The sequence below is a fragment of the Lycium barbarum genome, chromosome 2 (assembly GCF_019175385.1).
Source record: "Lycium barbarum isolate Lr01 chromosome 2, ASM1917538v2, whole genome shotgun sequence".
Lineage (NCBI taxonomy): Eukaryota > Viridiplantae > Streptophyta > Magnoliopsida > Solanales > Solanaceae > Lycium > Lycium barbarum.
Window position 1 is genome coordinate 124,884,698 of NC_083338.1, and position 72,089 is coordinate 124,956,786.

General features: G+C 33.5%; 4 protein-coding genes across 8 annotated transcripts; 2 read left to right on the forward strand and 2 right to left on the reverse strand.

The window, feature by feature from the left end:
• Window positions 1-22,270: 22,270 nt before the first annotated feature.
• On the forward strand, window positions 22,271-26,568 carry LOC132621884 (replication protein A 70 kDa DNA-binding subunit B-like). Of its 4 annotated transcripts, XR_009575725.1 has the most exons (11): window positions 22,271-22,406; window positions 22,648-22,769; window positions 22,856-23,129; window positions 23,222-23,309; window positions 23,672-23,796; window positions 23,893-24,110; window positions 24,210-24,367; window positions 24,434-24,731; window positions 24,818-24,886; window positions 26,207-26,319; window positions 26,444-26,568. XR_009575725.1 is itself a non-coding variant. In XM_060336355.1 (10 exons), exons 2-10 carry the CDS (start codon window positions 22,698-22,700, stop codon window positions 25,124-25,126), a joined length of 1,449 nt encoding a protein of 482 aa, XP_060192338.1. In that variant the 5' UTR covers window positions 22,271-22,406; window positions 22,648-22,697; the 3' UTR covers window positions 25,127-25,308. The 4 variants fall into 4 exon arrangements, 3 of the variants coding, with proteins under 3 accessions (XP_060192338.1, XP_060192350.1, XP_060192344.1); XM_060336355.1 differs by lacking the exons at window positions 26,207-26,319; window positions 26,444-26,568 and adding an exon at window positions 24,980-25,308; XM_060336367.1 differs by lacking the exons at window positions 26,207-26,319; window positions 26,444-26,568 and adding an exon at window positions 24,999-25,308.
• Window positions 26,569-28,232: 1,664 nt separating this feature from the next.
• LOC132621904 (uncharacterized) lies at window positions 28,233-30,267 on the forward strand. The gene is made up of 2 exons (XM_060336380.1): window positions 28,233-28,720; window positions 28,868-30,267. The coding sequence occupies exons 1-2, from the start codon at window positions 28,363-28,365 to the stop codon at window positions 30,265-30,267; spliced, it is 1,758 nt and encodes a 585-aa protein (XP_060192363.1). The 5' UTR covers window positions 28,233-28,362.
• Window positions 30,268-31,247: 980 nt separating this feature from the next.
• On the reverse strand, window positions 31,248-38,914 carry LOC132621913 (uncharacterized). Of its 2 annotated transcripts, XM_060336393.1 has the most exons (3): window positions 38,025-38,910; window positions 36,491-36,563; window positions 31,248-31,522 (listed from the first exon to the last, which is right to left on the reverse strand). In XM_060336393.1, exons 1-3 carry the CDS (start codon window positions 38,552-38,554, stop codon window positions 31,487-31,489), a joined length of 639 nt encoding a protein of 212 aa, XP_060192376.1. In that variant the 5' UTR covers window positions 38,555-38,910; the 3' UTR covers window positions 31,248-31,486. The 2 variants fall into 2 exon arrangements, with proteins under 2 accessions (XP_060192376.1, XP_060192374.1); XM_060336391.1 differs by lacking the exon at window positions 31,248-31,522 and having other exon boundaries at window positions 36,276-36,563; window positions 38,025-38,914.
• An 11,791-nt stretch (window positions 38,915-50,705) lies between these two features.
• On the reverse strand, window positions 50,706-59,808 carry LOC132627075 (histone acetyltransferase of the MYST family 1-like). Its single transcript, XM_060342161.1, has 9 exons — window positions 59,469-59,808; window positions 57,830-57,918; window positions 57,305-57,364; window positions 55,554-55,763; window positions 54,028-54,096; window positions 53,732-53,893; window positions 52,244-52,337; window positions 51,321-51,463; window positions 50,706-51,138 (listed from the first exon to the last, which is right to left on the reverse strand). The coding sequence occupies exons 1-9, from the start codon at window positions 59,776-59,778 to the stop codon at window positions 50,935-50,937; spliced, it is 1,341 nt and encodes a 446-aa protein (XP_060198144.1). The 5' UTR covers window positions 59,779-59,808; the 3' UTR covers window positions 50,706-50,934.
• Window positions 59,809-72,089: the final 12,281 nt, after the last annotated feature.

Consider the following 72,089-nt stretch of genomic DNA (forward strand, 5'->3'; position numbering starts at 1 on the left):
AAAAGGTCAAAATATGCATGATAATGTGATTATTTCAGATTGTTCGTATACCACTCACTCCAACTTTTAATAACAAAAGAGTATTAACTTTTTTTCCCCAAGGCACAACAAAATTGATGAGAACTTAAAAGCAAGGAATCATTCAAAAGTAATGGAGTATAAAGTTAATTGACCTTCATTCCTTCAAAAGTTTTTTTCCCCTTATACGTGGTTTATGCACAAAAGAAAATTAATAAAATAAATGATAAAAATATAATTTGACCTTTATTCCTTTTCACGTGAAATCAATTATGTAGGCAAAGTCTCTCTTTTTTTAATTTTCTATTTTTATCAAACATCTTCATCTAAAAAGGTAATTGATATATCAATTATCACTCCTTATGATAAACTTAACGTCTCTTAATAGCAATTGCTTCAGAAAATACTAATTAAAAACGACTTAACAATATCCTCGTGAGCAAAATAATCCAAATATACACATTAATCAACCTGCAAAAAAAAAAAAAAAACACCACAAGAAATTTAAAAAGGAGAAAGAAAAACATAATAAATTTATCTCGCTAAGCACAGTTCAAGCAATTGAAGCTGGAAAAGGCTTCAAATACAATTCAAAAGCCTAATATTTTCAATTAAGAATTTCAATGAAAAGTAGAAAAAAAATTAAAGTTGATGTAAATAATAACAATTGGCATTACAATTTTCAGTATACATTAAGAAAATCCAAAATTCATGAACCATAGAGAAAGAAGCACTGAAGGACAGAAGAAGAAAAAGTACCTGGACCAGCAGTGAAGTGGTTGAAGGCTGGGATTTTGAAGTAGAAATAGGTCTGAAACTGAGGAAGAAAGAGGGACTTTAGGAGAAGAAATAATTAGTAGTAATTAGTAGAGAAATAATTAGTAATAGGTTGAGGGATGTTAATTACATTAATGAGGAGAGAAATAATTAGTAGTAGTTAAGGCCTTAAGGGCTGTTAAATACATATGTTACTGAAGAGGAAAAGGTGGGAGAAAGGCCAAGAGCATAATACTCAATTAAGAATATCAATTGATTACGGGATAATAATATCACTTTAAAGTTTTTCAGCATAATTAGAGAGTTAAAAAGATGTTTTTTTTTTTTTTTTTACATAGCACATTTAACATAATTAACAAAGGCCATAAATTGGAAATAATAGAAAAAGTGTCAAAAAAAGGAGAAAAAAGATAATTGTATTTCTTGACCATAGAGAGGTGTCACATAGGATTGCTTATGCCTAGCTTTATATTATATATAGATTTCATGACACATAATCAAAAGTCGCAATATGTTTTGACAATTTTCGTTAACTGTACTCTTATAATTTTATAATTTATACAAAATTTGTTTAACATCTCAAAAAATTATCTTTCACCCGTTTATGACAAATGACACTAAAATTTTATCTTTCACCATCATTTATTATAAATCTCATTAAGTGTTGTCATAAGTCATAACCTCCATTTCTTGTAGTGCGTCTTGAATGTTGTTCACATATGAAAACTTGCTATTTTAACATATACATTGATATATGTTTTAATAAATAAAGGGAAAAGGGTTAAATTTACTCTCCAAGTATGGTTTATAGTTTAAATTTGCCCTCCGTCAAAGTTTGGGATCAAATTTGCCCTCTCTGTCTAAGTTTGGGATTAAATTTGCCCTCCCCGTTAGGATACTTGATAAATTTGCCCTTATATGGATGGAAGTCTGACTTGGAGTCCACAACAGAAAAAGTTAGCCACGTTGGATCCACATAGGCTCCACGTAGTCTCCCAATCCCAATTCTCTTAACCCAATTCTCTTTTGAAAAAAAAGTGCCCCTGCAACATTTGTTTTGTCATAGTGAAGGTTTCTTCATGAACTCTTCAGAGCATTTCTGAACAGAGGAAAACATTTTTTCTCAGAATACATTCCTAAACGTATACCGAAAGTAAGATCAGAAAAGTTATGATCCTGCAAAAGTGATAACAAGACAACAAAATAAATTTGTGCAGTTCAGCTTTGAAAATCCATTTTCAGTTCTCTTCAACGAAAATCCATTTTCAGTTCTCTTGAATAGTTTTTGAGAGCTTCTGACAGGGAGGCGACAACAATGAGTTAAGTTAGCTCCATCAAAGTTCACCTAAAATAGATGTCATGTTCAAGAAAGTTTTGCTGGTCAGATAAATTCTATGTTTCTGGAGAGAACAATGAATCCTTGGTCGTATTAAGCATTTGTTGTTGCTGCTGCAGAATTTTTCTTCATGCCTCCTATTTTATGCATTACGTGTGTACCTCGACGTGATTAAAACTCCGGCTTTTCACATTACTACATGTGCCTTAGTGTCAGCAATAGTCTAGACGGGTTAAGAGAAATGGGATTGGGGAACGGGTTAAAAAAAGAATTGGGTTTGGGAGTCTACTTGGAGCCTATGTGGATCCGTCGTGGCTAATTTTTTTGTGTTGTGGAGTCCAAGTCAGACTTCCATCCATATAAGGGCAAATTTATCAAGTATGATAATGGGGAGGGAATATTTGATCCCAAACTTCGACGAAGAGGGTAAATTTGATCTCAAACTTTGACGGAGAGGGTAAATTTGATCTCAAACTTTGACGGATGACAAATTTAAACTATAAACTATACTTGAAGGGTAAATTTGACCCTTTTCCCATAAATAAATTGACCACGTTATTTGTTAGCTCACAGCTAGACACATTCTGAGTTCAAGACAGAATATAATAGATAATTTTATTTCCTACGGGCTACATATGCATTTCATTTGATCCACAACTTCTTGTCTACACTTTGTGGATTTGGTCACCTTTGTCCTTTTGTCCTCTTGAGGTGTCCATTTGGATCTGTGGAAACAAATCAGAACTATCAGCATGAGATGAACAACCAGCAAAGACGACAACAAAACAAGACCTTGATGTCAGCTTTTTACACTTTAACTTTGGCCTAGGCAATTTGGCAAACAGATAGGGTTATTTATTTCTTCCACCAATACTCAATAGTGTTTTCTACTTGCTTGGCCTTTAATAATTTATAGCATGCATGGCTTTATGGACGTTGCTTCAACGACAAGTATCTTTAGCTAGGTCCAGCCAGGAGCGGAATATATAGTACGTTAATACTGGTTCAGTAGAATGGAGTAACTTTAGCCCCAACATTGTATTAATTTTAAAATTTCATATAATATATGTAGAAATAATGTTAGAAAAATTAGGTTTGAAAAGTGGGGAAGAAATAATCTGACTTTAATAAAGTAATCTCTGTCCTTAAGGAATTTAAACCTCCCATTTCGTTGCTGCAAGGATAGTGGCAGAATTCCTCCAGGAATCTACAAAGCCTATGAAATTCAAGTTTCAACAATTAACTTGAATTTCTCACAAGAACAGAATGTTGTGATTTGTAATGAAAGTGAAAGAATTTGATTCTACTTTTCTTTTGGAATAATCAGGTATTTATAATACATAATGTTCACACCAACAGATTTGAACCCTTTAGGAATAGACACCTTTTTAATTTAAACCTGTTAGGAATAGGTACCTTTTTAATCACACCCAGTCATTTTAATGACTGCAAATATATTTATCAAACCTCTTTTCAATACTTCCCCATCAATAACACTAACTAATACTAACAAATAATCTATTCAGTACCTAATAAGTAAAAAAAAAAAAAAAAAAAAAAAAAAAAAAAAAACTATGATCTAGAACTAAAACTCATAAATTGAAGGAAAAAAAAAAAACTACAACTCATAAATTAAAAATCCTGCCTCCAAATTTCCTGAAAGACATCGACTCAATCCACCATTTAAATTGTTAATGCATCGCAGACTCCAGTAGGCGTACGTAAGATATATTATTTGTAATCAACAATTAAAATAAATTCTAATATAGATGATGAATCATAAAGCTATTGATTAACGATAGTAAATTTTTCAAAAAACATATAGTATGAATATTCAATGTTGCTCGTTAATTATCAGTAAGTAGACGCATGCTACACTGCTACTGCTAAAGAAGGATAACATTTGTGACTACTAGAAAAAGAGTTTTTTCCCACCGACATTCCGTGGAAAATTTGTGATATAAAACATGATTTTTCTACCTCATTCCCACTGAAAAATCGCATTGAAAAAATGCATGGTGGAAAACAGATTCTCATTGAAACGTTGGGAAACTTCATAAATTTTTCATGTAAAAACTCTACTATGTTTTTTTCCACCGACATTCAGTGGGAAATAGCTATTGAAAATTTTTCGGTGGAAATCAGTGATTTTGTAGTAGTGTGTATTCACTTTTAGCATAATGCTTTTAAGAAGATGGCCAAGTCTTCCAAAAGAGGAGTTGAATACCGGAAAAAAGCGAGACAACAATATGCCTTTTCGTCCGTCGCTGGTGGCCCATAGGAGTTGAAAGATGAGACTTGAGAGAGAGAGATGTGAAGGTGAGTAGAGCAACACCAAATCAACATGCTAAGAAGTCGTAAATCGATTTTCAAATCAATATGTTCGAAGTTACAAATAGATTTTCAAATTTTAGAGGTTATGAAATAAATTTATAATCAGTCAGAGCTAATTAACAATGATCTTCTAGTAAAATTGAACAGATAGAATTCGATAAATATGTGATGAAAATTAAAAGTGTTAACTTTTGACAAACTTGAAGGACCAAAGTTGTTAGCGCATATTTAAGAAGCGAACATTTTTGTCATTTTCTTATTAAACCCCCCGACTTTTAAACTGGCATTCTGGCAAGTTGCACACTTGACCAGAGAATTGTTGATTGTTAGTGGTGTCATTTTGTTTCTTTTATGTAATAATTTAAGCTTGTTATATTGCAATTCAATATGAACATCCTTTAACAGTAGAGAAATGATTTTATATTATATATTAAAGTAATAGGTGCATGCCAACTAATAAATGTAACTCATTTTTCTCTTTTATACGTATATTTATCGTTGTTAAAAGATATTATTTTTATTTGCGTATTTCGATATAGCTTCATGACAAGAAAATTTACTCGAAAGAAATCCATGAACTGATACTCGAGATCAACCAAGAAAGGTTGAGCAATTCCATCTATCTTAATTACCACAATAATTATTTGAATTGTATTAGCCGCTTTCAAATGCATCGAGTAAATATTTATTTATAGGTTCTCGATCAATAGAACATGACAATGTGAGATATCCTTAAACAAATGATACTAAACAAATTACGTAAGTACAAAATAAATAAATTAAAGAAGTAAAGTTGAAGCAGGTCCACATGAACTTTCACGTGCCCACAGCATGACAACAAATAAAAATAATATTGTGTGTCCCTCCAAAGGTGAGCACTTCCAACTATGTTGCACGTGCTTTGCTTCCTAAGCTTTTGACCCTCCTCTTAATCTTATCTTTGTTTATCCACAGCACACATAATCCAAACAATAATGTGTCTAGAATGTGAAAAAAAATTATATCTTATTTTACACCTTGACTAAATATTGGTAAAAATCAGGGGTTATAGGGATAGTTTTACACAATAATTGCGTACGACTATGCTCAACCTCAAGCAAATTGAATCGGCTACATGAATATTTAATGATTATATCACTCTATTTAATCTTATTTTAGACTATAATGACCACAATCAGTACAGCAAATAACAACAATAATAAATTTATAATTCTTATTTCTTGAAGATATTAATTAAAGGTAGTAAGCCGCATTGGCCCAAGAATATGATAAATTGAATTTTCTTATTGAAAAATTACACTGGCCATGGATATATTTTTTAATATGTACATACATTTTTGAATCTCATTAATGCAATAAACACTTCCAGTAAAGACACAAAGAAAAATCTAAAATTGAGGTGTCCAACTCCAAAAAGGATTTCCTTAGAAGAAACTGATGCTAAATACAGGGCTTGACCCGATAGGGTAAATTGGGTCCTCTTAGCATCTTACGTAAAACAGTTACTCCAATACCATGTTGATAAATACTTACCGCATCGAATGTTTATATCAAATATCAAAAAGTCTGGGAAGTATAATGAATCTTAGCTTGACGGGGAAGTCCCAGTTTGTGTGCAACTCATGTACCCATTGACAATTCTTTTCACAATTCTTATAGGGCTGAATTTAGGATAAACATGCATGACTACCCATTGACATGTGCCAGTAGGGCTGTATCTGACGAGCGTAGAACCCAACTATAAATAAAAATTGTGTAGCGTCAAAGATATTATGGTCCCTATAGTAATTGGTACAAAAATGCTCAAAGAAATTTTGTTTAATACTGAATTGGGTGAAATATAACGAGTATTGGATGGCGTACACGTGACACCCTGATATTTGGGGGATCATGACTTATCCCACTTTCAGAATCTGCTATCCTTACGCCCACAACGGCCACATGTTGCTTAGGGTTAGCTAGGGAGTTAGTGTGCTAGCGAGGTTCACCCTATATTTACCTCCTAAATTCTTGATGTGTAGTAATCGAAATATACACTAAGCAATACAGTAACACTATATTCTTGCTCTCATTACGATCGGCTCATTATTTTAGTATTTGTTGTTTTGATTCTCGAAGGCATTCAGTTTCATCATTTGGAGATTGAGTAAGTTTTCTTATCGCTTTTATTTTGTTATTTCTATATATTATTATAATTATTTTGTTTAATATCTTTCATACGTTCTTGTTCAAACTCCATTTCATTGATTTTCAAAACTGACTTGAATTAATGTTGTTGTTAAAGCCCTCAAACAAATAAATTTAACTGATTTTTTTAATAAACAAATGCTATTTGGGAAAATAATTCTTTGCAATGAAATGGTTATACACTTATATACCACGAATAATGTAATGATAAGTATATAAGTAAATTGCTCACAAAACATTCGTGAATAGAACAACGAATGACAATCAACAATGAGACAAACAAAGGCAGTTCTCAAGATAGGTGCAAGACTATTTCTTAATGTTATACTTTTGTTGAACGATGTTCATTTCTGAGTATGATTGAATCTTGGGAATTCAATAATTAATTAGATTATCCATTGACAACTAAGATTAAACGTCATTCATCCCTTTTTAGGTAAAAATACTTGTAAATTTATAATATATTTTTTGAGACTGAAATATTCTTTTTGGTAAATAACTTCCTGTCATTTCAATCATTTAAACATAAAAGGTGCTTATCAATATATTTTCACCAAATACACTAACTATTTATAATGAGTTTCACCAATTCTATATCAGGAGAAGCAGCTCAAGGGAGAGGTTAGTAAAGCCTTTGTATTAAGACCCCAGAAATTTGAGGCCCCAAATATTTTTTAGATAGTATTAAAGTTTGAAGAAATAGTGAACAAGTAAAAAATCCTTATAAGAAAAAAAAAAGTCTCATTACTTTTTAACATTAGAAATATTTTAAATGTTTAAATTAAATTACTTAAATCTTAATATTATTAAATAAAGTTTTTACAATAAATATCCAGATTAATGTATTGCAAACACATGGCTAACATCTTATTAGTACTTGAATTAATTCTTATTAATTAATAAATAATAATAATAATAATAATAATAATAATAGTATTATTTGATAAATACTTTATGTCATTTACGAATACTACATTACAACTAACAAGTATGAAGAAAAAGCATTTTACTAAAATTTGACTTTAGGTCCCGGACTTTAATCAAGCGCCCTTGAGAATGTTTTCTGTAAAAAAATAAATAAAAATAATTAGCAAAATCAGGAATCGCCTCAGCTTCCAAACTAGAATGTCCGGTGGAAATTTTTAATAATTCGAAAACAAATATAGACAATGAGGGACGGGACATAACACTTACTCCCTAATTCCATGAGAGTTGGACGCTGACTTACTCTACACAATTTATATGCGACCTACCTATTATATCCAACTAAGCCAGCATATATGTAATGAAAAATGCATGTCCTATATGAGAGGACTCCTCCTCTTTAAAAATGAACTAGTACTAAACTACTGCTTACGACACTGGCTCCCTCAAACATCCTTCTTCTCAATTGCGATAGTATTTCATATGTCATGCCTCATTCACTAGACACTATTAATGGAGGGACTGCATCTAGATGCACCAAAAATAAAAGTGACAAAAATTAAAGGATACTTGGGAAAAACTGTGGAAGCGAATCCTCAAAATATGAAAAATATTGAAGGTTATCTGTACTTTCCAGAATGCTGTAGCAAGGATAAGGATCCCAAATTTCTTAATCTGTTGTTCAATCTCTAGTTGGCAATCGTGGCAGCACGCCAGAATTGGCGGACAAGTTATGAGCTTTTGGATTACAGCCCCATTGGCCTCAGTTTTGCTACTGATCTTGATGCCCATCCACCACAGGGAAATGTACCACCAGTAAAGATGTTGAAATATTATCGAGGTCATGGTTGAGCGGCAAGAAAGAGAAGAATTGTGGAAGGGTTGTCCCAGGAGTTATTTGGCAACACAACTGCTGATTTTTTGATTGTGCGTTTTGTTGAACACGTTTTTTCCTCATGAATTGTGAATCTTGATGATTTGTGTAGGCTTTCTTTTTGGTTGTTTTACTTCATGTTTAATGCTTTTAGTGTGTGCATAATGAATTGTGGAAGGGCTCTCTTTCAAAGAAAAAAAAAAAAAACACTTATGCCATGTCTCACCACGAAGGCTTCTCCTCATGTCGCGTCAGGTTATTGTCATTGGTGATAGTAAAAAGTGTCGAGTTGATACATGATACCATTTGCTCGCCGTTTAAATAAACATTATGAGATGGCTCTCAAGTATGTAATATCTATCTCGACCAGCACGCGATAGATATCTAAGATCCTGGTTAGGGCCGCCTAAAGTCTCAAGCCGGCAAAGACTAGTCCTACCGTTTAAGGCCCCATCTCGGAACCTAATGAAATTCATTCACACGACAGTTAACTTTTTTTTTTTTTCCCTTATCCTATAATAAAACGTGTATATTATATCTTAATTTTCTCCTACTAAATTTTACATTCTCTCTAAAACAAGGCAAGGGCAGGAGTATTGAACATATTAAATTGGGTATTATTTTTTATTTATCGTTAAAAGTTTTCAGCCATTAGAGCAATTCCCTTTTTTTTTTTTTTCTTTTTTTTCTTTTTTTCTAATCACAAGTTATCAACTTTCGGCATCGGGTGCTATTATTATAGTTTTTATTATCTTTTTCTTTTCATTTAATTTTGTTATATTTATATTATTATTTTATAGGTATATATTTATTTCTTATTATATATTATATTAGAACTCAATTATGTAAACTAGAAAATAAGAATCAGGTTCCACAAGATTAAGAAAATAGAGAAGATTTGAAACTTTAATACAATCTCAAACAGAAGGTCTATAAACAACGTCTCAAGAAAGATTTAATGGATCGGCTATGTTGTCAATTTGAAAAGGAAAAAAAAGAGAGAAAACACATAATAAAAAGATTATTAATAACTTTGCATCTGAAAAGCTAGAAACTAAACTTTACATGAAAATATTGATGGAAGTCAAAAAGAAAAAAAAAATCTCTTAAGATTCCCGCAAGGGTGCTGCGTTGGTTCGGTGAGTGATTTTCTACATGGGAGATTGAGTTCAATTCCCCTCGCCAACAACCTTCTCGATCTGAGCTCGTCGCACAGGGCTTGCCTTGTGCTATTTACGTTTCTTGTGTGAGTTACGGGCTATTGCACTAGGAACGAGGTTTACCCAGAGGCCACCTAAAGGGTAGCACGGCTACAAATTCTCTAAGTTACACAAAAAAAAAAAAAATGGCTGTAGGCATCTAATTTATTGAGTCGTCTAAGCACGTAACTTTATTTATAAGATCAACATCAACTTTTAGTCGGTTAATCCAGATAGGCAAAGATCAAAAAGTGTCCGATGAGCGTTATATCTACGATAACAATTTGTTGTACAAGATAGACAATCCAATAAAAAAAATTGCAACTTGCACAAACAAAATAGTTTATCACCGAGCTCCGAGTGTGTGTATAGCAAAATTCTCATCTTTTGGTAGGAGGAGTCATTTTTTCATCTTTCCTTTGTGTTTTTGTTTTTTGGGTAGGAAAACAATAATTCAGAATCAATAATGGAGGAAGGAGAAGGTTACAAAAGACAGTGAAGTGGGCTTCATGTGAAAGATAAACTTGTATAGTTGAAGCTTTACAAAGAGCTAAGTGGTTTCCAGGCATGTACATGAGATTCCAAAGCAGCCTTCTCCTTTTTAATGGAAAAAAATCTATGTATAACTAAATCATCACTTATTCAACTCCCTTAGGCCAATCTTTAAATAAAGAGAAAGTGTCTTCTTTTTTCTTCCCTCATTGAAAACTCCTTAATATGGAAAGGACCAACACAAGAATCTTGGAGGGATATGATAACTCATTTCAGCTTAAAGTATTTACAATGTTTGGTTGAAAGTAGAGGTGTTAAATGGGAGTACAGATTGAATTTGGACGAATTAAAACGAAATTTGGCACTTTATAACAACCATGCCTTAGAAAACAACATAAAATAGTCCAATTTCTCGTTATTGGCACAATGGCACCCAGTAGCTCGTTAAAGCAATTGGCAGCGTACATTACCAATTCCTCATCATTTTCATCACATATCAGCGCCTCCACTGCTATATTTATATATTTTTTATTTGTTTTTGTCTGTTGAGTTCAAAATTGTGAGAGTAATTCGTCTCAATAGTTTGCTTCAAACTCTTTAATTGACCTTGTAATTTATTCATTTTGTAATATTGAATTTTGTCGGGAACATCTTAAAGAACTTGAATATAAATTTCGGAGATGTTTGGAGGCAATTTCAGGTAGGTTTGAGCTCATTTTCATATTAAGAAACGGGGTTAAAGACAGACTAGATCTTCCCAGCATACCTTGTATATATATCCCTTGTAGATCAGTATACCTCCTTGTATTTTGGTATATATTTTCACACATTTATCAGTGTGTCTCTTGTATATCATATATATTTGTATATATCCATAAACAGATTTGTGTGATATTACTACTATATAGAAACAGTTTCTATAGAGTAGGAAAGTTTCGTCGTCAGTCCTCCCCCACACACAAAAAAAAAAAAATGGGCCCCAATCTTAAAAAAAAATTAATAGTAGAAAAAATGTTTTAAAAAAAATAAGGTGGGCCCCAGTCTTTTATACTAGTAGAGATTAAAAAAAAAAAATTAAGGTGAGGCCCAATATTCTATAATAGTAGAGATTAAAAAAATTAAGGTGGAGTTCACGTGAAAAATTAGGAGACAATTGCAAAAGGTGGGGTCCACGTGAAGAGTAGGAGACACTGCTAGGAAAAAATTAAGGTGGGGTCCACGTGAAGAAGTTGAAGACAATGGTAACAGAAAAAAATAGGATATTTTATCTCTACTATTATGAAAGAGTGGGCCCCACCCTAAATTTGTTTTTTATTTGTACAATTATAGAAAAGTGGGCCCCAATTTAATTTTTTAATTTTTTTTACTATTATAGAAGAGTGGGCCCCACCATAATTATTTTTAGGATAGTTTATATTTTGTCTTCTTGATGTTATTCCTCATTATTGGTGTGAGACGTATGTGTCTAAACTTACCCAAAGTATAAGTTTTAAATGTTTTGCTTTTGTGACTTCTTTAGCAGTTTTTGTGTTCAATTTAAATCGTTATTTATTTTTTCCCGAACTTCTTTTCTTTACATTTTCTCTAAGCGTACATTTATCATTTTCTGAACTTATTATCATTATTTAAAAAAAATTAAGGTGAGATCCACGTGAAGAATTAGGAGATCCACCTCCTACTCATGTAAAAAAGAAAAATAAAGTGAGAATCCACATGTGTGTTGTGGGTCCTACCAAAACTTTCTCCCTATTTTTTAGGCTCATTGTCACTTATGCCCTTATTTTGTGTTGTTGTTTAATTTTTGTCCCTAAAAATAAAAATATAAAATAATAAAATTGTGGGGTATAAATTTATATTTATGCATCATAGTATCTCACAAGTTATGTTCTGCACCATTAAAAACTTATGGCCACTACGCATTAAGTTTAGCAAAAATAACAGCCTATGTCTATTTGGGAAAAATATTTACCTGAAATGACCCATATTTTTAATATTACCCAAAATAACCCTTTTATACATTATTATACGCTTTTATATAAGATCGACACATTCTGTACAGTAAGTGTATAATGCTGTATATCATGTGTATAAACACTATTGTAAAAGAAGTTGGTTATACAGATGTAAATTAAAAATATAACTACTTGGATATAATATTTTATGCTGGATTATATATTATTAAAATTATTCCTAAAATTAATTGCTAAAGGCAAAAACTAAATACTAGCCCATTTGAAGGACAATTCGTGCAATTTCTTCCATTTTTTCAGTTTTTAATTTGTAATAGACAAATTTTTTTTTTTAAAACTAAACTATATAAAAGCATGAGTTGAAGAAGTGGATCATCAACCAAGGGCAATTTGGTCAAAGAACTTGTCATTTTCATTAGTTAAAAATAGAATCCTACTATAGCTTAGTATTAAATATATTCGTACTTTTTCAATTTTGCCCCTGCTCATAAAAATTGCATCACAACAGATGATGTCATTTCATGTAGAAGGTATTAATTATGTTTTTGCCACGTGTCACTTTTACACTCCTTTTACTTTTCACTATTTTATCGTGCTCACATAATTCCACTTAATAAACAAATAATATTTGTGTATATGTATTAATGTTCATCTATATATATGCATCGACAGTGTAAATTTAGGTATGTTTATTAGTAATATAAAATATATATGCTATCACTACCCAATATATATAAATCTTTACAATTGTACACAATGACATATACATAGATACACTATATAATCCAAAGTGGTTTCGTCTAAAAAAAAAAAGGAAAAAAAGTGAACCCCACCACCTCCAAGCTCATGCATAAAAAAAATAAGTGGACCCCATATTTAAAAAAATAAAGCAACATAAAAAAAAAAGTCGACCCCATATTAAAAAAACAAGCAATGTCAAAAAAAAGGGCACTCCATATTAAAAAATTAAACAATATTCATGTAATTCCCAAACTATCCCGATTAATTCAATAATGATGAATTCATTGCCACATGCGTATCAACTCATTAGTGGGAGCAAATGAAATTATTGTACATCAAAAGACGTAGACCCCATATTATTATTTTTCTTCAAAAGGTTAAGTAGTCAAACCATACAATTCCCTTTCTTTTCTTATAGTAGCCTGAGATCTAATCTAGATATTTAACTGTAGTATTTAATATTCCGCCATGTCATTTAATTGTTATGTTTACGAAAATAAATATACTTAAAATATTTATATTTTAAAATAAGATAGAATTTAATTATTTTTTCATTTTTATTCTTACTCTAATAATGTAAGAAGAGATTAATGTCGTAAAAGAAAAAATAATATTAAATGGAGATCAACTAATAAATATGATAAATTAGTCGAATTATAATTCTAATTAACGCTTTCTTAAAAAAAACGTGCAAAAGACAACATGACAAGTAAAATGAGCTAAACCAAGAATATTCACTAAAAATTAAAAAATAGTAATTCTTCGTTTAAATAGAAAATCAAATTTCTACTTTGTTTCGTTTTAAACATGTAAAATTAATTTAATAATTTGAATTAGAATTATCCAAATCAAAATTTGATAAAAAATAATAAATATTGTTTAGGTCCAATCTACATACACTAACAATAGAATATTTTACACCTTTAAAATAATCGAATTAAAATTCAAAGTATCAACTGATACTTAAATATTGCTATTGTTTTGTCCCAAAGAGAGGGAAATAGTTTCCTTTTAAACAAGTCTTCTCTTTTAAAAAGTATTAATAATTTTTTGCAAACTTGTATTCGTAACAAATACTAATATTATAAAGTTTTGAATACGGAGCACAAATTATAATGTTATATTAATCGTATTTTGAACATAGTATATATATGCATAAAAACATCGCAAACTTATGTATGTTTATTAGCAATATAAAATATACATATATTATCACTACCTAAACACAACTACATACACATAAATACACTATAATCTAAAGTGTTGGGCCCGTGCGCAGCATGGGCATACGCCATCTAGTTACTACTATATATAAGGAAGAATCTCCAACTTTTGTAGTCTTCACATGTATTTCTTTTGTCAATTTTACCCTTAATAGATGTTGTAATGACATTGCAAGTTTTCACCTATCTTGATAAATTTGATTAACTATATGGGCTTTTTTAATGCTACAAGGAGTGATGATGAGGAAGAGGTGATAGTGACACTACAAAAAATATATTTATTTAACCAAATTTAAAATTGATCCAAAAGTTTGTTGTCTTTCTTTTATGTGGAAATGATTATTAAACTTGTTTCAAATTATTTTTTTCCTATAAAATTTATTATAAACAAGTAAAAATATTATCATAACGTTCTCTTTCTACCTTAGGACATGCTTAATTATTAAATTAAAAAATATTTTTTATATATAGCTAAAAATATTTGAAAAAGGTAATTAAAAAATTACAGTTGAGCTCTCCAAATAATGAAAATACTAAATAATTGCAAACGAGAGTCATTTTTTGGATATTGGAATATTTTACAGAAGAGGAGATAATCAGCATTTTATGTAATTTAGAACAAATAATTAGTTAAACATGAAATGGCTAAACTACATACACGTTTAAGAAATTACAATATAAATTTCTTTAAGAATAAACTAAATTAAAGAGAGAGAAAATACGTCATTTCTTAACATGCTTTTTTTAAGGAAATGAAAGATTAAAGTAAGAAAAACAAATAATTTCATTAAATTTTCAATTTATTTTGTACCATTTAATTTGAAGAAACATCTACGAAAGCATGTCGTCATATCAAGACTTTTATTTATTTAATTTTAAGTTAGCTTCATTGATGTCATCATACAATAATTTGTAGCATCAAATATTTTTTATATTACTTGAATACCATAAATATTTTATTTTATTTTCAAAAAAGGGTTAGCTAATATAAGTTTAACTGAGAAAAAAATAATTAAGTAATCCAACATAAGATAAAACTCAATTTGAATCATTAAAGACTTTGACACCCAAAAATTCAGTATAATAAAAAGAAGAGAATATTGGTGCATGCATTTGTTTGTGAAAATGAAGTCTAAATATACTTTATGAAAAATATTATTTTCTAACTTATAAAAACTTTTATATGATTTAATATTTTAGAAACATTGAGAAATTTGTCGAACTGCCTTTACAACTGATATAGTGTTACAAAAATAAAACAAAATGTAAAAGTAGCAAAAAAAAGGTTGTAAATGTAAATTTTAATGTAGTAAGCACGGGCAAAATGACACTAGAATACTAATATACACGATATAATGTCCGATATACACATCGTCGGGTTGAGTTTTTTCCATTGATTTTAGCTATGATTTTTTGCTTCAAACTAGTTCGAATCGCCCTCAATCTTCCTCAAACTGTCACTGCCTAGATTTTGCCAACAAATCCCAACCACACCCACTCAAAAATAACTAATAAAAGTTTTGAGATTCTAGTTCAATTGTGATTTCAAGATTGATGTAATTTTGATGAGATTTTCTCAAGGATGAACTGAGAGGATTTTACTGCTGGTCGTAAGAGTAACAAAAAAAAGGTTGTAAATATAAATTTTAATGTAGTTTGGGCCCGGGCTTAGCACAGAACAAATGACACTAGTATACTAATAGACACGATATAATGTCCGATATATACATTGTCGGGTTGAGTTTTTCCCGTTGATTTTAGCTATGATTTTTCACTTCAAACTAGTTTGAATCGCCCTCAATCTTCCTCAAATTGTGTATATAGCATTGCCTAGATTTTGCCAACAAATCCCAGCCACACCCACTCAAAAATAACTACTAAATGTTTTGAGATTCGAGTTCAAATGCAATATCAAGATTGATGTAATTTTGATGAGATTTTCTCAAGGATGAATTGAGAGGATTTTACTGCTGGTTGTGGTGAAATTCGATAATTTTCACATGTGAACCCCGTGCGAGATGATGATAGTAATGGAGTTTCTCCAATATTTTTGTCCATCTTGGAGTAAATCGGGATTAGTTAATCATTGCCAAACGTAATCCTTGGCTAAAATTATGCCAATAGTTACTAGTGGTGGTATATGTGTATACAAATTGCCCTGAGTTAAAAATGGTCTGAATTAATACGTGATTTAACAACTCAAGTTCACTAAATACCCATTTTAGCAATACTTTAAAGTTATTACAAAAAAATACTAGTATGTATGTATGCATTTCCATTAGTGTATGTGTACTTGTATGATATGTTTTGGGGAAAAAAATTGTTGCTATATTTTGAAAACTCAATAATATTGTCATAACTTGTTATCAGGGACATAAATATTGTTATTTATGATAGATCCCCACTAATAAATGTGAAGGTCATTAACTCGTCCAAAAATTACTTAGCTAATATGAATTGAATCAAAATGGACTAAGCATTGAATCACTACCCATCCTACCCAGCTTTTTCCAAAAGATGGTTGGCCTCGGTGGAAAAAACCAATTCTTGATCCCCGACTAATAAGTAATAACCACTTGGGCCAAGTTTTTTGAATAGCCAAAAATGGTTATTTTAGAAAATTGAGGTGTTTGACCAAACTTTTAGCGAAAAAATAAATGCTCTTGAGTAGTAGCAAAAGTTATTTTTCAGAAGCTAAAAAAAATAGTTTTTCCTCAGAAGATCTTTTGGAACTATAGTCAAAAGCAAATTACAGCTATAATATTGGCAAAATGCTTTCAAAATTGACTAGTCAATCCTGCTACTCACCGAAAGTACTTTTCCGAAAAGCACTTCCGATGAAATGTATTTTTCAAAATAAGCAAGATTTTGAAAGCTTGACCCAATCGAAAATAACACAACTTTTTGTTGGCCTAAGTTGGAAAAACCAATTCTTGCATAAAGAATCCTTACAATTTAATCTCTGCATTATTAGTACCACGTGAATCAACAAACCTCTGAGGATAAAGGACTTTTGATGCTGTGGATATGAAGAGGAAAGGAAGGCGAAAATGCTTTATAATAGTGGAATATAGTGATCACGAGCTTCTCTACATTGTATTTTTCTACTTGTAATGTAGCTCTTTGTACAGTAGTTGTATTTTGACGAGACAATTCAGACAAGATTTTGACTATTACTTTTTACTCCGTGTGGAAATTTAAATTGTATACCCAAAGTAGTAATAACAGCCTTGGACCAGACACACAATTTCCTTATCAAGTCTTTTCTTTCCTGGTTTCTTTTCCAGATTTTTTTTATTTAAGTATTTAGTTCACGGCAACCTGTTAGAAATGGGATAAACCCCCCACCAAAAGATAAACAATATTGTAGGCCATAGTAAGAACTAAGGGTGTGCTTGGTAAGGAGGAAAATATTTTTTGAAATTTTTTAAAAACTATTTTCATGTTTGATCGATCATATGTTACGAAAAACATATTTCTAGGGAAATAGCTTCCTTGAAAATCAGAAAATTAATTTGCCTAATGAGAAAAGGAAAAACAAGTTTCGTAAATGCATTTCATACTGATTATCTGCCCCCCACCCATCCCCTATCCCTCAATCTTCATATCCCTCCTCACCAGGCTTCCTCAATCCCATACTCATAATGTGTGTCTAAATTATTATAAATATTAATGAAAAAACATTTTCTACTTACAAACATAAGAAAATAAGTAAGAAAATTATTTATTTTTTAAAAGAAATATTTTTACGGACATATTTTTTCCTTCACACCAAACACACCCAAAAAAGGAAATGCTTTTACTTTATAGATATTGTACTATTTCTTAAACAAATTTTGTTTTCTCTCTTTCTTTCTTTCTTCTCTTGTTTTTGTTTTGCTGCGTGTATTTAATTTAGAACAGCTAAAGATAGCAGCGCCTAAGCTACAGCTTATAGCTTGTTTGATACTTTTGAGAGTTTGGGCAAGTACAAATTCTACACTAAGTAGGCGTTTGGACATGCGGTTTGAAATCATGAGATGAAATCAGCGTTTGGACATGCATTTCATTTTATGGTTTCAAAATTTTTAATATAAAACTTGACCCATAAGTTTATATTTTATTAAAAAAGACCCATAAGTTGGTAAATATTTTTAACAAATACTCCCACCAACCTCATTAACTTTCACCAACCTTTATTTATGTCCACCATGTGGGAGAATTATATTAAAGAGTAGTTAGATTACTATTCATGTTAATTTTTTGTTTTTATTGAACTACAGTTTGATCAATTGATGTTGTATACTTTAGAAAGGCCTTCTAGTAGCGTATTAATTCTGTTATAAACTATGACTTGCTCATTTGATAAGATTGTATAAGCATTGAGAATGTTTTGATAGTTTTCACAACTCGTGGGATTTTCTTTCTATAAGAGAAAATACAACTTAAGATAACCAAATTATATGTCCAAACATGGTTTCAAATCATGATTTGAAACCATGTTTTCAAACCATGTCCAAACGGCTCCTAATATTAGTAAAACTGATTTCAAATTTATTAGATAAACACAAATTATTTTTCTTTAAAATACTTTTCAAAAAGTTGGCTTAATGCATATGCGGCCCTCTAAAATTGACTCTTTTTTTTGTTTTTAAATTTTGGCACCTCAACTAAGTATTGTTCCTATTGAACTCTTGAACTTGGCCTCAAGTGTGTCTATCAAACACAATTCGACTTACATAACATATATGATGAGTTACAATTTTTTTAGCCTTGCGTGTGAATGTCAATCGCATCCTACGTGAAAAATTTAACCAATTAAAACACCCCACCAATTTTGATTATGCACATCATATAAAAAAGAAGTGTGCTGCTGTGTTATACAAGTGAAGAACCACCACTTAAATTAATCAATTAAATAACAAAACTAGAAAATAAGAACTCAAAATTGGAAACTAAAAAACTGAAAATAAAAACGACAACTGAAAAATAAGAAACCGAAATTGAAAAATAAAAACCCAAAATTGGAAAATAAAAACTAAAACTAAAACTAGAAAATCAAAAACTGAAAAACAAGAAACCAAAACTGGAAACCAAATTGAAAACTAAAAAATCAAAACCAAATCTTAATATTTTATGTGTATTTAATTGATTGACTTTTCCACATAGGATGTGATTGACACTTACGCGCAAGGCTAAAATAAATAAAACTGACCATATATTTCATGTAAGTCGGATTGTGTTTGATAGACACACTTGAGGCCAAGTTCAAGAGTTCAATAAGAACAACACTTAATTGAGGTGTCAAAATAGAAAAAAGAAACAAGTTTAGGGGTCGCATATGCATTAAGCCAAAAAATTTGACCAAACATCTTTTTATTATTATCGGTAGTTATGGCCAAGCATTCTACTAGTGTACTTTTCGTTTTTTCCTCTTAAAGAACTAGCGCGGAATGAAGTAGGACTATTACTAGTGAACAAAATTTAACAGCAAATGTGACCCATACTTTCTAAATAGCAAGATCACCAAGTAGAGTGATCAGAGTAGTTCTCTTGCCCGTTTGTTTCACATTCCTCATCTTAATTTTCCAAAAGTTATTAACACTGGAAAGCATAATGATGTGAATTTAAAGAGATTGTGCAACTAGCACTTTGACCAGTTTGGACAATTGGTGTCAGAAGAAGCCCAGACACAACTGAGAGTCTGAGACTGGAGAATACACAACTCAGATAACTAGGGTTGGACATGATACGGTATTTGAAACTTCGGTATGATAATTTTGATTTTCAGTTTCTAAAAATACTATACGATTATCATACCCAATTAATTCGGTATGGTTCGATATTTTTAAATTCGATTTCGGTATTTTACGGTACGGTAAATCGGTAACCAAAGTTTGTTTGACTTTGACGAATATATAATCATATCGTAGAGATTTATTTTGCCTATTCAAGAAACGTCGTAATTATATCGTACTAACACCTCACATATGAAAAATTCAAAAGTAATTACAAGCAATCCCCTTCGTAAATCAATTACACAACATAAATATTTCAATCAAGAAAGAGTAGTCAAAGTTCAAACGTCTAAATAATTAGTTTTGTACTAATACTAATTTAAATATTTGTTAGTATTATAATATAAATTAATATATATATGAATTGTATATGTAATTATATATTTCGGTATGGTATTCGGTATTTCGCTATTTTATTTATAAATACCGAATACCAAAAAATTTTTAAAATGCATATCAAATACCATAATACCGAAATCGCGTTATAAAAAATTTCAATTTGTATATGATAATCGGAATGTACCATACCATGTCCACCCCTAATTCAGAATATATCAGTTTGACCAAACTGAGTTACCATAAGAAAATAAGTTTAGTTACGGCCATTTGAAAGGCACTTGCGACTAACTTGCTAAAATAACCAATGATTAATAATATGGAAAAAAAAAAAAGCAAATATCTGTTATAATATAATTTTGATAAAATTATTTAATATCAGTATATACATATACTTAAAACCTAGGGGTGGTTTGGTACGTAGAAAAAATTCTTTCGGGATTATAATACTGAGATTAATTTATCTCATCTGTTGGATTAATTTATCTCATTTAGGAGATGGGATAAAATAATCCCAGGATTAATGGGATAAGATGGGATATCCCATCTTTAAGTTTGGGATGCATTTTATACTTTTTTTGGTACAAGGTATAAAATTATCCAGGATAAATTTATATTTTCTACCAAATATGATAGAAAATTAATTCCACAGTCAATGCTAGGATATCCCAACTAAGGTCTCATTTGTTTTCATTAAGATTAAGACGTCTGAATCTGAATGCACATCTGAATGATTAACATGTTGTCTCTAGGTCTGAACACTGAATCATTAAGATTGTTTGTTTTTCAATATCTGAATGTGCATAATGTATTTATTTAAACATAATAAATATACAATTCAAATTGAAAAGTACCTAAATAGTAGAAAATAAATACAAATTAAATAAAATAATATATTATTTGATAAAAAAAAATGAAATATTTATGTTCAGTAGTAATGGTGGAGATGTTTTGTAGTCGTAGTGAGTGGTAGGTGGGGGTGGAGGGGTAAGTGGGTGGTTGAGGTGAGGGGTATGAGGTAGTGGGGGTACTGGGGTTAGTGGCGAGTGAGGGTGGGGTTGGTGGTGGGAGGTGGGGGTAGTAGGGAGTAGGGTTGGTGGAGAGTGGGGTAGGGTTGGTGGTGGGAGGTGGGGGTAGTGGGGAGTGGGGATGGGTGGGATTGGGGTTAGTGATCGGGTGGGGGTTGGAGTTGAGGGTGGGTGGGGTTGAGGTGGATTGGTGGGGTTGGAGTAGAGAGTAGGAGGGGATGGGGATGAGGTGAAGGGTTGGGGTCGGGGTTGGAGCTAGTGACAAAAAAATTTTATACAAATTTTTTTTTTTAATGATATTAAGATTTGGTTCAAGATCTTAATGATTAAGATTTATTTAGACCCAATAAATGCTTAAATTTTAATATAAATAAATATATTTAATGGCTTAAGGTCTGAACCATTCAGATTCAGACCTTCAATAAATGCAAACAAATGAGGTGTAATACGTGTATCAAACGACCACAAAATATTTACCAAACTTACGTACCATCATTACCGCATGTTCAAAAAGACTTGACTCTGCTAATTTGACTGGATGTCCAGTCCTTTTACTTTGGTTGGTGGGATCCCTAATATTGTTTCCACATATGCTTGTTGTTATCCATCAAATTTATGCTCTTTTTTTTTTTTTTAATTGTTGCTTGAGTTATAGTTTACACTTATGAACACAAATTCGATAATTTATATGTCTATTAACATTGTCGGTATAAACGCATCTTTCATCGTCAAATCTTATCAATTCATTTTTATCTATTGTAACAAGGTATTTGTCTTATTTTATAGTGACCTGGTAAGTGCAACTGTGCAAGGATCAACTCAAATGGTTGTTAATCTATATATAATATAAAGCTGGGCATAGACAATCCTATGTGGCACCTCTCAATGGCCTCCATTGATATTTATCTTTTTTCTCATTATTTTAGATTTTTTATGAACTTCTTTTATATAATAAATCAGCCAGATCATGTAAAAAATGCCTCACAAAAATAAATGCATCTGCAGCCCACGTTTGAGTAATCAATATAGCCTTTTACTAAAAACCAATAAAGCCCAGCCCACGTAGTAGCACATTAAACCATATTAAATTGGTTGGCATTAAACCCCAAAGAAGCGTTCTCCAATTTCATCCAAAACCTGAACGGTAAAACCAAGCAAAACGTTTTTTAATTTCCTCCAACCTCTGTAAGGTACACTTTCTTCCACCCAGTTTTCTGATTAAAGAATATTCATCTTCATCATTTGCAATTACAATGACTTTTAATGTTCATTAATCCCTGAGTAATTGCACTGGTAATTATTTCTTGTGCCTCTTCATACTCTAATTCTTACACTATATATAGATTAGCAGTGAATCTTCTTCATATTGTAGATTGCTTAGTCTATCTTGCTTTATATTGGATTTTAGAATGACAAACTCTTTTCTTTCAGAGTTGGTTACTCATAAAGATGATTGGATCATAAGGGTTAGGATTTGTCGAATGTGGGATGCCATTAATCCCAAAAATAACGGCGAATTGATCAGTTTGGATATGATTTTTATTGATGAAAAGGTACTTTCTTACATGATTTTTATTTTCATATATCAATTTTTTTGATACTTTTGATTCTCAATTCACTTTCGGGTTTCTTATATCAGGGAAATTTGATGCACGCTATTGTTAGAAAGAGTCATGTTCACAGGTTTAAACACAAGTTGATTGAAGGTGCTTTATTTACCATCAAGAACTTTAAAGTCGTAGAAAGTTGTGGTGGATATAGACCTGTCGAAAGTTCATTGAAAATTATTTTCTTTGCCTCAACTGCGATCAAGAAATTATCCGAAGATATTGGTGATATTCCTATTAACGGATTTCAGTTTATTAAACCTGATATGATTGAGTCAAGGGTGCACAACAACACTATCTTATCAGGTATATACACTTAGTATTATGAATTTTTGTGGTTAGTTAATTAAATATCAACGATATTCTAATAAGAAATACTTTTTCATCTACATTTGTAGACGTGGTTGGTTGTTTATACGGAGTTGGGGATATGGAGAGCGCTGGATCAAAGTGGAAAAAAAGGGACATCCAAATTGTTACGGATTAGTATGCCCCTTATCTCATTTTAAGTAATTTTTTTTGTAAAGGTGATTTTGTATTACAAAATACACAACCTTGATAAATTTCATCGATCATTGAGTCTTTTTAAACTATATTCATTGGATTCTGGCCTGAACAGTGTTTTTATGATAATCTAGATGCCAACGAATGTGTACTCATTATTGCAACTATTTATTTTATACCTGTTAAATTTCTACATTATTTGCACATGTCTATAAGTACATAACCTCTTAATCTCCTATTCACAGTCACTCAATAGTCAACATTATTGGAACCAGCTGTTGGTTGCTTCCTTTTATTAGATTTAGATGAACTATTAAATTGTGATTTGTCTTTTTTCTGCATAGTTCGGCAAAATCAAAAATTACCTTATGGGAAGAATTTGGAGAACAGTTTGCTCCTTATTTGTACAAGAAGGATTCTGGCCCATATATAGTCATTGTAACTTCCACCACAGTTAAAGAATTCCGTGGTAATTGTTTCAGATTTAATTTTCAGTGTCATGTATTTATCTGTTAACTTTCTAAGTAATGTCACGATTATTTTCTATTGCATCCATTGTTAATAGGTGAGGTTAGCTTCTCCACCACCTCTGCAAGCAAAGTATATGTAAATCTTGATATAGATTACATAAGATCTTTGATGCAAAAGTTTTCCACCATGTCTGCGGGAGTGCAAATTATCGAAAGCTCTAATGTTAATACCATTCCTATAGAGGAAGAGATGTTTTTTAACCGGATGGACATTAAGGAGTTGTTGGAGTCTGATTGGAGTCCTAAAATACAGGTTATATTTTGCTCCTTAAGTTGTTGATTTCCCTTTTAAGCAAATCAACCAGATTACTATATACTTGTATTTTTTTTTATTTTTTTTTTACATTTGTAGGAATATGTTGTTACTGTAAGGGGAAAAATTACAGGAATACGGGACTATTTTGGCTGGTACTACATTTCGTGCAATGTCTGTTCAAAGAAGATTAAACCCGCAGATGGTGTATATCGATGTCACCAGTGCAATAAGGATTGCAAGTTTCCTTTGGTGAAGTAAGGAAGAAGTACTATGAATTTGCTTTGTATTGTGATTTAATCTAACTTATTATCTAAACATAGGTACAAGATACACATAAAAGTGAAAGATAAAACTGGGGATACTACCGTTGTCCTATTCAATGATGTGGCTGAGAAACTCCTTGATACATCAGCTCACAAGTTGTTCAACAAGCTGCCATTGAGTAACAATAATGATGTACCTGCCCAAATTGAAAGCCTCTGCGGGAAAGATTTTGTTTATAAGCTTAAATTAAATAAGTTTAATTTGGTAGAGGGGTTTGAAAATTTTACAGTATCCAAGCTTTGGATTCCAGATGAGGATTTGGAAGTACAATACAAGTTGAGGAAAGAGGAAACGGTATTGTAATTTAGATTGTTTAAATATGTAATGCACAATTAGAGTATAATCTGTAAATAATCTATTTTTTTTGGTTGCTTTTGCAGGGGAAGAACTTACTAGAGGATGAAAGCGAGCCTAAAGATCAGGGGAACAAAGGATTGTTCAATGAAATGGTAATTCGATTAACTGTTTTAGTTATGAAGCTTAAATAAGGTATACATGTTTAATAGAAATGTTGAGAAATTTATTTTTCCAAATACCAACAGGCATCTGCTATTGTTGTAGTGGATAGCTTGGAAGATCCTGAGGAAGAACTACGTGCCATTGATGGGGCTAAGAGTAGAAAAAGAAGAAACCTAATCGTAGATGATGACGAATCAACTGATGAAGACACAAATAAGTGCAAGAAATAGACTGTTTAGTGTTGCCACAGAACTTTATCTGTTGTTTGAGCTTAGACAAAATTGTTCGGTCCTTTTTCCCTTCTTAGTTCAGTGTCCCCAGTAGAAGTATGTTGATGAAGAAAATGCTTTGTTAATGTCATGTAACTATAGTCTGAAGTGATGATATCCATACTTGTATGGTTTTATCCTGACTTTTATTTCCTCTGTTTTTGGATAAATAAAGAGTTTGTTGTTATCGGATATTTGGTTGATCATTGTTTAATGTTTATGTTTACATTGTGATATAAAAGTTGTGCTGCAAATTTGGATGGGTAGTTGGAGTAAAATCTCCTTTGGTCTTAACTGTGATTGACTTAGTGTGAAATGGGAAGAAGATATAATAGATGGTGACAATGTCTGGGAGTGAGATTGGAGCAGGGGACATGAAGACATCTCTCTTGTATGTTCCCTTTCCAAGTGTTTCTTCACTCAATGCTTGTCCTTCTCAGGCACTTCCTTTTGGTTCGTAGTTATTTGCATATGTGAACTGGTACCTAATTATGATCAAAGATGTTTTGTTCATGTGAATCATATGCGAGAAGTGCTATATCAAACATTTTGAATATACCAAGTGTACAGTTGGGAATGTGTGAAGTTGCAGTTTTAGTCATTAAATGCATAGAGCTGGCAAATAAGAAGAACTCTGAGACTTTATTTTTCAGAGCTTGAAGTGGAAATTTTTAATTTAATTAAAGATGAAAGATTACTTATTCCGACCATAGACCAACACCATTGAGTGCCAAAAAAATAAAGAGCGCAATATGCCAATATGCGTCCAAAACGTTGGTTCAACTTGAAAACTAGAGAATTCGATACACAATTAAATAGAGATAACAGACACCCGCTGTCCAATAACACAGTATCCTTATTTTCATTTTTTAAGATGTCAGTACTCATTTCGATCATTTTTCATTTTTTTAAGATGTCAGTACTCATTGTGATGTTACCTTCATTGTTTTTGTTCATATAGCTCCTTTATCCTTTGATAAATCTTTTCTTTTTCAGTAGCACACCAGCCTGTGTTTGATAAACTTTTTTCTTTTGGGACAGAGGAAATCTTATGGATAGTCATTCCTGCAATTTGCAAAGAACATGGCAGCCTATTTGGTGATCATAAATTTTGTTCATTTGTTGCCCTTTCCTATGGCTCTTTCTCCATGGCAGTTAGTTTTTCATCCTCTTTACAACACAATTACTTTATCTCCTTTTATGGTTTTATGTTCACAGGTGTAAAAGGCTACTAATAAGTTTCAAGTATCACCACAATAATTTCCTTGAATTTTGCAGGTTGGTGGTTTTTACATATGGACATACACTTAGCAGCAAATAACAAGCTCATCCTTGGAATTGAAAGCTCTAAAATAAGCAGAGGGAGAAGTTGTTAAGGAACCAAACAAGGACTTATACAAATTAAAAGTCTTACCTGCTTGGCAACAATTCTCAAGATCAACTGCCTGTTAGTGTGACAAAATCCACGGAAAATCAAACAGTACTTTGAATGCTACTACCAGTAATCATATTCATTTTTAGGTAAGTGCACAGTGATAAAAATTAAATATGTGCCATATTCTACTTTATTTGATGAAAGCTTGATTGGACTTTTAGTGTTATAGGGAAAAGGCTTAAAAATACCCCTCTCATCCTTAAAGTTTTCAAATATACTTCTATCTTGACGGGAATTAATAAGTTCGGAGGATATTTTTAGCCTTTTTTCCAAAATAGTTTTTTTCCCTTTTTCCTTTTATTTATTCACCATCTGATTGTCCCTTTCTTTTTCTTCTTATCCCTATTCCCTTCACCAACTGTTACTTTTTTCCCCACCAAATCAATGACGGCTCTTTCCTATTAAGTAACTGTTTGTAACTTCAACTTCCAAATACTTTTTTTCAAGTTCAATTTTAATACTTACTTTTTTCAAAATCTCAATCAAATCATGTCCAAACCCCTGCTAAGAGTACAAAGTAAAGTGAAAGTATCAATTAATTTATTATGATTTAACTGTTTGATGCAAATGCAAGTGCTGAGTAAGTATTTTCTCTCAAGTTACAGTAGAAGGACTTTTTCTTCCTTATCATAACTGCTTGAATAATCTTGAAACTAAAGAAGCAAGAAATTAAAAACTAAGGTTAGGTAAAGCCGTTTGCATCATAGAAAGCAAAGTTTATACCTGCTACGTAAAACTAAGTACTATTGACTTTGCATTGACCCTTAGAAATATTCACGCCATAGTAACTAAGTCTACATAGCTGTTTATACAGATTAGTAAGACTACTATTTTATCACGCATCTGGAATTAATATGTTGATATATTTGTTTAAACATTACCATGTCAATGATATAGACAAATCATTTTAGCACTTTTTCCAAAGTAGTCTTTTTACCCTTTTCCCTTTTATTTATTCACCATCTGATTGTCCCTTTCTTTTTCTTCTTATCTCCCTTCCCTTCACCAACAGTTACTTTTTTCCCCACCAAATCAATAACGGCTCTTTCCTATTAATGAACTAGACAAAATCCTTAAATTACTCTTTATCTTATTCAGTTACTCTATTTACACAAATCACTAATGATTCTTTACTGTTACATGACTACAGCAATCCCTGATACTCCTTCTCTTATTCAAACTTGTGATACTCATCTTTCCAAATTCTACAGCCATTCAACCATCCATCCATTTTTTCCCTTCAAATTCAAGAAAGAGCACAACCTTAGAAGGGGGAGAAACTTATTTAGTAATTCAGAAAACCTAACATAGCTGCAAGTTCACACATTTCATTCCATTTAATTTCATTGTCATCATCTGGGCTGCGCGTTTTGTGTTTTGGCTGGTTTGTAGACTCATTCCTATTTTACTCGAACGAAATTCTTTAGTTCAAAAATCACTTTCAAGATGAAGTACTGTTTGTTGCTATATATTTTAAAGAGTCATTTTCTCTTCTCCTCGACAATTAAATTTCTTACATTTTCAACAATGAAGCAATTGAATGAATACGCTCACATCTTCCCATTATTTCATCCTTACATATATGTTACATGCTGTACATAATCCTAATTATTAAATATCCTCTGTGTTCCTTACCTGACAATTAATTCCTTGCCTAATCACACACGCATGTTTTCTTCCTGTTCATTTATTATATTTGGATATAGCAAAAATATCTAATTTTCATATATTCTACTCTTCCCAAACATTTATAACAGGTTAAATGGAATTGGTATCTGCTGTTCTGAAGGAATACAGTGGCTCGGTGAATATTCCATTGGAAATTAACCTTCTACAGCAGCTTCTGCCCGATTTAGCTAGGCAAGAACGGATACTAAAATTAAAAATGAAGAGATATGAATCAACAGACGAGTGCATACAACTGAAAAAGGAACTAGGTGCTGTAAAAAATAGCCGATGCAAGTATTCCAGATTGACGCGAAAGGTCGCCTTAATTAGAAAACAATACAAGTACCATCCAAAAAAGAAAATTATTCAGCTTCTACGTTTCATGCGAAGATTCACAAAGTTGATGAAGATGACAAACATCTCAAGGAGACATGTTCCGATTCATCAAAATGGTATGTTAATCAATACCATGATTTATGTATTAACAAAATGCCAAAGTTAGACTTTTTGATGATATGTGAAACTAAATAAAAAATATGAAAAAACATTAGGCATGTATGAAATGCTTATGTTTATACTTGGATTTCTGAATTTTGCAGGCCACTACACAACAACTTGGAATTTTGGCCCCCCAACGTACACATGCCAATATTGTGGAGCCCTTTTATGGTATGAAGAACGGACAAGAAAAACTGTGCAGCCCACAAATCCTATATTCTCATTTTGTTGCATGGAAGGAGGCCGTGTACAACTGCCGTTAATGAGTGAACCACCACCTTATCTGAAGTATCTTTTGGGAACAGAATCCGGACAATTAGGTATCGACTTTCGTAGAAATATCAGGGTTTACAACTCAATATTTGCCTTTACATCTATGGGAGGCCGAATTGATGGATCTATCAATCACTCAAAAGGGCCATACGTTTTCAGGATGAGTGGGCAGAATTACCATCGCATAGGCTCTTTGTTGCCTGAAATTGGTAAAAACCCCCAGTTTGCTCAGCTATATATATATGATACTGAAAATGAGATAAATAATAGAATGAATTGTCTCTTGCAAGAAGAAATTGATCCAAAAATTGTTGAAGCCTTATCTGAAATGCTGGACAACCACAATATTTTGGTAAAATCATTTCGAATGGCTAGGGATAGATATAGAGAGCATCCTGAATCTGTGTTTCGGTTACGACTCATATCTAACAGGACAAGAGATGGTCGACAATACAATATGCCAACAACTTCAGAAGTTGCAGGATTAATCGTTGGTGATGTTACTGAAGAAAACTTCCAGCGAGATATTATTGTAGAACATCGAAAGAATGGGCTTCAAAGAATTACAGATTTACACCCAAGTTTCATGTCTATGACATACCCATTAATACATCCGTATGGCGAAGATGGATACAGACCTGGAATTCAATTGGCAGATATGAACAACAAAAGTTACAAGCGTCAAAATTTGTCAATGAGAGAGTTTTATTGCTTCAGGATACAACAAAGACTTAACGAGGGCCAAACTCTCTTAGTAGCTGGTAGACTATTGCAACAATACATTGTTGATGCTTACATGGCAATAGAGGAAGAAAGGTTTCGTTATATTCGGAATAATCAAAAAAAACTCAGAGCTGATCTTTACTCTGGCTTAATGGATGCCATACTCCGAGGTGATTCAGATTGTTCAATGATAGGGAAATCTGTTATCCTGCCTTCATCGCACACTGGGGGGCCTCGATATAGGGCACAAAATTATCAAGATGCAATGGCAATTTGTAGGTGGGCTGGGTATCCAGATTTGTTCCTCACTTTCACTTGCAATCCTAAGTGGCCAGAAATAAATGCAATGCTTAGTTTACTAGGGCAGCAAGGCGATGATAACCGGGTGGACATTATATGCAGAGTTTTCCAGATAAAATTGTTCCAACTAATGCAAGATCTGAAAAAGCAACAACCATTTGGGAAAACAATCGCATGTAAGTTCAAATTTATACATACCCATTGAAGGCATCAGTTATTATTTCATCTAATCTGTTATGCATTAGGTAATGAGGTTGTGATTATGCTTTTTGTTAACTCAAAACTGAAAAGATTCTTGGGAATACGCAGCTATCATATAATTTACTTTCTTTGGTTATTAATCTTACTGTTTTGCTGTCGTTATTTTCTTTTCTATCGGAAACACCTCACAAGGTGTAGGGGTAAGGCCTGCGTACATCCTACCCTCCTAGAAAAGTTGGATGTAATAATTAATATCAACCAAAATACCTAATTGCTGACCTTTTTAAAATACACTATGGAACCAATCTTCTTAAAGTTTGATGACCATCGATAAAACTTCAACCCTTCAGAATCACAGTATTACCTTCCTCTCTGGTTCACCTATATATTTAATAGACCAATGATATTTAATTCACAATGAAAGAAGATGGGAAAAAGGGAAACTGTTGAGGCTTTTGATCTTCCAATTGGAAAGAGCACGATTATCCCTGAATTAAAATGAAAACTATTGTTGTCCACTAAGAAGTGCTGGTAATTAAAATTGGAGGTTTTGGAAAAATTAAAGGGAAAGTGGGGTATTAATTATCGTGCCATTTAATGTTATTACAAAGATACATAAAATTAGTAGGGAAAACCAAAAACACAAAAAAATAGAGAAAAGTAAAAAAAAAAAGGAGAAAAAAGATAAATACGAATGGAAGCCATAGAGAGGTATTTCCTTAAGAAATCTTTTTCTTTTTTCTTAAAATAAAATTTAATAACAAAAAGTAATTGGCCATCTAAGGTCATATATATATGTGTGTGTGTGTGTGCGCGCGTGTGTGTGTGTGTTGAATTAATCTTTTTGGTTATATACAAGAAATTTAACTCTTCTATCTCCACTATGATTCATAAAAAGTTTAGTTTCAATATTTCATTGATGTTACATATCCTCCATCCTAACCAATACTATACCATTAATTCTATAGGTTTATACACGATAGAGTTCCAGAAAAGAGGACTGCCTCATGCACATATACTGCTCTTCCTCCATCCTACATTAAAAAGTCCCTCCATCGATCATATCAACACAATAATAGCAGCTGAAATACCTGATATGGAAGTTGATCCAGACGGCTATAATGCTGTCAAGAACTACATGATGCACGGACCTTGTGGAGAACTCAATCCCCAATGCCCATGTATGAAGCAAGGAAAGTGCACCAAGCATTTTCCGAAGAAATTCAACAATCAAACAACTTTTGATGCAGATGGATTCCCTGTTTATAGGAGAAGGAACACAGGTACTCAAGTCAAGAAAAACAATGCTCTCTTAGACAACAGATATGTCGTTCCATACAACAGGAATTTGATTGTCAAATATGATGCACATATAAATGTTGAATTATGCAATTACTCAAGGTCGGTGAAGTACCTATTCAAATATGTCAATAAAGGTTCTGATAGAGCAACTGCGACTATAGAATGTACCGATACCGGTGCAGAACATGATGAGATCAAAAGATATCTAGACTGCAGATACATATCAGCTACAGAAGTTTGCTGGAGGATCTTTGCATTTGACATACATCACCGAGAGCCAGCAGTTGAGCGTTTGCCATTCCATTTACAGGGAGAAAACACCATAGTATTCGAAGAAGAAAGGCGAGCTGAAAACGTACTTAGCAAGCCCGGTATAGAGAAAACAAAATTCACGGAATGGTTCGAGGCAAACAAAAAAAATGAAGATGCGCGACAGCTGACATATTCAGATTTTCCTACACGCTGGGTATGGGATGCAACAGCGAAAAAATGGAAAAGAAGGCAAAATGGGAGGGCAGTTGGTAGGATTTACTTCGCACATCCTGCAAGTGGAGAACGGTTTTACATGAGAATGCTGCTTAATTTTGTCAAAGGAAGCACTTCCTTTGAAAGCATCAGAACAATAAATGGAGTACCGCACAAAACATATAAGGAGGCATGCTACGCATTAGGATTATTGGAGGATGATAAAGAGTGGAATGACTGCTTGGCTGAAGCTGCATGCTGGGCATCAGGAAACGAGCTGAGAAATCTCTTTGTGACGATACTAATTCACTGCCAAGTATCTGATTCCTACAAACTCTGGAGGACCAACTATGAAATTTTATCGGAAGATATAATATCATTACAACGGAAGAGATTTCAATTGAAAGAATTACAGCTAACTGAAAAACAAGTTGAAGCATACACATTATTTGAGATTGAAAGCATCCTACGAAAGATGGGAAAAAGTTTAAAAGACATAGATGGGTTGCCACTTCCAGATTCTGCTTTAATGAATGAGACAGGGAATCGTCTAATCAATGAGGAGCTAGATTATGACAAAGGAGCTTTAAAGAAAATGCATGAGAAATCATTTGCCCTATTAAATGATTGCCAAAAGTCAGCGTATGAAGCAATTCTAACATCAGTTGAAAAAGAAGAAGGTCGTTTATTTTTTATAAATGGACATGGTGGAACCGGAAAGACATTTCTATGGAATACAATAATTTCCAAGCTGAGATCACAATCAAAAATAGTTCTCCCAGTTGCTACTTCGGGAATAGCAGCATTATTATTACCAAATGGCAGGACTGCTCATTCACGGTTTCATATTCCTTTGGACATCAGTGCTGAATCAACTTGTGAAATAAGACAAGGTAGCCAGTTAGCTGAGCTACTCTTAAAAACTTCTTTAATCATTTGGGATGAAGCGCCAATGGCAAATAAATTTTGTTTTGAAGCCTTAGACAGGACTCTGAGAGATATTCTCCGAGTGAAATACGAAAACAGCTCTGACAAACCGTTTGGAGGTCTTACAGTCGTATTTGGTGGTGATTTTCGTCAAATACTACCTGTAATTCCAAAGGGTAGACGAGCTGATATTGTTGATGCATCGCTAAACTCCTCATACTTGTGGCCATTTTTAAGAATATACGAATTGAAGCATAATATGCGACTCCGCAGTGGAAGAGTAACTGATTCTGAGGCAGCTGAAATTGCAAATTTCGACAAATGGTTGTTACAAATTGGAGATGGATCCTTTTATGATGATACTGACAATGAGCTTATTAAATTACCTCCCGATATATGCATCGCATCATCCAGCGATCCAATCGGCTCAATTGTCGAGGCAGTTTACCCATCACTCTTGCAGAAGTACAATGACCCAACATATTTGAAAGAAAGAGCAATACTAACGCCAAAAAACGAAATGGTGCATGAGTTGAATGACACAATTATGCAAATGATACCAGGTGAAGGAAGAACATATTTTAGCTCGGACAATGTGTGTAAAGCAAGTGTCAACACTAATGATGAAGATTTGTTGTACCCAACTGAATTTTTGAATAGCCTAAGATTTCCGGGAATCCCTAATCATGACATACACCTAAAAATAGGCACTCCAGTTATGCTTCTTAGAAATCTAAACCAAAGTGAAGGCCTATGCAATGGAACAAGATTGATTGTCACACATCTTGGTAATTGGTCTGTTAGCGCAAATATCATTTCGGGAAAGAACATTGGCTCAAGAGTAACAATCCCAAGAATCATTATGTCTCCAAATGATTCAAAGTGGCCATTTAAGCTTAAGAGACGACAACTTCCTTTAGCTCCATGTTTCGCCATGACAATTAATAAAAGTCAAGGACAATCCCTTAACCATGTCGGATTGTATCTTCCGAAACAGGTATTCACCCATGGTCAGTTATATGTAGCTATATCCCGAGTAACAACAAGACAAGGATTGACTATACTGAATGTTGATGATGACATAGAAGACACTATGTTTATTAAAAATATTGTCTACAAAGAAGTATTCCAAAATATATGTCCACCAGCTCAACACACAGAAGGTATTTCTTCTTTTATCCCTATAGTATTATATAATCTAACAAATCCTAACTCATTATGCTCATACAACATTGCTGTGTTTTTGTATATATAGGTATACAGTAGAAGAATGATGGTTTAGCTGAAGCACAAAGAACTCTCCGAAATGCTCTCTAACGAATGAAAAATGATATTTAGGAGGTAAATGTATTTTGTCATATAGCTAAAACTATAAATTTTCTGAAGAACATGTTACATATAATATACTATAAATAAATAGGCAACAGGGAAAAAGGTCATTCTTTTATGTAGCTTTGATTCTTTTGTGATATTTGTAATTATCATTGTTCAGGCACAAGTAAAAATGCAAACATGTGCGAAGAGAATAAGAGCTCCCAGGAGGAAGAAGGAAGAAGAGAACTTCCTCCTTTTAGGTGCCCCGGGAAAATGCAAGCAAAAAACAAGTTATCACGTCCCTTTTATGGTTTGGCTCACGTACCTACTGCTGAATGTTTTGTCTGCTTAACTACTCATCTCAATGGAGATGCACACATTAAGGACACCAAAACATGTAATAGGTATATACCAGTAGATTACAGTGACTTGGGAATGCCCATTTCACAACCTAATTCTGTGGGGGTTAGGTGACATGTTCCCCTGACTTGATGTATTCACTTTTCAAATTTAAATATACATGGTAGGGGTCTTTGCCAAACCCCCCGCCACCACAAGGCGGCTTTTGCAAAAGGAAAAAAAAAAACAAAAACGACAGTACCAACTGAAAAGGAGGCCATGGAGATTGATTACGAATAATGCTAATCCAAGGCAAATATGGACATGATGTGGAGGTTTTGCCATCATATGAAATGTGTTATATTGAGAAGGAACTAGAACAACCAAATAATCCAACAATACATATTTGGGAGGTTCCATATTAGATGACAATGCTCAGTTAAATCAAATCGATATATGCTCCGGACTCAATTTATCTGGCAATTATAACATCATAAAACGCCTGAAGGCTACTGATTGATCCATGACTATAGATTTGGTTAGATGAATTACCGAGTAGCAAACGTACAGAAAGAAACTCTCCAAGAATTAATCACATTACTGTATATATTTTACAACTATTTTTAGTTATTCAAAAAAATAACTTTTAATTGTTATTTTTAATATTCAATGTACGGAAAAGCATAGCGTGAGATTAATGAGCTATCTTCTTATGAACACCGCAAAAAACCAGCTCTTAAAAAATGAAAAAAGGCTTTCGGGTAGATCATACAAGAAGAGGAATCACCTTAAACTTTTGTCGACTTACCTAAACAATATGGTAATATCGATTCTTATGACTTTATAAATTACAATTAACCCATACCCCCTGTATGTTTAAACATCCCAAGTTACTGCACAAATACGTTACATCACTTCCCACTTTGTTAAAAGGGGTAAAATATAAACAAATATTATAATTCAAAACCAACAATGATGGAATCAGGTAACATTTGCCGTTACTGATATATATGGTTAACTTTTCAATTTATTACACCATCCATCACAATTTCTCTACACCTTCCATTCACTCTATTAGCGTCACAAATGAATAACGGAAGTTTCAGAATAAATAATAACAAGGCAAACCACTAATCTTCCTTCTACTATTAATTCAAATCATGACACTTATCTTACTCATCAAGGCTCTTAAACATTCAAATATTTGCTCATTATTGCTACGAAATTGACCTTACTTATTTTTAGATAACTTTTAATTAATTACACAATCCTTAACAATTTCACCCCATCATACCAATAACTCTATTACCAAAACAACTAAATAACGGTTGTTTCACTTCCAAAAATAACAACATTTAAAAGATCCAAATATTGCCTCATTATTGCTGCGAATTAAATACAGCACAATCAACGTAGAGGAAAAGATGTTTAAATACTACAGAACACTGGACAATAACTGCACACAGTACACTCCATAAAGATACAGAGTCATCATTTGTCAGAGTGTTTGATCCAGGTTGGTTTGTTAAATATAACGTTCATTACTATTGCACATGAATAAATTATCTTCTGTTCAAATATCGACTTTGTTTGAATTTGTCAAATACTTATACAGGATTACTACAATGGATGAAATGATTAAAGATCAGGCCCGTCAAATTGGTTAAGATAATGGTGCAGGTAAATTTTACATGGCAACTTCAATAATTTTATTACTTGGTCCTGCTATATTATTAACATCAATTTATCTTTGCTTACAGATGCAACTGCAGGAAAAAACGTATCAATAGAGGTGATGTATGCAAAACTTGAACAAATGCGAATTGAGTATTTGAGAAAGGAACGACAGCGATTGAAATCCATATTATATAGAGGAGTACCAGATCGATCTGACAAAGAATGATAGGACGTGCTGATGTATTTGTTAGGGACCTCCTGTCAGATGCCCGTTCACTGCAATAAAAATGACCCCAATTAGTTATAATTATTCTACTATGCATCTATTATGCCTTTAATTTATAGTTAGCATGTAGTTTTTAATTTACTATAAAATGTTTGCCTCTATGCTTATGACTGCCAATTCGTTTGCGATTGTGATTTTCTTTGTTTATTAATCAATTGGAGACCTTTTGGACAGAGGATCGAGACAAACAAATTTGTGATATCCTCCCATTCCCCTTTATTCTCCATTTGTATTATCTACCGGTAAATTTACTGTCATTATGTTTTTTCGCATATCCATTTATGTTATAAAATTTCCGCCCCTTGGTGCAAACACATATTTCAATAAACTAAATGTGAGGAATTAAACTCTATATATTTATTAAACTTAAAGACATTAATTTTCAACCGCGCGAAGCGCGGCCAAGTTCCCTAGTTATACTAATAATCCTTTATCTACTAGGATATTCGTACCAACAGTTAGACTAGTATTTTCTCCCCAATCAATTGGGATAACCGGTTGCAGGAGACCTGACTGTCTACTGTATCTATATCATGCCGGCTAAACATGTATAATCCATTGAGAATTTTCGCTTTAGTTGGAGTGTGTTATGTGTATGTAATTGTGTTTTTATTTTTACTTTTTTGTGATTTCATTTGAAGAGTAAAATACAGAGAAAGGGTAAAATAGGATGTCCATTTCCATTTCATGGTAAATAATTTGTAATAAACCTATTCTTCTTACAAAATTAATAAAACAAAAATCAATGATATATATATATAACAAATCCTCAATTTGGAACTATTTTAGTTGTCTAAAAATCATTTTTGTTTATAAATGTAGTATCTGAGCCAGTTTGCACGCATCTAAATTGATTTCTCGAAGTACATGCTATCTTCTACCGGCAAAAATTATCAGAGTAACTCTATCATCAAGTCTTGAAAAAAAAATCACCTACTATTTTTATTTTCGCAAAAAATTAAACTTCAGACACTTCATTGATAAACACCAAACATTTTAAATTCAAGAATATGTATTTCCTTTCCTTTTGTTTATATACTCCAGCAATACGATTTTTTTTTTTTAACCAATATGAAAGTTCAAAAAAATTAAACTTATACCAGAAAGTTTAGCGAAAGTTATAAATTTTAACTCTTGAACTGCTTTTTGGCATGGTATTAGAAACTGTATTTATCCCTAATTTCCAAGTACTACAAAATCTCATTCTAAACTATTCGGATTACCAAACACGTTCTTCCTACCCTACCATATTATCATGATTAATGTTTCAAATTCATCCAGAGAGAGAAGATAAATAATTTACAAGAAAAACAAAAAACACAACTAAAATTGCTATGAGATCTAATTCTTTTATTCATTACACTAAATAAAATGAAAAAGAAAAAAAAAATCATTTACAAAAAATCCTAAATTTTGTAAACAGTAAAAAAAAAAAAAAAAAAAAAACTCACTAGACAGTAGTTGGTTGCAGTAAATTTTTATCAGTAGATAAATGAACTTGTTGGATCTGCAAACTTTTCAATGTGGCCCCACCAGATCTCCTCTTCCATAAACCACCATCTTCATTCACCGTTTTTACCTTTTTCACCACTGGTAACGGTGGATCCAATTCACTAATATTAATTTTACTGCTCTCTTTAACCACAGTAACACTACTTCTATTCTTACCAGAAAACAATTTCTTGATCTTTGGGTATTTCACTTTTGGATTTACTGGACCAGTTATGGGTGTTGGAAAACCAGTAACTCTATTGTTTCTTTTAACTTGACCCATACAACTTACTTTTGGTGAACAAGGTTCATTATTATCACTAGAGATATTATTTGAAGATGAAGGGTTTTTGGTGTTTTGTAATTTTACATCTTTGATGGAAAGTTTACAAAGCATTGGTAAGAAAAAACTGTTGTTTCCATTACGAATATGGTGATAAAGTTGTTGTTGTTGTTGTTGTTGATGATGTTGGTTATAACCATTTCCCATATTCTTGATTTGTATAATTTTTTTCTAGATTTTTTTGTGAATCTTTGTTGATGAGTTATGTGGGAAAAGAGAGAAATTTTGGGTGAAGAAAGAAAGGGAAGGTGGGGGTGTTAATGGAGTAATAAGAAAGATGTGAATGAATAAGAAGAGATTGTTCAATTAATAGTACCCCTTTTTATTTTGTTTTATTTTATTATATTTATTAAATTAGATTATTTGTTTCTTTTCACTTATGAGTCAAAGGTCTGGACAGACGCAGGTCTCGAAGTAATTTTTCTTTTTCTTTTTTACTTTTCATGTAAAAGTAGGGATTAGATGATTTGTTTATTTTTCTGGTGAAAACTTATCATGCAAGCGTTTGGCCATAAAAATCAAATATTTTTCAAGTTTTTTGAAATTTTGAAGTAGGAGTTGAAGATGGAATTGTGTTCATCGTAGTTTTTGCAAATAATATTTGATTGTTTAAATGTATTGAAAATGAAAAAAAAAAGTAAAAACAAGATTTGAGGTGTATTCCAAATAATTCAAATTGTATTTGGAATTTAAATAATTCAAGTTGTATTTGGAATTTTCAAATAAAGTGAAAAAAAATCCGGAAAAAAAGTGAAAAATTCTCTGGCCAAGCACGTTTAAGTACTTTTTTCATCCCAATATAAGTGTTTTACTTTTTTTATCTGTCTTAAAATGAGTTTTAAAAAAAAATGATAAATGACAATTCAAATATTTTACATGGCAAGTTCAAAATCACGAGATTTAAATGATATTTTAGTAACAAAAAAAAAGAACATCTTTAATTTAGGACCACAAAATTCAAAAGTTTTATTTATTTCTTAAATTTTATGCAGGGTCAAATTAAGACACTTAAATTGGGACAAATAGAATACATGATAGGATCATAGCCTAGCATTCGATGGTAAATTTGTAAATCAAACTTTTTTCTTTCTTTTTTCTTTTCTTCTCTTTTTTATTTCTAATTACATGAACTAATTATACTATTTTAAGAGTTGGAGAAGATTATTTTTGCCTCTACTTTCTTAAATGCCATTCGGACGTCCCTTTTTATTGGAGTGGGTGGAAATTTGTGCAGCTTAAACGTGTTTTTCCTTTTTTTAATTTTACAAAATTGAACGTGTCAATGTTTTATATTAATCTGAAGATATGTTTAGTTCGACATTTGAAACCAAAAGTATTACTCCTAAGTTTTTTTCGCCTCCTTCTAATTATTAGATTTGATGTTGACAGTGTAATATAATTTAATTTGTTATAGAAAAGTGTCCGCCTTATTTTAAAGGTAACCTGTTCTACTTGTTAAGTTGTTATGAGTATTTAATATCATTTATTGTAGTCAAACTTCTAATTTTATTATTGGCAAAATTTGGTACCAAAATTCAAATATTAATCTATAATTGCTAAACTTGGGAGTCTTTTTTGGCATTATCTTCATGACTATAAAGTGAACCATGTTTTCAAGATTTTGTAGATCATATTTAGAAGTCATATATTGTTGCCAATATCGTCTGCTTTGCAAGTCAAAGAAGTGATTTTCACTCTTATTTCAGTTGGATTCTTCTGCAGGTCCATCTCATACAAATAACAAAATAAAACAAACAAACAAAAAACAGGATGTAGAATTTCAAAAAGAAAAAGAATAAAAGGTCTGTTTATTAGACTGTTCCATTGGAAATTGAGTTAATTAAAGTAGGGCCACTGCTTTGGTGCTTGCATGCATAGAAGCTACTTATGTTTTTTTCCCTTTGTAGGCTACAAGTGCAGAACCATTTGACAGACCTTTTGAGGGAAGTGAAAAAAGTAACCTTTTTCATGTGGATAAAGTTTACGAGTAAAAATGATTTTGTCTCCGAGCGGATTTAGATTGCATTTATTTTAATTAAAATTAAGACGTTTGAATTTGAATTCACGTATAAACGATTAAGATATCGTCTCTAGATCTGAAACTGAATGATTAAGACTGTTTGTTTTTCAACATTTGAGCATGTATAATTTATTTTTATTTTAAAATTATTACATATAAAATTTAAATAAAATAGTAATTAATATTATATCAACAAAATAATTTAAAAAATATTAATATAAAATTAAAAAAATGAGCATTTAAAATTAGATAAAAATATGAGCTCCCCCCCACCCCCCACCCCCCACCCCCACCCCTTCTCCTTTCTTCCCCATCTCTCTTATGTGATGGGTTTCACACAGACCCATTAGAATTAGAACGGAAAAAAAAATCCATCTAAATTTGCCATAAAAATAAGATAATTAATTGTAAACAATAAGAGATCCAAAAATCAGTCAAGGTTAACGATAACATTTTTTCATTAATTTCATCATAATTCTTTGGTGCCAAACAAAATATGGGTGTTTTCATGGTACTTATCACTTTCCATGGCAACCGACATAAAGAAAACGCCTCTTCAGTAGAAGAACAAAAAGAAGAGATGGAAACTTTTGATTCTGACAAAAATCATAAGAATTAATATTGTTTATCATACAAATAACAGTCAATAGCAGGAGATTTGTGAAGAAATGCATTTCATTGCATCCGTGGTTTGAAGAAGCGTTAAATTAAAAGGCGTGTGTCTGAGGTTTGAATAACTTTAAGACTCATTTTTAGATCTGAGCGAATCAGATGTTTCCAAACCCAATAAGTAATAAAATCTTTTAAAAAACAAATGCATTTAATAGGCTGAGATCTGAATGATTCAGATTCAGATCACCCCCCATTAAGCGCAAACAAATGAGGCCACTGAGAAGTATTTTTTAAAACGGCGCTAGGTGTTGGCAAAGCAGATCAAATTGGAATTTTTTCGATAAAAATTACAATATTACTACTATATATAAGAGAGGATCTCAAATTTTGTAATTCTCACATGAATTTTTTGTTTCTATTTACTCCTAATATAAGTTTTATTTACTTGGTAAATCCTCACATATTTTTGTAAATTTTAAGAATTTTAAAGACTTTTATCAATGTTAAAAGTGATGATGTCATGGAAAAGATTGTGGCCCCCACAAAGCACACTCATGCATATTGAGTCTTTTTTGTGGAAAAATTACTATATTAAATTTACTTTTAACCTATATTTTTCCTTAAGAATTTATTATACACATCTAATAATTTATTATGTCATTCAAATTCTATTACAAAACAGGATTAATTATTAAGTTAAATATTATTCGTATAATATTATTTATTATTTATTGACATTTTTTACCATTTATCATTCACTATTTTAAATTTTATTCATCAGATAAAACATAATTTTTTTATTTCTCATTTAATTTTGTGTCATACATGTTGGAAAATATAAGTAATTAGAGAAGATTACACTTAAGGTAGGATTAAGTTTTAAATTAAGAGATAAACACAAATAACTTATATCATTATTGAATACTTTAAAAAGTATAATAACTGTAAATTATAGTCCCTCTCTCTCAATCGAAAATGTTCCAAATTATGGTAGTTAACTAATCAAATTTTACGTGCATACACTTTCAACAATAATTTAATTAATAAAATACTATATTAAAAGAGGAACTATAAATATTATTTTTATATATATTCTAAAGATGTTTGAAAAAAAAACTGTAGTTAATTGTAAAAAGTATATATTCTTCTTTTTTTAATATTAAAATATTTTGCTAAATATCAGATATTGATATCTTATATAATTTAGGACAAAATCATTAAGTTCCACATGAAAAAGTTATTACAATGTAGATTTCATAAAATGGTTCATTGAATTAAGAAAATGAAAAAGAAAGCTTAAAGTAAGAACAATTTAATTTCATTGACTTTTCAGGAAAAAAAAATTGTGTGGTTTAATTTGAAAGAATGTCTACAAAAGTATCTTATAATTATACGAAGACTTTTAGTTATTTATATTTATTTATAAGTTAACTTTATTGATTTCATCATATAACAATATTTTTAAAAGTATCAAATTGATGTTACAAAACAGAGAAGCAAGAGCAAAAAAATTTAAAAAATATTTACAAATTTAATTTTTAACGTCGGTTTAGGCCCGGGCTTAGCACGGGCCAAATGACACTAGTATATTATATAAATAAACTAAAATGTTTTTTTTATTATATATGCTTTGTCGAATCTTTTGACATAAAAGAATATTCTAGTGTAGTTACAAAGAAGGCTCAAAAATAGCTTTTGATCACAAGTTTATATCCTATGTGTGTGTGACAACGTGCAGTAAAAAACAAAAAAAGTTTTGCCAAGAAACCTTATAGTAAAACCAAAATGCTGTTTTATTAATAAACCAAAATATTTATTGCAATATTTTATGTTGAATGTAATTAAGTAATAAGTAATATACATAGCAACAAAATCAGGTCTCATCACAAAAAGGCAATGGAGTTTGGTTTCTGATTCGGAAATATATAATTACAGCATAGAAACTGTTGAGCGTTCCTGTAAAACATATCGTATTCTTTTTGTTTCAAACTGTGTATCCTAGTTGGTTACTTTGAAGAACAAATCAAATTTCAAAATGAATGATTAAATTCTTTCACTGTAAAGTGACATTCAAATTACAGATTATACAGATCACAGTGTAGTTTGGAATTTTGGAAGATAATTAGGAAAAAAAAAACTTTAGCTGCTGAAAACCGAAAATAACTTTTGAGAAAAGATTAATATTATTTCTGTCGGGGAAAGTAGTATTTCGATAATAATAATCAATGTAGTATTTAGCATATCACCAAGTTTAGTGTTCCACCAAAGGGCTTTTTGTTGTAGTGTTAATTTGCTTGGAAATATAGGGACAAAATGTAAATCTCTATATAAGTCTAGAACTGCTTTTATACCAAAATTGGCGTGCACCAAGTTTAGTGTTCCACCAAAGGGCTTTTGTTGTAGTGTTAATTTGCTTGGAAATATAGGGACAAAATGGAAATCTCTATATAAGTCTAGAACTGCTTTTATACCAAAATTGGCGTGCATGTGTGGTTGTAGCATGTGTTTAAATGGCAGGAAAAGACTTATTTTGAAAGTAAAGAAACCACCTTAGAGTAGTAGAGAAATAAGTGAAGGAAATCATGTCAAATAATTTTACTTGGCAGGCGTTCCCATTAATTGAAACCCCAAGTCTGTCGATATGGGCCATTCTTGTTAATTTTGACGAATAAAATGTCAAACGTGACATTGTGAAAATGTAGTATACTCATGGCCTATATAAATTAAATTCTAAGGTTAAAAATGTAAATGATATCCCCTTGTGATGGTTATAAATTCCACTTCACCATTGGAAAACAGATGTTAAACAGAATTGATCCTACCTCGCTTTAGTGGAGCTGTGATCTGATGAGTCCGGAACCAAAATGCCCCAAAAAAAAATATTTTGAAGCTTGAACCAAAATATCCCAACAAAAAAAAAAATGTCACAAAAGTATCTTTAGCGCAGTAAAATAGTGCGCTAAAGCACTTAGCCGTAACGGTCCCGTTAAGTGCTTTAGCGCATTATTTTACTGCGCTATAGCAATTTCTCTTTCCGCTATAGCGCAGTAAAATACTGCGCTATAGGACTCCACTATTTTCCACAAACAGCCTCTTATTACATTTTCACTCCTTTTTACGTAGTTTAGCCGTATATTTATCCTGCTTTGAGACTTCGGAACTTCAATATTTTATATAGAACCCTACTTATATTTGTACAATTAATAAGCTAGGCTCAATACATCAAGAATACGCAATACTTTGGATTGTCGTTTTAGTGGTTGAAAAGTGCTCAAAGTACTTTTTTGTTTGAAGACTTGTAGTCATTAGCTTTACGTTATTTATCTTTTAGGGTTTCGTCTTATTTTTAAATTAATACTTAACTTTATTTCGAATGTGTCACTTTTTTTTAATTATCAATTTAGGATGTGAAACTATAAACAATAATAAAGACTAAGATAATATTTATAAATATGCAAAAAATATATAATATTTACGATAAACTGTACAACACTAATGTATATACACTATCGAGGATGGGTCCCACATGTAGTATGCCGGAGACTATCCCTAGGCCTAAGGCTCATACCATCCCCACCGCCCTCGCCATCGTCTCCATCGCCCTTTTTCCTCTCAATAACCGGGCGCTCCAAGTCATGATCATCTCCTCTTCCCCTGACCCGTGCGCCCTTGATTAGAATGTGCTTCTTCTTGGGATCTGATCCCGCTCGCACGGGCAGAACCTCATAATGACCTGGGTTTGGAAACTCGGACTCTTCCTCGTCAGGAGTTGCCACCGCGGGCGCCGAAGGATGAACCTAAAAAATATATAATAATTAGTACCATTTCTTATTTATATTGAATCCATTAACGTTTGTTGAATAATCAAACCTGTGTGTCAACAGGCGCCTGAGTAGGCTCCTGAGATGGATTTGGTGGTGAATATGAGGTAGTCTCCTGGACGAGATGCTGTTCGAAGTCCAAGTAAATGTTATAAAAATTAAATAAATATTTATCTTATATTGAATAAAATTAATTTTAAGTAAAAAACTTACATGCGCTTCGATAGTCTCATAAGAAGACACCTCTGCCTCGGCAGGCTGATGAGAATGCTCCTGAATGGGTCGCTCCTGTGGACCCACTGGCGCCAAATCCTAAAATATGAAGAAAAAAAAACGAAATAATAAGTAACATACATATTTAAAATAAGTACTTTAAATAATCAAATAAGTATTTTAAATACTAAGCGGGACCAAAAACTCATCGAAGTCAAAAATTCTGGCTCCCTCTAAATTCCTCACAGGCCGCTCATTAGCTAATGAAATGCGTAACGCCGCCCAATCAACGTTATCACGCTCCTCCATGTATGCATTCTGGCTCGGCTGTGATGAAGACCCAGGTATCTCAGCAAGTAAGAGCGTCGGCGTAAACGTAGGTAAGTCCCCATGTAAGCTGCCACCGGCCTGGAACGGCTGCGGATGGACTAGACCGTGAACGCCCTCTTGAATATGTGATATATTTTTAGTTGACCAAATAGCCAACACAACTACGATAAAATTAGATTAAAAGAGTATATTCGTCGACCACATATTTTCCTACAAACTTTACATTTTTTCCGTTAACTTATGTATTTATGAAAAGAAGAACTTTAACTATTCTTTTTTAGATAATCTTTTTTATTTAACATATATATTCACGCTTTTAAAATAATATATAGATTAACAATTCATAATCATATACAACTTGTTTGGATGGTTGTTACCTATTGTATTATATTATGTTGTTAGTTTAAATACAATGTTTACTTTGATTGTTACTTTAATTTTATTGTTATGTAACGACGAAAGGTCCTATTTTATGTAACCACTGATTTGGTCCTATACAATACAACACAATACGATACATTATGAAACAATACACAACAATCATCCAAACAAAGTGTTAACAACATAATAATTCATTACCAATCAACTTCTTTCAATTCATAAACAATATTTAACAACTAATAAATTCATAATCAATATTTAACAAATAATCAATTAACAAAATAATAATTCATTAACAATTCATAAATAATTAACAAATTAACAACTCATAAACATATAACAAATTAACAATTCATAAACATTTAACAAATTAACAATTCATAAACATTTAACAAATAATGAATTAAACAAAAAACAAAAACAAAAAAAAAATCGGAACAGTGGCAAAAGCCACTGCCCAGTCGAACAAGAACAAAAAAAAAACATTGATTTTTTTTTATGGAAAATAGCAAGGATTAAATGTTAAGCATGCTTAGAATATAATGTATATAACAAAATAATAACAAATGTTCATAGTAGAAAACCTTAATCGAAGATTTTTTGTAGAGTTATTTTAATTGAGTTGTACACCGCTTTTTCCCAAAATTCGAACTTAGAATCTTGCTCCTTGACTTGAATATACCGAGAATCTAAACTTTCCGGACGAAATTTAATAGAAAATGTCGTTTTTGGATGTGGGGACCACCTCGGTTTCGCCTCCAATGGCGTTTTCATTTTTTTTTTTTGCCACTGGAGAGACCAGTGGTGGAACCCGACGGGTTTAAGTTGAGTCCTATAGCGCAGTATTTTACTGTGCTATAGCGGAGAGAGAAATTGCTATAACGCAGTAAAATAATGCGCTAAAGCACTTAACGAGGTCGTTACGGACTTACGGTTAAGTGCTTTAGCGCAGTATTTTACTGCGCTAAAGGTACTTTTGTAACATTTTTTTTTGTTGGGTATTTTGGTTCAAAATGATTTTTTTTGGGGCATTTTAGTTCCGGACTCTGATCTGATAGATGGAGATAGGGGTGTACAAAGCAAACCGCACCAAACCGATAATCCGAACCAAATCGAGAAAAAAATTAGACTAATGGTTTGGTTTGACTTGATTTGGTTTTAAAAAGAAAAACCCGAACACTATTGGTTTGGTTTGGTTTTAAATAAAAAAAAAAGTCAAACCGAATCAAATTAGTTTTAAATAAAAAAAAAGTCAAACCAACCCGACATTACATTTATAAATTTCAAACATATTTTATACATAAAAATATTTTTTTATAATGTAATTTATAAATGTTTCTTTAACTTTCTCATAGTTTTTTGTCTTTTAACATATTATTTCAAGCTTGAAATTAGAATTTTGAATGGTCCAATAAGTTTTATAGCCCAATGGCATTAGTAACTCAAATAAAACTTGACAAAAATCAAATCAATACTAATGCTAACAAAATTAATTCATATCTAACACTGGAATGACAATAATGTTGATATTCTTTAGTTTATATTTGTTTAGAAAGTGAAAATACATAACTTAATTTTATTTTTTTCTTTAATAACTAGTCATGTAAATAATACTTATTAGCCGTGCTTATTTTAGCATGACTTAGTACTTTTACATCATGATCATTTTCTACATGCCTTATAAATTAGCGGTATTTATTATAGCATGACTTTTTTTTTTCCCACCCATTTTAGGAGGATTTATAGTGTTTCCACACTTCCCCTCCAGTGTGACTCGAACCCAGGACCTACCGGTCGTGGGTGGAGGTGCTTAACCACTGAGCCATCCCTCACTTGTCTAGCATGACTTAGTACTTTTAGATTATGATCATTTTATTTTATGCAATTTCATTAATTTTTTTCGTTGAATATTTTAGTACAATATCATCCCTCATCTCACGTTTTGTGTTATTTTCTTAATAAATATCTTAATTAGATAGTCGTATCTTACTAGGACTAAAGAAAAATTTGAAATACAAGTTATATGTTTTGTATGAAGATTTTACCCAAAAAAAATCGAGCAACCCGAAAAAACCGAGAAAACCTGAAGTTGAAAAACCCGACTTTTGTTGGTTTGGTTTGGTTTATACATTTAAAACCTGATGCAATTGGTTTGGTTTGGTCTTTAAAAAACCCGAACCAACCCGGTCCATGTACACCACTAGATGGAGGGATTCCTACACTACCATTTATGTTAAATTATGTCAAACTTCCCTGTAACAGTGTTTCGGATATTTTTTAATTGTTATAGCAAACTACTATTACATAAAACATACAACATAACATAATATGAAAGTTGATTTTAAAAATTAAAAAAAAAAAAAAAAAAAAACTGGCCATCACTAGAGATGGGTGTTCGGTATTCGATTCAGCATTTTAAAAGTTTGATTTCAATAATTAAAAATAGGAATTGAAAAAAGAACTTTTTCGATAATTACTGAAGAAAAAGATATTTTGACAAGATATGGTCATAATTTGTCCAACATTTGAGATCTTAGCTTTAGAGAAATCACATATAAAGGTTATATTACCACTCTCAAACCCTAACATTATGAATTTGGCGTCACAAGTCAATTGAGACATCCAAATCACTCGTTAATTATGCCTACATATGGTTATGGGTGAGCGTTTGATATTCGGTTCGGTATTTTTCAAATTCAATTTTGGTAATTTGATAATGAGTAATTAAAAGTAGAAAATTCGGTATGACATGGTAAATCAAATCGGTATGGTAAACATCAATTCAGCTCAATAATTAGCCTTTTGGTGATTTATGCCCACCCCAGATCATCATAATGAAAAATTATTGAAATATTATTATAGAGAATGGTTATTGTACAAAAATCTAACTGTATTTCATTAGACGTTACGTAAAACAAAAGAGAGCTATGTCCAGTTGACTATCTGCGGCTAATAGGTTAAGTCTTTAACAATGATAGTCTCTTACACCACGGCCCTCATTAGCTGAAAGATTCGCTACCTTTGGGAATTCCAATGCTAATTTGCTTATTAGTACATGTTTCCTGTGTTGAAGACTAAAGAGAAAATGTAGTGACGGATTGGAGAATTTGAGTCCTCAATTTTGTTTACCATCATCATACATGCCCACCTTATTTTTCATTACCCAAAAATGCCGCTAGAAGTTTGGGAAGATATAACCTCTTGATTCCATACATCTGTTATGCACGGACACTACAGAAAGGCGTATTGGAGAGTGACAATCGACCTTACGCGTCGGACACGGTAAATTGTAACGTTGATCTGACGCAAAATCGGCTGTTCTTGTGGAAATACAAGCTCTTAGTGACACTGATGTGCTATATTTAAAAACCTTTCGTGGCATTTTTGGACATATGCTCGTTTAGAATTTTGAAAGTCAAACATTATGTTTGGACATCATCTCGCTTGCAAAAAAGTTGATATTATGTGAGTGGAGAAAGATTTTTCACTTGAAAGATTTCAGCGAAAAATCAGTCCAACATACAACCAAAAAATATTTTGAAAAAAGGAAAAAAATTCTATGGACAGATAGATACTCTCTGTTAGAAGATCTTACTCCAATAATCATGGGCAATTAGCAGGAATACCCTTATTACGGGGTGATCTTTAAGTTTTGCCCTTCAAAATGGTGGTCTTTAAAGTTTGCCCTTCGCTAGGGACCGCTTGGTCACGGGTTCAAACCCCCACTCAGGCAAAAATTAAAAAAAAAAATCTCAAGGCATAAGTTTAGAAAAAAGGCAGAGTTATAACTCTGCCTTAGGCAGAATTTGCAGAAATGCAAGTTCTACTTAAGACATAAATTCTACCTTTTTTTACAACTTCTGCCTTGCAAAAAAAAAAAAATTAATTTTCACTGAGCGGGAGTTCGAACCCGTGACCAAGGGATCCCCAACGAAGGGCAAACCTTAAAGACCACCAATTTGAAGAGCAAAACTTAAAGACCACCCCAAATGAAGGGCAATCCACGCAAAAAAAATGAATAATCATCAACCCAAAATAATATACACCTCTTTTGGACTAAGTTCTTATAAGTACTATTCTGGACTTTACATGGGTGGATACTTCATGGTTCCCAAAAATCCCGCTAATAAAGATAGTATTGAACAGTAACTTTTTTCAACTCTCTTCAGAAATAACTTCAAGATCTACACATAGTGGGTCATACTGAATCAGAGAATCAAGAGAGGCTAAAATCAAGATAGACAGGGAAATCGCAATGCAAAAAGTTGCGGCAGAATCATACAACAGCAATAGTGGACCGTTGACTGAATTTCTCATAGCTGGTAGAATGAAAGCTCAAAGCCACAAGAGCAATGTTATAAGGGCAGCAACACCACAATGACCCAAAGCGGTCTAGTTGCAGGACAAAAAATCCGATCCAATTTAACTGTACCTAATCAAACTACCTATGATTTAAGCAATGAACCCAAAATCAGGGACTTTGAGTAAATTGATGGATTGAAACAGCTTACTACCCTAAAGAATTTTCACACAAGCAGGCTGGCTACCTCATCATTAGCAAATACAATATCACCATGCAATGGCGGAGCCAGAATTTTCACCTAGAGAGTTCAAAATATGAAGTAAATATGCGAAGAAGCCAAGGGGGTTCAACATCTATTATATATACATAAAGAAATAATTTTAATCTTGTATATACACTATAATTTTTCGCCGAGGAGGTTCGGATGAACCCCCTGGAGCCTACCTAGCTCCACCCCTGTCACCAAGGATGATTGTATAGTCTCTAAAGATCATAACTTTATTTTGCATAACACAGTACCACCACACAAATAAATGGCGAGTGAGCATTAATGAAGGCCTCAAAGCACCTGCCTAATCAAACTGAAAAGAACCAAACAGAACTGAAAGAGAGAGCCTCTACATGAACAAGGCATTGCATGCTACTCCTTCCTTAGGGTTTCAAGGTTTGTAATCTGTATTCTGATTTACACAGAACTACTTTCATCATAGTTGTACATACCTTTATAATGTAAGATCAGATTCTCTAAATCTAACATCTTGGACCTACACCTACTGCTAAAGATCAGTGTGCATCCCAGTAGCTAAATTTCTGTATATACAAAAAACATCAGATAATACACACATACTCAGTTTTGCTCCTTGTACGGAGTCCATATCAATTTGCAGACATCAACTTCCAGGCCACCCCGCCCGGCAGCTTTGAGATGACGATCCAAGACTTTCGGGTCTGCACAGATAACATGCTGTCCCTTTCGATATTGGATTAACTCTAAGCCCTGAAGTGTGGACAAAATATCTTCTGCCTTGATGGCTGTCATGTCACTAAGTTCCTACCAGAAGCAAAGCAGAACAGACAAATCCATCATAGATTGATACCCATCATTAGATGACAGACCAAGGCAGGTTTAAATGGAACCAACCTTCTACTCTTCTAGTGCTAGTTACATGGAAGTCTAAAAAGACGAACATAAATGAAAAACAGAAGAAAAAGAACTAAATTTTAGACACAAACCTTGATAGATATGTTGCCCTTGTGCTTTTTCAATATATCCAGAAGCACACGCGTCCAGTAACCCCTATAGCTCAACATTCCTAAGTCAGAAAGTGGTCTTTCTGGTGTGCCCACTTTACCTTCTTTCTTTGAAAGTTCATATGCTGCAACAGGTTTATTCAATAGCTCATTTATTTGGAGGGCAGGCATAAGGATAATAGTAATGATACGTCACTTCATCTTGTATCACAACAATACAGATCAAAAAGAAGTTTTCTAATATGAAGATTAATTACAAGTTTGGTTAATAACTTGCATCACATACTCCTGGCTCTCATAAACACACGATAAATCCATACTCAATGGATAAGTCCACGGGAGAAAATTATGATATATCTCCAAAGCAAAAGCACGAAGAAATTAACAATTTAAATAGACAGTCCACAAAATCATCACATTCTGTAAAACACCCTTGTGCTTGAAAGTGCATAACAAGAAAGAAATAACGGTCAATTAATGTTGTTGTTAAGCTTTGAGATACTCCAAGAGAAATAAAGAGAAAGGGGTCGGCAGAGGGTATAGTTATCTTGTGGTCATTGTCTAACGCAAGTCCACATACGCACCCCACATAGAATATATGTGTCTATAATTTTCAAAAAGAACAAATAAATAATGTGTACATACACACAATACACAGACACACGAAGGGAGAGAGAGAGAGAGAGAGAGAGAGAGAGAGAGAATCTACACACGTATTATAACAAAGGTAAAAAGTTATTGTATGCCTCTTTTTATCTGATTGGTAAATCCGTATAATGGAAAAGTCCCCTAGAGGGTGCAACTTATACAAGTGAATGTTTCTCCAACCTCAATTTTGTAAAATACTAACATAACTTGCACTTGCTGAAACAGGTGAAAACGTGTTATGAAATTCATGAGCTTACAGAATGCAATTAGGAATTTCCCGTAGCCTTTCCTCTGATAAGGTGGAAGTGTCAGAATGCAGGCTAAGTTATAGGACTCTTCTGAGTGCTTTTCCTGCAGAATGAAGAAAGTGATCATTAACATAGCTCTGTGGGGAAAACCAAATACCATAGGAGGTTGACCAAATATCAAATTTGGGTTAAGTATGAACCTCATTTCTGCTCCACAAGGCAAGGTTTTCTCCCTTGAAAATGAGGATCAAATAACGAGGAACAACACCACAGATGTCTAAAATTTGGCTAGAAAAAATGGGGTACTTCAGCAGATGTATATCACTTACTAAAGCTTAGCGTGTTCGGGCAGTTCTTTGAAGAAAAAAATAATAAAAATAAAAATTGGTAGAAGTAACATTTTGTATTTGGGTAGTTGTTTCCCAGGGGCACTAAAGAACCTCCATTTGATTAACACAATATGATGAAACTTCAACCAGAACATGAAAAGTCACATTTGGATTGTGGATTTTAGGTGGCCAAACATTTAAGGAATTAGATAGTGAGCTTGAAATTTGATTTAAACCCATGCAAACATGTAACCGAAGGCCTAACAAAGTTGGGAGTACACCAATAAACTTTCCAAATCCAAAACTTGTACTATGCTTTAGTTTGACAACCTCTATTCCTCAATGTCCTAGAGTTATTCAATATTGAGAAACAGATAAGTAAGACCCATATATGGATTCTCTCTTTTCAGGATTCGGTACTATTTTGCACTGCAACTTAAACGCAATACCCCTTTAGGACAATGGCAGTACTAGTTAACTACTAATTGTTCTCTCCTTTTTTTAACTATTTTGGATGGTACTAGAAATTAATAAATAGATAAAATCTTAAGAAATATGATGATGTCCTTTTTAAGCAACAAAAAGATCTTGTTTCATGGGCCATTTACAGCAAATCTCAAGTAAAAAGTTGAAAATGAGGTCAAAGTTTGAACACACTCCAATAGTAAATTTTGCTTACAGCTACATCAAAATGCAACTTTTCTGAACGTTCAGAACAAAATTGACTGTCTAGGTAACATGGTCAGGAAATGCTCTGCAAGAAGCTTACAAGTGCTTCACAAATGCTTGCAGATCACAAGTTCCTCCACATCTATATGCAGGTACGAAATTACTAGGTACGCTTGCCCTTGCTACTATCCTCATAAAAAATTTAGCCCCAGTAGAAAATGGCAACAACTGCTAACCATCAAAGAACATTTTTTGTTTTTTGATCAAGAAGTCAAAGTAATGTTCCATAGTTGCAGAATGATGTGAAAATTCTACAGTTTCACAAGCAGATTAATCTCCTTAAGTTTGTTTGGTCCAACTGAAGGTAAAACAACTCACTACTACATACATGATGACTATGCCAGCTCATCATCCCTAAATATGCAACACAGTAGAAGAGGAGAGAAACCTGTAAACATCTTCTCAAAAATACCTATATAATCTTGCAGCTGAAATTTACCTTTGAAAAGTAACCAACCATATGGCAACCTCGGTCATCACATTCACAAAGCACGTAAAAGAGGAACAGGTCAACATCATAATATAGTGTCTTATGATCAAGAAACAATTTGGCCAAGTAGCATAGATTTTGCCCGTAAACCTTGTTCTTTTTGCCATCAACCTGAAGCAAACGTCCAACAATAGAAACATTATAAGACACCTAAAAGCTATAAACACATTTCCATGAAGTTTTCCTCTAAATGCATGAAGGAAAAAGCAAAGGAAGATAACTGGTATTAGAATCAACTAACACACCTCAAACATTGACAGTGTACCACTTCTATAGATCTCATCACCTGGAGGATGCTTTAGATCACATTTTCTCTACATAAAAGGGTGAAAATAAGTCAGAAAAAAAAAGTATAAGAAGGTTAAAGACGTGGATATTTGATGTTTACTCCCTTGTGTAACAATTTTATTGTCCTACTTCTTACTTAATCTCAAAACTGGGTCTACTTTCCTTAAAGGGGAACTGTTTCTCCACATTCTTCAATATTCTTCCAACTTTCACTATAAACAAGGTACGTGAGTACCCTCTTTTACTCTAGGAAATTTTTAAATTTTTTCAAAAGGCTAGCTTGAGCCTTTGATCCATGTTTGACCCATTCCGCTCGAAAAGAACAAACCCAATTATTTCTTCTTTTTCTGGATAGGTAAGAACAAAACCCAGATCTTACTGTTACCTTAATACTCATGGTCAAACTAAATGGGACATCAAAACTACGATGAAGGGAGTAAGATAGAGAATAGCACTTCCAGGAAACCTTTAGGGTGCTTAGATTGAATATGTAAGGGCCCCCAAAATATAGAAGGATGCTGTACAAAACGACAACCGCATGCAACAGGTGACAGGGATAAAACATACCAAAAGGAAAAACAGAAGCTTCTACCCTTACAACTACATGGAACATCATGCAGCATAATGGGGTGAGGAGAAGTAGATCCCTGTGATAGGGAATTATACAAAACCAAGGTTAACACTCCCCAACCATTGTAGTGTTCAACTCTGATATCGATAAGAAACAACCAAATCGTGAAAACGTCATTGCGCAGCTGATACAATGGACTATTTACCAGGACAAATGAGGCAATGGATATGACATTTACAGCCTTGAATGTCTACAGAACCAGGAAAACACTACCAACACTATAATACTTCTAACTGATCCGGTTGTATCTCAGTAGGTTGGCAACCCAAGATGAGAATCAAATAAATACGAGGAAACTTCCCAAAGAAAGTAAAAGATATTTGCCACTACAATAACATACCCAGTAAGATCCCACTAGGTGGGGTCTGGGGAGAGTAGAGTGTACGCAGACCTTACTCCTACCTTAAAAGGTAGAGAGGTTGTGTCCGATAAACCCTCGGCTCAAGGAAAGATAAGAAGGCAGCATTAGTAATAGGCAACAGTAATAAAGGCAGTAGTAATAAAAGGCAGTAACAACAACCAGTTATTAAATGAGATGACACTCCATATACACCAAAACAACTTTAGCATTGTAAGCAGTAAGCACCCCAGTTAGTATATTGCTGCTAACTTGAGAAAACTAAATGAGATGACATTCTATATTCGCCAAAACGGCTTTAGCATTGTAAGCAGTAAGCAACCCAAGTTAGTATATTGCTGCCATACTGAAACCCCCTAATTCAAAATATAGTGTGAGGGGGGCCCAGTGTCTAATCCACACCAGCATTACGATTTGTGATCTCCATGTAAATCTCTCTTCTCACTCTTTCCACAACAAGAAGAAAGGCAAGGAAAATCCGGGAAAAGGCTCACCATGTGCCTCTGAAGCTGTTCTTTGCGCTTCATAAAATTGAGACAAAACTCACAAAAGAACAGCTTCGAACAGTCATTGTATTCTGGAGGAAATGGGGAGAAGTACCACGTTTCAATCTCATATCTTCCAAGTTCTATTGTAGCAATGTTCTTAACTTTTGTGAATTCTTCATGCTCTCGCAAGCTGGCCGCATCAAGCTCCTCATGGCCCTGCAAATGAAACAAAACATATATTGCAAAACAGTAAATCACCCCAAACAAAGAAAAAAACATTTTGAAGTATACTAATACAGAAAAAAATTGAACTAAACTAAAAAATCTATAGTAGGGTGTTAAACAACAAATATAAAAAAGAGAAACAAAAACCCAGAAACCTCTAAAACAACAACAAAAAAAAAAAAAAAAGTAAATAGCTATAGAGGCCTACTGATGTTTCCCGCAGTTCAGAGATCACTGAACTACTACATCCATTCCATCAAAAGATACAGACGGCTGAAACTACTTCATTCACGTTTAGAGGTCATGTTTCTTTTTGTGAAGAATGTTTTAAATGAGCATGCAAAAAATCAATAGTAACTCCAATTAAACAAAGGGAGACAAGTTGCCAAGGTGGTTCACTAGTGCTTCCTCTGAGACAATTCACTCTAAGATTAAACAACACCTTAGTTCATATTAAGGAAGAGAACTCAGTCCAGAGTAGTCAAAAACAAAAAGCGTGGAGAAACGCCAAATGTTTGTTGGGGCTTTAAGTGCGCAGAGGAATTGAAGTGTGAGCTTTAGCAAGAAAAGTGCTAATGAAGAAAAAATGAAAAATAAAATCATAATGCAACTATAAACACAAATAAATAAACAATAATTATTTAGACAAAAGAATTTAAAAAATTAAAGTTAAACCATATATATGTGAATAAAATAAAAAATCATGTCATTCAAGGTCAAAAACAACTCGGATGAAAAGATCTAGCTTTAAATCATTATTTTTAGATGATGGGAAAAGAACTCCAAAATATTTTTGACAAAGGAAGCTACTTTTCTTATACTTAATTTCTAATTTGTTATTCCTAATCACTAAAAAATTACGTGACATTTTTTCTTAGCAATTAATATATAGCTTTATCAACTATATTTATTGTCTAACTGCTCTTAATAACAGAGACGATGGGTGAAGAGGCGCACGCCTTAGCACCTTGATGCCTACAGTAAAGCGCCAACTAAGCCAGATGAAGAAAATGACCGCAATACATTTTATGAAATTCAGACATTTACTAAAGCAACTATCATGGCAAAAGAACTCCAATACTATCTATGTCTTGATTGAAAATCTCACCATCCCCCTACTGGACCTAACATACAATCACAAATATATCTCATTGACAGATCATTGGCACTCTTTCAAAACCTTTCAAGAATATCCGAGATAGTGAAAAGTACCTCTAATAATAGGCAACTTGAACTAGAAATGCGTGTAAATCAATTAAAGGAGCTAATTTTGACCGGATTAAGGAACTATCACGGCAATATAAGATTGTAAACAATGAAAGCATCAAAGAGAAAAATAATATCCGCAATTAGGATATGGTTAACAGCTATGTTGCTCGGACTCTCCAAAAATGCTTCCCACTTGTGTCGATCCTCCAAAAATGCACTACTTTTGGAGAATCCGACATGCACCCGGGGGCATTTCTGGGAAGTCCAAGCAACATAGATTAACAGTATAACCCTTAAAAGGATATAAAGAATACAAAACATACCTCAACATGAGTCTCGTCAATTTTACGTTTCTGGTGGCGTGTCATTTTCAAACTTGTCACCTGAAAACATCAGTTGTGAGACCTTTGAAGCATCAGAAACAAGGACTGAATAGTTAATTAAAAAAGGGCAAAAGTAACTATAGCCGCAACAATGAAAAACAAATACAGCAGGTATTGTAGGTTGAGTTTGAATCTGGTATCCACGGATTGTACTCCGAAACCTCACGCACTCAGCCATCCACTTGGGACACAAAAAAGAACACTTCTTAAAAAGCATGAGAAGGAGAAAGTCGTAAATTCTTCTTTTTGAAGAAGAAAAGCCTATCTATGAGATAAGTGTGGCCATCAGCGACGCAGCCTGCGGCGGATTGATTTAGCTCACAGCCTATTCCTCAATTCCCCACCCAAAAAGGGGAGTGGTATTTTAATTTTCTTTCAGATCTGCACCCTATAGCAGAGGTGCGACAAACCTCATAACTGCCACCATATGGAAAATTACAAGCAGATAACTTTACTGAGTATTACCTTGTCCTCGACCTTCTCATCCACAACAGTCTCTACTGAATTAAGATCAAGCTGTTCAAGTTTAACCCACTCATCCAGTCTCCGGTTGACTGTCCAAAATCAGGAAACAATATAAGGCTTAAAAAAGATGCAAATTTTTATTTCACTGAAAAGTCAGCAAAAAGCAAAATAACCTTAGTTAGACATTCTTTGTAATTGGTACGAGCCACAGAATTGAAACAGTGACAAACGAAATAGTTCAGGCTTGCTAATATGGAGAAAAGGGAAGTGCAGGAAAGTTAACTCTCGCCTGTTTTTTGTGCTTTTGTTAAGCAAGAAAATGTAGAAACTCTCTCCAAACTAAGTACCGGATAAAGTGCAGAAGTTTGGGAGGAATGTGGTTTCTTTTCACTTTAAACTTCCCTCTCCTTTCAAATGAATACATACAAGAAAATGAAATTCCTTTATTCTATTACTCCCTCTATTTCAATTTGCTTGTCCCACTTTCCTTTTTAGTCTGTTCAAAAAGAATGTCTCTTTCCTTTTTTGGCAACTCTTTAATTCCAACTTTCCACATGGTCTGTTTAAGATCACAAGATTACAGGGCAATTTGGTAAATTCCACATATCTTTAATTTAAGACCACAAGATTCAAAAGTCTTCTTTACTTTCTTAATTTCCATGTCAAGTCAGAATCAAACAAACAAATTGAGACGAAGTGAGTACAATTTTCTCAAGAAATACATGTTGTAGCAACTTTGTTGACATACAAAGAAGCTTAATAAAGGCTCAACCGATAACGTATCATGAATACCAAAACCCAAAGATCACTCACTCTAACAATTTAGGTCAGACAAAAAGACTATATTCATGACCTCAGCTGCTCAAAATTAATACAACGTCAAGGAATGGAAAAATCTGAGTAGCTTGAGAGTTACTCACATTATGAGTAGTATAGCATTCCTCCGGTTAACCAGCAAAGCAACAAGTATGTCTATTATATAAACCCCCGACTAATTGTGGTACTACTTTGGAACAAGCAACTGAGAATACTTCTTCCTTCCCAAAATGAACTACAGGGCGTTCGATACGAGGGTCAAGCCATTTAAACCATAATCTGTTTTGGAAATTCACTCAAGTCTGCTTTAGAAATTGACTCGTCCATCTTTCTTTTGCATAACGCAAAATTGTGCTAACAACCAAGACTCTTACATTATTACTCCCTCTGTCCCAATTTATGTGGCACACTTTCTTTTTTAGTCTGTCCCAAAACATCTAAGGCTTGTTTTGGACCATAAATTTCACAAGTCTTCCTTTCTTTCTTAAACTCCGTGCCTAGTCAAATGGTGCTATATAAATTGGAATAAAGGGAGTAAAAAAAAAAAAAAGAGGACAGAAAATAATTTTAAAAAATCAATGTCAAGGGAATTACAACTAAAATAAGAGAACTAAAAAAAATCTCCAAACCCTAGCTGCTACAAATCAGTTCCAATTAAAATTAGAAAGGAAAACGAAACTAGCTTGAACATTTTCACTCACATTTGGCCAGTAAATAGTACAAAACCGAAATCATTCCAATAAAACAATTCAAACAACTCCAAACCCTAGCTTATCCAAATCAACTCACATAAAGCAAGAACAAAACCCAAATTATGACTCACATTCAGTGTAATGAACATAGTATTCATAGTCATTAACACCGCCGTAAGGCAATTTCCTTCGTTCAATGACCTTAACAGGATGATACTTTCCGTCTCTCCATCGGCACATGACACGTGTCCCCACTTCCAAAGGTAACACACCGCCACTACCTTTCCTTTTCCTCAAAGATTCGTTATCCGGAAAAGCTCCGGTGGAATTCGGCGCCGGTGGATGGAAAGAACCCTCGCCGGCGGGAAGACCGTTAGCGGTGGCGCCGTTTGGGTCTGATGAACCGTTCTCTGCCCTTGGTGACGTGTCTATCGATCCCATTTTTTTTCACCTCCGTTGAAACAATTTTTCAACCCGAAATGAGGGAATTTATATGTGGGAAGCATATTGTGCCCGTGAGGAGCATGTGAGGGGCTAAATGGAATTTGGGTTATGTGTGGAACTATTCTTCATTTTTTTCACTTTATTTGAAAATCAGCGTTTATTCTTGAAATGTATTTAAAATTTGGAGAACATCTAAAACCTTATTTTAACTTTTATTTTTTCATTTAATTAAACTACCAAATATTTTTTACAAAAATTATAATCAAACACAACTCCATCTTCAACTTCAACTTCAAAAGTTCAAAATAAAATGAAAATATTTGGTTTCTATGGCCAAACGCCTACTTAGGACCCGTTTGTCCATGAGAATTATTCACTTTTTTCTGCAATTTTTTTTTACTTTATATGAAAATCAGCGTTTGGTTATGAAAATTTCAAATACAACTTAAAGCTAAAGTTATATTTAGAATTTGAAAAGCAACTTAAACCTTATTTTCACATGTTTCACCTTCGTTACATTCAAAGTGACCACACATTGTTTTGCAAAGACTATAACCAAACACAACTCTAACTTCAAAAATTCCAAATAAAGTGAAATAAATATTTGGTTTCTATGGTAAATACCTACTTAATTTTTGAATGGCCTTGAATAATTGACCCAAAATACTTGAAACTTTCTTTCTTTTTGAATAGCATGGGTACCAAGCCTTACTTCCATATCAACCTCTTGTGTTACGTTGCTGAACTTGCACTTCAAGTATTCTATCTTGGTCCTACTCAACCTGAACCCTTTAGACTCCAGGGTCTTTCTCCAAACCTCTAACTTAGTGTTAACTCCGCTGCGAGACTCGTCAATCGGAACTATATCATCCGCGAATAGCATACATTATGGTATTTCACCTTGGATTTGCTGCGTCAATCTATCCATCACTAAGGCAAACAAAAAAAAGGGCTAAGAGTTGATCCCAGTGCAACCTCACTATCATTCGAATGTGCTTTGAGTCTCCTCCCACTATCCTTACCCTAGTTTTGGCTCCATCGTATATGTCCTTAATCACCCCAGTGTAGGTCATAAGTATACCTCCAGCCTTCAAACACCTCCATAGAACCTACCTTTGGACTTTGTCGTATGCCTTTTCTAGGTCGACGAATGCCATATGTAAGTCCTTCTTCCTTTCCCTATACTGCTCCACCAGCCTCCTTACAAGATGAATAACTTTCGTAGTGGAGCGTCTCGGCATAAATCCAAATTGATTCTCGGAGATAGACACGCCTCTCCTCACCCTCATCTCCACCACCCTCTCCCAAACTTTCATGGTGTAGTTAAACAACTTGATACCCCTATAGTTGTTACAACTCTAAATGTCTCATTTCTTCTTGTACAAAGAAATCATTAGCTCCACCTCCATTCTTCAGGCATTTTCGTCATCTTAAAGATGAAAATAAACAACGTTGTCAGCCACTCCAAACCTGCTCTGCCCGCACTCTTTCAAAATTCCACCGGGATCTTGTCCGGTCCGGTAGCTCTTCCCATGTGCATCCTGCAAATAGCATCCTTAATCTCCTCAACCTTTATTCTCCTACAATACCCAAAGTCACGACACCTATCGGAGTGCTCCAAATCTTCTAACACAATGTCTTTGTCCCGTTCTTCGTTCAAGAGTTTATGTAAGTATGACTATCGTCTCCGTCTAATGAGAGCATCCTCCACCAATACTTTGTCTTCCTCGTCCTTGATGCACTTAACTTGATTCAGATCACATGCCCTCCTCTCCCTTGTCTTGGTGAGCCTGTACAACTTCTTATTCGCGCCTTTGTATTTTAGTTCTGCATACAAACATTCAAACGCTGTCATTTTCTCCGCCATAACCCCTAGCTTTGCTTCTTTCCTGGCCATATTATATATTTCCCTATTCGTCTGCCTCTCTTCTTCATCCTTGCTTTCTACCAACTTCATATACGTCGCCTTCTTAGCTTCTACCTTTCCTTGGACTTCTCCATTCCACCACCAGTCCCCTTAGTGTCGACCACGGCTACCTCTCGAGACCCTCAGCACCTCCCTCGCTGCTTCTCTAATGCAACTGGCTGCCTTATCCCACATACTGCTCGCATCCCCACTACCGTTCCAAGCCCCCATAGCTATCAATTTCTCTCACATCTCTAGGGCATTGTCCATAGTTAAATTCCCCTATTTGATTCTTGGCCGGTCATTCACGACCCTTGCCTTTTTCTTCCTCTTGATATCCAAATCCATAACCAAGAGCCGATGTTAGGTCATAAGGTTCTCACTCGGAATGACCTTGAAATCTTTACACAGGCCTTTTATCCTCTTTCCCAAATAGCAAAAAGTATAGCTGCCTCGTAGCCCCCGAACTACGAAAGGTAACCAAGTGCTCCTCTTTCTTTGGGAAACTCGAATTGGCTACCACAAACTCAACAGCCCTCGCGAAATCCAAAAGTAAAAATCCACCTCCGTTCCTATCACCGAATGCCAAACCTCCATGCACGTCATCATAACCCCCCGGAATAGCCCCGATGTGACCATTGAAGTCTCCTTCTATAAATAACTTCTCCGTGGGTGGTATACTTCCCACTACCTCATCCAAATCCTTCTAAAAGCGCTTTTTTTTCTCCTCGCTCAAGTCTGCTTGTGGCACATAAGCACTAATAATGTTTAAAGTGAACCCTCCCACTACCAACTTAACCACCATTATCCAGTCACTAACCTCCTAGCCTCTACCACTTGATCCCTTAGCTCATGCTCCACTAAAATTCCTACCCCATTCCTATACCTCGAACTTCCAGAGACCCACAACTTATACCCATCCACCTCCTTAGCCTCAGTTCCTACCCATTCGGTTTCCTGGCCAAAATTTGATACGCTCAAATTACACCTATTATTGGTATAACGCGGACGTTGTCAAATATAGTAACCCAACAAGGTTGGGGTCGAATCCCACAGGGAATATGGTGTGAAAAGGTTACTAAAGTCGTAAATGCTCAGTTCTAGGTCTAATATCTTAATCCGATAATGTTGGTAAAAGTTGGGTTTTGTCTATGACTAATTTCTAAACTATTGTTTTGGTGGAAATTTATGGTAAAAGAAACTAAGGTTGTGTCCCCGTTAGATAGGGTGCATGATCATGGGTATTGATCTTGATATACTTCTAATGGATCATTATATAAATGCACTTAATCTCTATGTGAATCCCTACTATTTTCCAATAAATAAAGATTATGTCTTTCTATGATTTTCCCAAATATAAGAAAGTTACCATGAAGAACGATTAATCATGCCAAGTAAATTCATCTTATTCCTAAGTGAATTTATTAAACAAAGGTTAAAGCTTTGAGTCCTTGTTAATTATTCTTACCGACCCTAATTACTTTCGCAAATAAATTAAGGTTTATGGCTTTAATCAATGTTTGCAACCATTAATTATGAATGAAGAATGAAGAATAATCAAACCCTAATAATCCATTATGTGTATATCAATCACAACACCCAATCACAAAACACCCATCATTGGGTTCACAACCCTAGTAAGGGAATTTATCTACTCATGACAAAGAACAAGAAATAAGAAATTGAAAAATTCATAAATGCTTACTTTGGAATAAAAAAAATAATTGGTAATACTTGAATTGATGTTTGAATCTTCAAAAACTAGAGAGAAGTTTTTTTGTTCTAAGTCAAGAGACAAAAATATAATGAATGGTGAATATTAAAACCCTACAATGACTATTTATAGGTTTTGAAATTACATAAGTTACAGATTTTGCACTTCAGTCCCGTCATGATGGAATACGGTCCGTAAATCACTTTACGGACCGTAAAAATGATTTACGCCCTCGTCGTCTTCTCAGCTGTGTGGAACTTAACCTTCCAAAATACGGACCGTAATGTTATACCCCGTACATTTATACGACGAATTATCCGCAAGCAAATCGACTCAAGTTAAAGGCGGAATTATTTTCGGACATGAAATAAGAGCTTTTAATTTTCAACTTTGATTATCACAAAAATTGCTTATAAATTTTATTTAGCATAAAAATATTAATATTGGAGATTAGGAATTAATTTAATTATCGAAAGTGGGCCCCACGACACGTGGCGAGATTTGGTTGGCCTTGAATAAAGATGGACACATGTCATGAAAATTGACACATGTCCACTTTGTAAAGATTATATAAATGAGCATAAGTGGATGACTACACTATAATTAATCTTGCAAATTAGGTTTTAGAGAGAGGGGCTCTCAAGCCTAGAGAGAGAGAGAGGGGTTCGGGCACTGTTCACGGCGGCGCTACTGTTCACGCCGCCACTGTTCACGGCCAGCCCATTTTTGCCCCCTTCTACACAATTAATTGGAGAGATTTGAAGATCAAGAGGAGGAAAAGGATGGAGCTCATGGTAGCCATGGCAACTCACGGCCATGGCTTTCTTGAAGACATTTCATGGTGAAAAATTAGAGCTTGTCTCTAAGGTAAGATTTAATTCTTTTCTACATGTTTTGGAGGTAGTTTAGACTTGTATAGCTTGGTAGATGTGTGTCGAATACAAACGGGTTATGTATGTTGATGTTGAATTATAAATTGAGCCGTGTAAGGGGGGTGTTTTGAGTAAGAATGAGGAATTGATTTTAGTAGCATTATGTAGGAATTAAATGGTTAAATTTAAAGTTGTGTTATGGACATATTGCTATCCTTGCTAAATTGAAAGGATTGAGGGTATGATTATGTTCATATGATTATTGTTGTTGTTATCATAGGTTATGTGATGAGAATGAAGGAAATTAATGGTTAGAAACTTTATAGAGGTCGTGTGGGTGTGTGAAGAGGAGTGTGGCCGTGAGCCATAGTAATGAAAGAGAATGGTGAATTAAAATTTATTTAGCTTGTTAGAGGTGTCGTTGTGACATTGATGACGTAGATAAAGGGTTAACGAGTTGAGTTGGTGTTGAAATTGGTTGTATGTTGTTATGACAAATTATGTGATTTTTATATAATTTTTATGCAATTATGAAAGTAAGATGCTAAATGTGAACTATGGTTGTTATTAATGAATTTGGAAGAAAACAATGCGATTTGGTAGTTTCGTTGCAATTGTAGAAGTTTCGAATGGAATATGGAAATGGGTGGAATGGTTCGAATCCTTGGATATTGTTTAAAATGTTATTGAAATATGTTTGGGTAATCTTGAGTTAGTTAATGAATATGGAAAAATGTTGATATTAGTTGGGTGGTGTGAATTTAGAATGGAAGAGTTACATTATGTGGAAAGGAAGGGAAAAATTTTGGATTGTTGGAAATGTTGTATGAATTGCTTAGAATGTCTTTAAGTATTGTTGGTATGGATTCGGGTTAGTATTTAAATATATAAGCATCGATGTTGGCTTGAAGGTAAGTCGTCGAGTTGAATTTATGAAAGTTGTTGAATGATGTAAAAGAGAGTTACTATTATTATTTTGCCTTTCGAATTGGTTATCAATGTTACTAGGTTGGTTATTGTGGTTGTTGTTGTTGATTTTGAGCGAGATAAATTCTCGAGATGGCCTATTTACAGCGGAAGTGCTACCGAATTTTCTGTAGAATTTAATGATTAGTTTGGAATGAATGGCTTAAGTGCCCTTAGATAATGATTGGTATTCGTTGGCGTAATTGTAGACCTTGGGGAGCCCGAGGCGTAGATTTGGATTAGCTTTAGATTGGCTATCTTGGAAGTGCGTTCGAGGTATGTAAAGCTATCCCTTTTCTTCTTTTGGGATGTCCTAGGTGTACTAGGATCGGATTCGAGCCTCGGAAAATATTCTGCTCATCGGAATCCGCATTTGAAAATATCCCTCTTTCATTCAATAGAATTGAACCCTTTTTGTATGTTTTCTTGAAAATTATGCAAACCTTCCCCAAACTTTATGAAAAGTTATAAAATGTCTGTAGAACCTTCGTAGGTGACCCCATAAGCCTAAAATGCGTAATTTGAGCCTACTGCCTTGCTTGTCCCAAGGTGGGCCCACTAGTCCCGGTTTTACCCTTTTTGTACTTAAGGCTCGTTTTCGAGCAGTTTTTGGAAAGAAATGTTCTGACTACTCTTTTAACTACTAAACAAAAAAAAATGTTTTAAATAATTCATTAAGTCTTATAAATTGTTTTGGCACTCGGAACGACTTCAGAAAGGTTATGCTTCTGTAATTCATTATGACATCCGAAACTCACTTATTATGATCCCGTCTGACTTCATTGAATTGGTTTGTCATTGATATGCCTCATCGAGTCTCTGAAAATATTTATGATATTTTAACTGTATTTAGTTTCTCACTACTCTATTCGTGGATGCCCCAATGTTTCCCACACTGAGCCCGGGCCAGGATATGTTGTCAAGCGTAATCCTCTGCATTGTTCGCCGTGCCTCGATGTGAGGGGGCAGGTATACGTGTACATGGGTTTGTGGAGTATGCTGTGCCATGTACACATGTTCTGATATGATTTGCCATGGCCATCTGATATGATATACTATGTTACGGGGTTATGCCCCTATTCTGATTCTTATGTGTTGTGGCACCAGCGTCGGGAGGGTGGCCACGTTCTGTCTGCCGAGTCCCTTGGCAGGGGCCGGATTTGATATGACATATGTTTCTGTACACACTCCGCATGTTTTGAAAATATGTATTTGATACTTTGGATTTTCTGCTCACTTTTTCTGTACGTTCTGTACCAGTTATGATTTTGTTTCTGTAATTCAGGCTTTACATATTCAGTACATATTTCGTACTGACCCCCTTTCTTCGGGGGCTGCGTTTTCATGCCGCGCAGGTACCGACGACAGGTTTGCTGATCCGTCCGTCTAGGATATTTTTCTGTCATTTGGAGCGCTCTTTTATTCAGAGCCCATCTTTTGGTACAGTCTGTCACTACTGTATTTATATATTCTCGTTCATGGGTATGGCGGGGCCCTGTCCCGTCATATGATTCTGTCGGTCTGTTTAGAGGTCTGTAGACATGTTTGTGGGTTGGGGTCTTTCTGTACGGATGCGTGTATATGTTGTGTTTGGGCGATCCCATTCGCCGCGGCGGCCGGTCCGCATATGTTTAAATGTTGCTTTGTTGGCCCTGGGTGGTCATTGTTGGTATTATCTGTGCGCAGGGTTAATTTGGATAGTCTGTAAAACAAAGGAAACTCTGCCGAAATTTTTCTGGAAATTATCTAAATTTGAAATATAGCCTTGTCGGCTTCTGCTATATACTTGAATGCGTTTGATAAAAATTTGAGATAGCATTTGATAGATGTGTTTGGGTGCCCAGATCGGGCACTAGTCACGGCCTACGGAGTTGGGTCGTGACAAAAGTGGTATCAGAGCGGTTTGTCCTTGGGGTGTCTACAGACCGTGTCTAGTAGAGTCTTGTTTATCGGTGTGTTGTGCACCGCGTCGATAAACAGGAGACTACCATCGTTCTCCCGAGCCATTACAACGAATACCACCTAACCAGAAAACTAGTAGGCAAGAAACTAAAGTCAAGTAAAGCTAATAAGACACAAATGAAAACACAGCAAGTAGAAATAAAATGTAACAAACAAAAAAAATCTATACCCTAGGATGTAAATAGTACTAAAGAACAATAGAGCAAGCAGTAAGACACGGTGTTAAATGCAAGAAAATAATAAGCGAGGACAACCGGAGGTACCAACTCCAGTAAACATAGAATATGGGTTATAGGTGCTCCTTCGAACGATGCTGATCTTGCTTGCTCGCTGCAGAGTGTTCCTGTTAGATCTAGCATTTCCAGTCCGCCCAGGTCGTTCTCATCAATAAAAGTTAGTTTCGCACATAAAACCACTAGAAAATGGTGGTTATGTTGCGCTAGCCGAAGTCGCAGGAGAAGTCGGCGGCAGTGTAAGCCGGTGTTGACGAAAGAAAGAAAGAAGAAAAAAAAAGACTGCGAGAGCATAGCGGAGAGATGGGAAGTGATAGAGAGGGAAGAGATGGGGTGGCGAGGGAGAGATACGAAGAAAAGAGAGAGAATCGACTTACCTGGTGGCCTCCGGTAGGGGTCCAGCTAGAAGTTGCCGGTAGAAAATTTCAGTGGGGATATGACCGTTAGAGAGAGAGAGAGAGAGGCACATGTAACGGTAAATTTAATATTAAATCGACATATGAGATTGCTTGTAGTGATACAACTACTCCTTGATCGAAAATGGAATACTATATGGAAGTTGTGTCTCCTTGAGAAACTAAAACACTTTATATGGCTTTCCCAGCGTAATAGACTTATGTCAAATGAACTCAGATTTAAGAAGAAGATAATCGATTCACCAAAGTGTGATCGATGTGATGCTAATGTGGAGAATTCCTCACATATTATCAAAGTTTATCCTAAGTAGGGGTGTTAAATATGACTCAAAAGTTGATGGTCCGCTTAACCCTCCCAAATTTTTATGGGTTGAACTCAAGGTAATTCGTATTGGGTTGATTTTAGCCCAACCCAACATAACTCATTTTAAAATTATCTCCAATTTAGCCCAACTCTTGCTCATTTTTAAGATTTACTTTAATTTGAGTTTATTGCTTAAGATTTACTCTTTTTTTTTTTTTTTTTTTTTCTGTGTATTCACTTTTCTTGTATCATGTATCTTATAAATTTGGGGTGTGTTTGTTATGCAGGTTTTCCACGAAAATATTGTTCTCGAAAATATTCCCCATGGGAAAAAAAATTAAAAAATGCATTTCTAGAAAATACTTTCCACGAAAAATATTTTCCTAAAAAATAGACCCTTAAAAAAAAACTGGGTCAAGTTGGCGGGTCATGACCCAACTCATTTTTAGCTCATTTTAGCCCAAATAACTTTTGGGTCAATCTTAACCCAACTCATTTATTAACTCAACTCATTTTGACTTGCCCAATCTCAGGCCAACCCGCTCATTTGACACCCCTAGTCCTAAGTCTAAATAGATATGGCAAAAATACTTTTCACAGAATGAGCTTGATGAAATATTTGCTAAGCCAATAGTTGAGTCGCTTGATGATATTATAGCTAATGGATGGAGTCATCGCGTCAGGTCTAACTTGTAATTTCAATTGTGTGGCATATATGAAAATAGTGTAATAGAACTGTTATTGAAAATAAGACTCTCCCTATAGAACTTATGTAATTAGATAACAAGTTATGCTCGAGAAATTACTAAACCATTTCCTGCTCCAATCTCCATTATTATACATGTTAAAATAATAGCTCGGTTCCCCCATTGTGCAGGAAAGATAAAACTGAACACCGATGGTAGTGTCAAGACGCAATCAAGAGTTGCTTTTGGATACATCATTAAAGATGATCAAGGAAAGTCGTTGTGGATTACTCCGGTAAAATAAAGCCTACTTCAAGCCTGATTATAGAATTGGGAGCATTAAGCTACATTAAATACGCAATATGAATGGATTATGAAGTAATAGAAGCGGAATCTGATTGCTTAATGCCCGTCAAGCTTATCACCGAAGAGGATGTATAACAGCATCTGCTTAGACCTATTATTGAAGATTGTAGACATTTGCTGAAGGACAACAAGGAGACGATTAGACATGTTGGAGAGAGAAATCCCAGTGTGCCGATTTTCTAGCAAGAGAAGAACACAACCATGAAAAGGCCTTGCTACTCTAGAGTACTGCATTCAAGGACATGAAGTTTCTACTCCTGGCTGATATAAGTCGTGTTGCATTTAAGTAATTGTAAGATATTTGTTTAGTTTGTTTTTTTATATACTGTGCACGTAAGGAACACATGAGGGTAGGGTGCTATAGTTGTTATTTTTTTTCTTTATTTTTCGTCTTCTCCTTTTTTTTCTAGCCTTGTTTTTTAATACTTTTAATAATGAGTTATTAAAATATATATTTCTTGATAGTAGTCATATAAGTATATAAGAACACAAGAATTTTTACCGTGGAAATCTCCTTGCTTAAGGGAGTGAAAATCACGACCTATCTGAGTAGAATTTGCCCCAAAAACCTTTACTAACTCAAGCAGCTTAGGTTACAAACCAATAACCACATAGACTATAAACTTAATACCTCCTTAGTACCTCCCACCCCTACAATTCACCTAATTGTAGCTACCCGTTTCAAGACTAATCCCCTATTCTAGAAAGCTTTAAACAACTTTAGCAGTGAACACATATTACTATGCTTCTAGTAAACCAAACATGTTACAACTTAAGAACACAAGACTCAAACCTAACAATTCAAGAACTAAGCACTAACTTCCTCTGGAATAAGTTCTCTCATTGAATAGTTTGAATCACTCAGACCACTCCTCACAATGACTACTATCTACCAAGAATATTTAATTGAGAATGACTTAATTAATTGAACAATATAATTAATAATATTAATTTCTCAACCACAATAAGCAGAATTGCATATTCGAGAATGACTTAATTAATTGAAATATACCAAAAAAAAAAAGATTAGAAAGGATATATGAAATAGGAAAATTTAATTTTATAAGAAGTTATATCTATATATTTGTACGAATAGAGTAAGTGACAATAGCATCAATGTGGTGCTTTATATATGAATAGTGATGGCCGGATTTTCCTCAACTTCGTTCTCCACTTCCCAAAGGAATTTGATTAAGGAATTCAACCCTACTAGGACTTGGCTTTCTTATTTGTTTCGACCTCCATATGGTTTACTCCTAATTCTAAAGCTTTTTCCGTACATGCAAGTGTATCAATATTTTCATGTTGAAAATTGTATTTCTTGATCCACACGTTTAACTCATAAACCCAATTCCTCAAGGAATCCTTCTTGCACTTGAAATCTGCTTCGCAACTTCTGATCAGCAGTCGTCTCCTGTCGTCTGCTAAGGACTTGATTCTTCAATGCATGCATAATGCTTCTACAACCCAATTGTCAGCATAACTCAGTTCATGTAAGAGACCTGCTAAGAACTTGATTCTTTTGTAATTGTTTGTTAATCATCAAAACTAATTTCATCTCAGCTTAGCTTATCACTAATAAAAAAAAATTAATAAGAAATTTGACATTTCATATACAATAATCATGATTTTGCTTGATTAAAAATTATAAAGGTGATGAAGTTGCCAAGTGGGTGCAACATTTTTTTAATCAACTTTAGAGTAGTTCCTTTGTTAAATAAGAAAAATATCAGTTTACTCATTAAATGTTGTAAGATTTTTCAAATTACACAAAACACAAACATGACCATATCTCTATTCACTTATTAAAAGATGAAAACGTGCATTGTTCCAATCTATGGAATATATATTCAACTAGAACGGGATGGCACAGGCCCATCATAACATTGTGATGAATATTGTTTTTCAAATTTGTGAAGGAAATTCATTAAGCTATGCACATGATAGAATTACAGAGAATCAGATGATAATAATGTTACATAACTGCTGGAACTAGGGGTGGGCATGGTACTGTATATACCGATTACCATACCGAAATAAAAAATTTTGATACCGTGGTTTCGGTATTATGGTATTCGGTATGCTTTTTTGAAAAGTTTGGTATTTGGTACGGTATTCGGTATTGATAAAGAAAATATCGAAATATCGAAAACCATACCGAAGTATTCCATATAGTTACATACACAATTCACACACACACACACACACACACACACACATATATATATATATATATATATATATATATATATATATATATATATATATATATATATATATATATATATAATACTAACATATATATAATTAGTATTAGTACATACTAATTGTATACACGTCGGAATTGCTTGTAGTTTCTTTTAAATATTTTTACATGTGTAAGATGTTAGTATGATATAATTGATTGAAATGCCCTTTTTGTGTATTAAAGTATATATATCTTGATTGGAATGCCCTTTTTGTGTAATTGATTAATGAAGGGCATTGCTTGTAATTTCTTTTGAATATTTTGACACGTGTAAGGTATTAGTATAATATAATTGAGACGTTTCTTGAATAGTCGAAGTCTTAATTCTTTATTATATGTAAGTCGTAGTCGAACGAACTATGGTCACCAAATTACCGTACCGCAAAATACCGAAACCGAACTTAAAAATATCGAACCATACCGAATTAATTTAATATGGTAATGGTATAGTATTTTTAAATACCGAAAACTGAAAATACCGAACCGAAGTTTCAAATACCATACCATACAGTACCGTGCCTACCCCTAGCTGGAACATTATGAGCTTATTTTGTGGAATATAGACAATTTAATGTTTTGCAGAAAGATTTGTCTACTCAATCAAAAGCATATTCAAACTAAATACAATCTCTAAC

Excerpts from the sequence above, each read along its gene's own strand:
- LOC132621884 (XM_060336355.1), top strand. The coding sequence starts at position 22,698 with ATGTGGGATGCCATTAATCCCAAAAATAACGGCGAATTGATCAGTTTG. Across the intron at positions 23,130-23,221 it reads CAACAACACTATCTTATCAG|ACGTGGTTGGTTGTTTATAC; the intron begins GTATATACACTT and ends CTACATTTGTAG. Across the intron at positions 24,887-24,979 it reads AAGGATTGTTCAATGAAATG|GCATCTGCTATTGTTGTAGT; the intron begins GTAATTCGATTA and ends AAATACCAACAG.
- LOC132621913 (XM_060336391.1), bottom strand. The coding sequence starts at position 38,554 with ATGGGAAATGGTTATAACCAACATCATCAACAACAACAACAACAACAA. Across the intron at positions 36,564-38,024 it reads CTGCAACCAACTACTGTCTA|TGAACGGGCATCTGACAGGA; the intron begins GTGAGTTTTTTT and ends TTTTTATTGCAG.
- LOC132621904 (XM_060336380.1), top strand. The coding sequence starts at position 28,363 with ATGGAATTGGTATCTGCTGTTCTGAAGGAATACAGTGGCTCGGTGAAT. Across the intron at positions 28,721-28,867 it reads TGTTCCGATTCATCAAAATG|GCCACTACACAACAACTTGG; the intron begins GTATGTTAATCA and ends TGAATTTTGCAG.
- LOC132627075 (XM_060342161.1), bottom strand. The coding sequence starts at position 59,778 with ATGGGATCGATAGACACGTCACCAAGGGCAGAGAACGGTTCATCAGAC. Across the intron at positions 53,894-54,027 it reads GTACACTGTCAATGTTTGAG|GTTGATGGCAAAAAGAACAA; the intron begins GTGTGTTAGTTG and ends CGTTTGCTTCAG. Across the intron at positions 51,139-51,320 it reads AGGGCAACATATCTATCAAG|GAACTTAGTGACATGACAGC; the intron begins GTTTGTGTCTAA and ends TGCTTCTGGTAG.